General features: G+C 36.1%; 1 protein-coding gene across 1 annotated transcript; it reads left to right on the plus strand.

The window, feature by feature from the left end:
- Positions 1-16,558: 16,558 nt before the first annotated feature.
- On the plus strand, positions 16,559-17,282 carry LOC101705988 (swi5-dependent recombination DNA repair protein 1 homolog). Its single transcript, XM_087190597.1, is given in 2 exon segments — positions 16,559-17,165; positions 17,168-17,282. Coding segments are annotated over 2 exon segments (693 nt in total). The 5' UTR covers positions 16,559-16,573; the 3' UTR covers positions 17,269-17,282.
- Positions 17,283-67,203: the final 49,921 nt, after the last annotated feature.

Here is a 67,203-nt window from a genome sequence, read left to right on the forward strand (position 1 = left end):
TTCACAGCATTTCTTATCTTTAAGATACTAAATACTCATATTTTTTCCATTGCATTTTCTAACTCCTTCCCATTATGATGTAAGGATATAGGACCATAACTTTTACCTGGTTTCTTGGCTGACATATTCCCAGTAGCTTATACATAATAGGTACTCAATAAGTCCTTATGAGTAAATGCAAAACCTTTTACATGCTTCTTTAATAAATTCAAGGATGAGAAAGGCCACTGGAAAATTATAAGCAGTCAATATTTTCTTTAAAAAAAAGGTGATAAAAATAAAATTTATATTCAGTTTTAAGAAAATGGAAATGAACCAAGTATGACCATGTCCAGAGAAATGAAGGTCTATTAGTTTGAATTTGGAGAATAAGTCATTTTTTCCCACAGAAAAATATTATTTCAGACATGCTTAATAGGAGGAGATGAAGAAAATTTGAAATTTTGAGGTGAGAAAAAAAAGAAAATAGAACATTACACAATCATGTGGCATTCAGTAAGCAGGAACAGAGAAAGTAGGTAGCAACTTTGAGGAAACACCCATCATCCAGAAAGGAAAGTGTGGGGTCCAAATGCAGAGTGCAGCTACACCTCTGATGTTCTTGCTGTTTCCAGCCACATGACGCATGGTGAACACATGGTAAGCATCATTTTTCATAACTATAAAATGTGAGATTTTATCTAAATATCTAAATCAAAATATTTCCTTAAAACTATTCACATGTAAACATGGGCTATTTTATTTTTCAAAACGTTTTCTCTCTTATACTAAACATTTACAAATAAATGACAGGAAACAAATGAACATCCTACAACCTCAGAAGTCTCAGACCTCAGGCAGGTTGAGGGCATCTCATAAAGTGAACTCATTTTAGGGCAGTTTTAATTTACCAAACAAGAATTTCCCAGTGACTTATTTTTTCAAAATCATTACCTAAGATCTCTGCCACCAAAGGTCTATTTTATCAAAAATAAGTTGGTATAGAAAATGGTGTTATTGAGAAAATCAAAGAGAAATCAACATCCTCTATGAAAAGATATATTATATGAAATTTTCAAATTCTTTTAGGGGAAGAAAATAGCCTTCCACTATAACATTTAAGATAATGTTAACATAATCTCTCCAGGGAATTTAAAAAACAGACTTAGATACATCTAGTCAGTAATTTAATAATACTCTGTACAATAATTAATTTTCTAGTGTGTTAGTGTGTGCCAAAGACAAAAAGAAAAGCTTATAAACAAGTTAACAATTTATGTCTGATATTAATAAGTGTAGTAATACAGTACTTTGAGTAAAGTCTTGAAAATATGTTAAAAATAAATGGGGAATAATTTATGGACCATATAACCAAAGAAGAGTGAATATAATTCAGCTCAATTCAGAGAAAGGACTGAATCAAACTGTAACAAATCAAAAAAAACTTTTGCAGAAAATAAAAACATTCTGGAGAAAGGAAAGAACTAAAGTACATATGGATGGCATTCCAAGAGCATTCCCATTTGTGTTTGAAGTTAATGTGAAGGTGGGGTTCAGGTTGAGGGAGTCCTGCTTGTGGGAGAAATGACAGGTACAGATACAAAGACATGGATCCCAGTTTGAAATAATTCATTTGCCAAGCATAGAAATTTAGAAACCCCTGACAAAATTTAAGGATAGGAATGTCATGATGTGATTTGCAGTTAATGTCCCTGGCAGTAGAGTCCCAAGAAAAACAAATTGCAAAGAAAAAAAAAAAGCCTGATAGCAGGGAGAATATTCAAGAGGTTATTATGCTAATCAAGACAAGAAGAAATGAAGAAATGAATTAAAACAGTAATTTATTGGAGAGATGAGACTATGTTCCAAATAAAATACAGGAAATATACTCAACAGGCACTGGTAGCCAAATGAAGGAGGAGGGTGGTGTTTACATTGATTCCAATTTTTTAGATGTGATGTATCATTGATAAAATAAGAGAAGGAGTAGGTTTGGAGAGGAAGATATGGACTCTAGTTTTCACACATTGATTCTGACATCTGTGCAGAACAACCAAAAGGAAATGATCAGTCAGTGGCTATACATATAATTTTGAAGTTAAGAAATCTGGGTAGTAGATTTAAATTTTGGAGACATCAGGTTTTGGAAAATTTACTGACAGTGAATACATAAAGAAAACAAACCAAAGATTGTACTCTAGGAAACATTAATAACGCAGGGCTAGATCAAGAACATAAGCCATCCAAGGAGACTGAAAACAAGACATTAGAAGGTAGAGGAAACATGGAAATCAAAGGGGAGGAAATCTCAAAGCAGGAAAGAATGGTTTATAAGGTCAAATATTGTGAATGGCTTTCTAAGATAGGTGTAGAAGGGTGTACGCATTACTTGGTGATTGAGCAGTTAATGGTTACTTTGGTTAGAGTGGTTTTTATAGAATAGTAGGAAAAGAATGAGGTGCACTAGGTGGAGAGGGGAGTATGTGATGAGACGGACGTGAACATTAATCATTTGAAGAAGTTTGCCTTCACATGAAACGAGAGAGTCAGGGTAGCTAGTGAGACAAAGATAATTTTAAAAAGTCTTTAAATGCTTAATGATATGTTAACACGGTGGGCAAATCAGGTAGAAAAAGATTTGGTGCCACTAATAGATAAATTAAAAGACAGCACCTTTACTAGAAGGTACAAAGGGATGGGCTCCAGAGCCTCAAAGAAGGTGTTAGTTTGGATAAGATCAAATTGAATGCTCAAATATGTGCCTCTTATAAAAGAGGGACTCTACTTAATCACTGATAGAGAAAATGGAATGAAAAATTAAATGGAAAACAATAGACAATCTCAACATTGCCATCTCGTCCCTTAAAAAACATGAATCAAAATAACTATTTCATGGACACAGCAAATTGAGACAGCAGATGTAAACCATCAGAATGCCTCCTAGCCCAATTGTACAGACTCCCACACTCCAGACAGGTTCTGATGAGTTGTTATTAGAACCACCCACTAGCTTTCAGGGTGTTAGTTTTGAATATTGTCAAGAGCACCTCTTTCATTTTTACCAGGCCAGAATCTGTAGCTCAAACCCTTGAACAAAAGTAACAACGGAAAGGTAATGATACAGGCAAGGTGTGCTGCACAGAAAAGAAAGAATAAGTAAAATCTGACTGCGTTGATGACCTTTATTGTCATTCTTGGGGGCACAAAACATAAAAAACATCTATCTTTCCTGAAAACTGCCAATTGCCTCTACTCTCATGCCAACAGGTATTTCCTATGGCAGCTTTAAATGCTCACTAATAGCTGGGTGAGGGTGAAGTCAGGAACAATGCGGGGCTTGCTCCCTGCTCCCTAATCCCATTGAACAAGGCCACTGAGCTTTCCCAAACGAGTAGCAGAGATTCTCCAGGTCAGATTTACTCTTCTTTTTATAAGAGATCCTATGGAAATGAATGGCTCTCCTATTTACTTTGAAATACACACATAGGTATGTACATTTTGATGTATACTTCCTCTCCTCCAAATTAAAAAAAGGCCTTTCCCTCTCAAATAGTCTTGACAAAAACATACATATGTCAGAATATATACATATCATACATTTTCACATATTATCATAATTTCCCAACTCTACAATAAATGTTGCAAGAAAAAGAACTACCAAAACACATTCTTTTAAAAGGCATCTTTTTCAAATATAAATTAAATGGCGCTATCATGACTAATCACTGCAATATCTAGTTGTCTATCTACAGCTTGTGGATATTTAATTTTCTGACTCACTGCTGCCATTGCTGTCCCTTTTTCTGTTCTGATAAAATTGGAAGTGTGCTAGAACTCCTTAAGCCTCTAAATTTTGTATTATTAATATGAGCTGATTTCTTTCCAAAAGAGCCCCTTTTCTCACTCCTCCAGCAATGTGTTTGCCTACTGAAATCAAGTATCTCAGAAGATACAGAACTGATTCAATTAAAAACAAGGTAGAGGCTTTTAAAACTTTAACTCCTCCTTTCCTTCCTCATTTCCGTACTGTGTTTTTTCCTTGATTCCAAAAGCCACCACATATCTCAGTGTTGACTAGGGACCGTGCCAGTCACCAGGGCAGATGTAAAAATGGTGAAATGCTGTCTGACCCCTGGAAAGACCACAGTGGAGAGAGGCCAGAGAAGCCAAACACAGGTGAGGCACTGGGAGTATAATGGGAAGGAAGGTGGGGAGTGACTGAAAAAGAGAAGGGAGATTCCATAGAGGACAGTTACTTGGGTTGGATCTTGGAAAATGACAACAATACAACAAGATAAAAAGTCAAAACATACATAAATATTTATGGTAGTATGCAAAATAGCCAAAATTGGGAAAAAACAAATGCTTATTTGCTAATAAAAGGATCAATATAATTGCTGCCTAACCACATAATGAAACACTACTCAGCCATAAAAATGAGTGAATTACATGACACTATGGGATGAAACTTGGAATTGTAATGTTAAAATGGAAAAAGCTAGTCACAAAAGACCACATATTTTATGAATCAACTTTTATGAAATATCCCTAATAGACAAATCTATAAAAGCAGAAAGTAGATTCATGGTTATGTAGGGTTGAGCAGTGACTTCTAATGTATGTAAATTTATTTCTCGGGGGAAGAAAATATTCTATAATTATATCATGCTAATATTTATACATTCCTATGAATTTACTAAAAATATTCCATTGTATACTTTACACAGGTAAATTATATAGTATGAAAAGTATGTCTCATAAATAGTCATTTAAAGAAAAGACAGCTGAGAGCATATTGTTTTTAAAAAGGAAAAGTCTAACCTCAAATCTGATATAACTAAAAAGCCATAGAAAATTCCCTCCGGCGGAAGAACAGGGTGCACAGTGGTGACATGAGTGAGGAGGAGTGTGCTATTGGCCTCATCCCTGAAACTGTGAAATTTCTGGGCAATGTAGAGAAATCATATATTATATTGGTCAGCTTTCCTGGTGCTGGGTCAAAATGTCAATATCCACAATTTAAGGTAGGATATGGTTTATTTGGCTGATGGTTTCTGAGGTTTCAGTCCATGGTCAGCTGGCTCCAAAGCAGAAACGTCATGGGAGAAGGGTATAATGGAGCAAAGCTGCTCACTTTGTGGTGGCCTGGAAGCAGAACACCGAAGAAGAATAACCAAGAGGAAGGGGTCAGGGATTAGATAGAGTACCCAAGGTCCTCCATAATCCACCCAGACATATAGACAAAATGTGCTTTACTAATCCCCTGTGTGCTCCCAATCGATCAATTTGACAATCCAGCTTAACTGGCACACACATCCTTAAGCAGACTATAAATGTATGTTTGGGAATAGAAACTTTTTAGCAATTTGAAGGGAGATTTAAAGAGAAAACGAGATCAATAAGGGAGTAATCAAAGAATTTGATTGTCTGCTCAATCCTTAATTAACTGTGACCCAGGTAAATACAGAACTAACACAAAACTCAGCCATTTTGAAAAGTCTATTTTCAGAAAAAGGAGCATAAAAATCATGAGCCACATGTACTTACTGCTTACATTTATTATCAATATGCACTTATTGCCTGAGCATACACAACAAATGCTCACAAATATAAACAAAGATATTTTAAACAAGAGAAATAACCACACTTAAATATACATATATATATATATATAGGTATAAACTATAAAGGATTATATATTATTTACATTAATCATATGATTGGAGATGAACAATCCATAAGTAGAAATATTCTGAGTACAAGTTTTTATTTTTATAAATGAACAAAGTCAGTCTGGCTTTAAGTTCGCTGCAATTCCTACTGGTATAGTGGGATATTATTGATGACAATAAGAAAAACAATTTGCATAAAAGATAACAAATGGAATTTTTATTACTGTATAGCAGAGTTTCTCAAATTGTGAACCATTTGCATCCTAGTGTTTGAATACTTAAAATTGATTTCTGGGCCCCAACTGGTATGTAATGGTTAGGATTTCTGCACATGATGTGAGAACTTGCACTTCAGTCAGTTCCTCAAGTAGTTCTTGTGCACCCTAATATTTCAACAATTCATGGAATATTTAGAATGGATATCATTCAAAGTGACAAATATTTTGAGATTTTTTTCTGAATATTCTTACAAAAGCAGTCCTCATCCAAACTCATCCTATGCCTGCAACAAAAATCTACACCTTTTGTGTTAACTGCTGTATTTCTACCATACACAAAATTATATGTTGCACCTGGGGAACACTCAGTGAGCACAGCTATCCATTGATATCTGTGGGAAAATTGGCTCCAGGACCTTCAGGAACTCAGAATCTGTGAATATTCAAGTTTCTCATATTTAAAATGAGGTAGGATTTTCATATAACCAAGCATGTCCTCCTATATACTTTAAATCATGTTTAAATTACTCATAATTTCTAATATAATGCAAATACCATGTAATTAGTTATTACACTATATTGTGTATGGAATAATGACAATTTTTAAAAGCCTGTATACATTCAGTATGGACACAACCATTGTACATCTATGTTTTTGATCCACAGTTCCTTTAATCTCAAGTGGAACCCACAGATGTTCTTATGTAATGAATAATTTAATGAGGCTATGCATGTATAATAATATTTAAACATATAGAGAAATTGCTTTCATATACAGGCTTTTATTCTAATTAGAGAAAATTCACACAAGATCCACATCTTATAGTGTTCTTATTTTCATAAGTGAACACTTTACCTATAAGCTAATAATAACAAAGAAACAGGCTCTCTTTACTGTGCCAAAGTCAATGTGCAGCTGTCATCCAATGACCTGACTACATTTCTCCTTTCAGAATAATAAAAGCAAGCATGCTTACAAAGAAAAGGAAGTCCATTAAAGGAGAAATTATATTTTCATAACCAAGAAGAAAATTTTCTTCTGGAAGTGCAAGTGCAAATGCATGAGGTTGTAGTCGATTTGAGTTTGTGGGAATTACAATTTGAACTTTCTAGAAATTTCCAAGGAATTAGATGAAATTTCTCATTTCTAAAACCACAGGCCAAAATTTCCCTCCTTACCTCTAGCTGTCTCTTCCTCACAATAGATTTTCCAGTGAAATTTTCCCCAAGTAGCTAAGGCCCCATTTTAACATACTTGGGGTGGGGTGGATGTGCATTTCAGATTCTATGAGATCATTTGCATAGTGAATTCTTCTTTATGAGTACAAAGACTGACAAATCAAAAGTAAATAACCAAGAATATATTTTATTAATTTATTAACACAATTTATTAAATTAAAATGTATATTTTACTTAGAGAATTTTCTCCTCAATTCAATATTTTCATGACATGAAACTGTGGAATATAAACACATTTGTCTGGGTTTTTTTCTTTCAGACTTATTTCCTGAGAATCTAGTCCAAATGCCTTATTTGGACAATATCATCCACCAAATTAAATACATTGTCCAGAGTTATTTATAGATTGTAAACCGTCTAACCTTCCTTTCCAAAATTGATTAAAATTTCCACTTCTCAGTCAGAAGAAATATTTATAGTGTTTGCAATATGTCTAAATATGTAGTAGTGCAGTGTTTTTTATTTCAATTTTAGTGTAGTTTTTAGTCTGACTTACTCCCAAATGCCCATAAGAACAGTCATACCATTCCCCTGTCTATGTATTTGTAATAATTTCTTTTTTAAACTTTAAAACTTTTTCCCTTTGACTCATCATATTAGCTTATTTGTCACACTTGGTTTTTTGTCTTTTTGGTTTGTTTCACAGTTGCACCCGTGGAAACTTAATGCTTTTCTTAAAATAGAAGATTCTGAAGCACGCTTCCCACCATCAATTCTGATGCACACCTCAGCAATTTGCCTGCATCTGCAAACAAGGAGCAAGTTGTATATGAAGAAGTAAGTGGAAAAAAGAAGAAAGAAAATGCTACTTATTACAGTGTGGTTAGAATCTCCCAGCTCTGTTTTAGAACTAGAAGAGGGGGGGCATACAAACAGCAAAGTAAACATGACTGTCAACGGTACCATCCAAACCGTTCCCATATGGCTAATGTGTGTCAACAAAGCAATCCCTGTTTAAGCAAACCAACGTAAAATTACAGAAAGATGCTGCCAAAATCTGGCTGAGCACAATCCACCCCCTCATTTCAAGAAACAGAAAGATTCTCTGAACACACAAAAGATAAGGAATGGAAGCCCTGGCCCCAGTGATGTGCTTGGGAGTGAAGACCGTACCGGAGGCCAAAGCTGGAACAGCTGGGGGTCAATCTGTCCCTTTCAGGGCTGTGCTTCATTCAAGAGACAGACAAGAAAGTGTCAGAAAGGTAAATTAAAAAGGTAGGAATTTCCATATGCGACCAAATATGTTTCCTGTTCTAGGCACTATATAAGCAGCTATACAAATAAGTTTCAATAAAAAGTAATAGATTGGTAAATTAAGGCTTAGAGAAATTATCTTGCTTGCCCATGATCGCTTGATTAATAGATGGCTAGGTTGAGTTCAGCTTTTGTCACCCTTTCTTAGAGGCCAGTTACCATATGTGAATGTTTATCACATGCCAAGCACACTACTAGGCCCTTTAAAGACAGTAAAACACACACAGAGGTAGATATTATCATCTTCACCTTACACCGGAAGAAATGGAGTTTAAAGAGGTGAAATAATGATTGTCAAACTACTAGCAAATGGCAGAACAAGGACTGAAGCCCAGAATTACCTAACTACAAAGCCACTTTCTTTCAGAAAAGACCATTGTTTTCTACATGGCCCATGGTTCTTGTTACCTGGAAATGTCTTGTCATGTTGAAAGTGAGACCACTCTTAAAAGCAGAATGAGTAACTATCTTACAATCTTCACCTGAACTGTGCTGTAAACTTACAGATAAATTTTATCTAGAATTTTGTGACTGCATGATTTAGGTTTCATGAGGAAGGGAAAATGACAATCAAGAAAGTTCTCTAAACAAGTACCAGCATCTGTTGCTAAGTATAAAAATGAAACAATTATATGCATGTAAGAATATTATGTTTCTAATGAACTGCTTTTAGGCATCAGCAAATATCCTCCAATGATGAGCACAGTTCGGAAAACAAAATTTGTCTTCTTCAAAATATAGGATTTTGAATTCAAAGTTTTCATAACTTTCAAAGGAAAAGAAAGTTGTTTTCATTGAAGAACACAATGACTATTTTTAAATACTGAAGTATAGATTATTCTGCTAACAAAATTTTCATGAAACAGTTAATGCTAGCCACTTTATGAATGTTGAATTGGATTCAGAAAATATGGCAATTTTATATATAGAATTTCAGAGGTCCTTAACTAATTAATAAGAAAGGTAACTCAAGAACTAATTTTGAGCCTAATTCTATAAATCTAGGTCCCTTGATGACATTACCTTCACCAAAATAAAATGTTAGATATATGTACAACTTCCTCAAAAATATCCACTCTGAAATGATCTATGGAAAGAAAAGTAATTGACCCTGCTGAGAATTTGCACTTGTTCTGCATTCCTCTGCATATGCTCAGAACCACGGTCCTAAGCAGGGTCCATGTTCCCATGTGATTTTCGGCAAGCCACCTTAGCTCGAGGTATCAGAAAGAGATGACAAAGGGCTAAAAATATTTCTAAATAATGCTAAACCAGCAACAGCCCAGCTGGAAACCAGCTTACTCATCAAGATTGGTAAATCCTGCCGAGAAATGCTAAAATAGTCTAACCTTTGGATCCACTGTCTTGTAGAGCTGTTTCATCAGGACCAAGACTTTTCTCCCAAATAGATGGACTGAATGACAAACCTTAGAAATTGTTGGAGAAGGTGACAGACACAATGTTCACATCAGTCAGACTCAGGCCCCTTCCACCTTCCAGGCACTCACAGGAGGAAATGAGATACTATAGAATAATCAACTATGTTTTGAGCAATATATTTTCAGGTTATAATCTTAATTATTTTAGCATTGATCTTGACTGAATTATTCTTTTATGTTTACATAAGAACTTAAGAGAAAAAAAGGCATAGAATCAAGGGGGCATCTTCTGAAACTTTTGACCCTGTCTTAAAAAGTCTTCATCTCCAGATCCAGCTTGTCTCTTTGTTCCATATAACAGTGCTCCATTGAAGACTGAATGGAGCCATCTCTGATCGCTGCCCAGCACGTACTGAGAGATGGGAAGATAGAGCTGACCACACACAGGCAACAAAAACTACTGGAAGACACTAGATTGGAACTGTGGCTGTACTAACTGAGCAAAACAATGGACTGTGTCCAAGCAAGTAACATGAAGTGACAGCTAGACAGAGAACTGCAGGGAGGAAAAGAGGAAGAAGTCAACTCTACCCTTAGTAATTTCTCCTCCTGAAAAACGGGATTCCACTCTATAGCTGGGACTTTGTAGAATAAGATCTCTACTTTCTGCTACTAATAATGATACCGTAAGAAAGAAGCACAAAATCTTCCATCTTATGAAGCTATAAATCTGAAACTGTCATAAAAGTGCTGAGCCAATAATATTCATTCTGAGTATTTCAAATAATCTCTTGTGAAAGTAGGCACAACTTTATAAGAAAAAACTATTTATACAGAAATCTTAAGCCATCATCATATACTTGCTTTTTAAAATAAGCTTTTAATCTTTCCTAAGACAATTTTGACCCTTCTGAGACTTATGCCTTGTTTACTTTTGGTCATGTCTCATGTTCTCCAGCAGATTTTTCTGTCTTACCTTATCCAAGGGACAATAATCTTGTCTGATATTTACCCTATTTTCATAGTCATATTAATTCATTTTTATATATTTATTTTATTTTTGATATTGTCACTTTTTCTTTAAATTCTCAGGCTTTACTTCGTCCCACACAGTTGCCACATTTTTTCTTTTCTTTCTTTTTTTTAACTATTCAGTAACTAAAGTGTTCACTTTGCATGAAATGAGCATCCTGTGAATGAAATAGGTCCTGTGGCTTCCCTCTATATAAGACTAAATTTCCCATGCAAGCAAACTATTTTCCTACTAAATCTAATCTGAAAGGGTTTCTCCTGTTCTGTTCTATTGAAGCTTGGGTAATGATTTTGGTTTAGATGACAAAGAAAATTATTTTTGTATAAAACAATATTCTTTTTAAAAAAATTTATTAGTACATGTTTGAAATATATGCAGTTTACAATCATCTTGGGGAGTGGCTAAATGTACATAATACAGCTGCATTCTTTTTTTTAATCTCCTTCAATCCCACCTCATCCCTCCTCCTCTCAGTTCTTCTTGATATTATTAATAAATCTTCTAATATTAAGAAAAAGCTGTTACTCCTGATTCTGTGTTACGTCATAGCATGCCTCTCTCCAGTTGGCTGAAACTTTTCAACATTACAGTAACAAAAAATTTTTTAAAATAATAACAAGAAGTCTTCTACTTAGAATGAGTTAACAGTTGGGGAACAAAATTCTACTTCTACCCAATTGGATACCTGAGATTCAGTAGGTGTTTGAAAATGAAAACAAAGTAATGTATCAAACTACCTGAAGCACTGCTCAATATTTTATAATCAATGCGATACCAAAAAGGTTAAAGAAGTGAAGCACTGCCATACTTAATCTGCATGGTACAAAGCTGGCGGCAGTGCACAGTGAGTATTACAGATAAGTCATGGCCCAACACCGAGAGGTAATGTTTGAGCAGCATTGGCTGTACTGTGTATTTGCTGTGTGACTGAGTAAGCTACCTACTCTCTCTGAGCTTCAAAAGTCTTACCCTAAAACAGAATAGCTGTTCCCACCTTATGGGTTTATTGTGAGAGGTAAGTAAACAGTCACCCTAAATTCTGGGACGTCCTATGTGTCTCACAAATGTTTTGTTGTTGTTGTTGCTCTTGTAGTTCTCCTTGCAAGTGAGCCAAGTGTATTTATCACCAACTGAAGAGAAGAGAAAGTAATTACTACGGATGGGAAACTTCACCGCCTATCCCTTTGCTTCCTCTCTCCTGTGCTTCAGCACTGTGCTCTGCCACTCCCATGGCAAGCGCCCACCTCAGGTCTCAGTGTTGGCTCTTCCTCTTCCAGGACACACTTCCCCAGACAACCTAGACGTAATAGCTCTTACCAGCCTTTGTCACGTTACCCTCTCAATGAGGCCCACCCTGTATAAAACTGGGAACCCGCCCCATGTCAGTCCTCCCTGTCAGACAACACTGATCATTCCTACCCATCTTTCAGTTGTTTTTTCCTTAACATCACCACATTCTTAGTTCATTTGTTCATTAATTTATTAATTCATTCATTCACTAATTCTTGACGCTCACTCTTTATTGTCAGCCTTCCATTCTACACTAATGTAAGTGGGAAATTTGTGCATTTTGTTTATCCATGTGCTCCAAGTGTCTAGAACAGCTGTTTAATAAATAATACTTTCTATTTTCTACTTGTCTTCTATAATTCACATAATCTCAGAAAGTCCAAATAGAAGATGAGATTAAAACTAGATGTCTCACTTAACTACTACATACATGATTTTTAACATTTTATTAAGCTTTCTCAAGTTTAGGGGATAATTTTAGACTCACAGGAAAGTTCCAAAAATAGAATAGAGTTCTAATATACTCTACATGCAGCTTCCCCTAATGAAAACACTTACATAACCATGGTACATACATTATAACTAGGAAACTAAAGTTCAGCAAATACTTCTTAACCAATGAATAGTCATAAAGCACCAAAACATCTAAGCAATTTATAGTCCTGTGCTCTTATCAGCTGACCCAGTGTAGGTGGTGACATGAGCAGAATGTCCTAAAACTATTTCACTTCCGGTTTATTTTCTTTCAGAATTTGTCATCTCTAAAATCCTGTCTGTGCAAAAAAAAAATATCTATTGAAAGGCTTGGATTGGTAGATTTGCAAAAGATTTTCCCATCAAAGTCTAGAAGACTCTTGAAAAATCTCCTTGTCAACTCTTGTAAGAATATCCTGTGAATTCCTACTAAATCACCAGCTGAAAAGAAATGCTTCTTCATTTCTAAAATAGCTAGGTAAGGCACACAGAGAACATATAACATTATTCTTAATGAGAAGCTTGTTTTGTCTCTAACATTTAAATGTTTATTCAATGCCCTGGGAAATGGTTCTAGAAAGCCAAGGTGTTGACAAATTGCTAAGGACTGTGCTAAACATCCTCATTAGCTTAAACTTAGATAAAGTAACTCACAAAGCAGCCCCCACGCTTCACAGTTTGTCAGCAGGGGATCTGTGTACTACAGCTATAACTTTTCCCAGCCCACAGCAAAAGCAGCTGGGAAGAAACAAATGCATGATGGCATTTGATCTGTGACTAAATTAAGCCTGATGGTACAGCTGGGACTTTAGCAACTGCAAGACATTTGGCATTTGTAGGAACTGAGACTCTCTTCTGTGAATATCTAAGGTTGTAATAATCAAGCTTGAGTGGTTCTACCCTCCTACTGTCCTGCTACCCAGCTCTTTCTCCATTTTGCATGACTTCTAGTGGGGCTTTTCATTTATTAAATGATGTTCACCAACTCAACTAATATTTAGACACAAGGTGTCGAAGAGATTTACATGCGCTAATTACTTCATACCTACCATGACCTGAAAATCATTACTGTACCATTTAATATATGAAAAAGCTGAAGTTCAAAAGTCTTGAGGAACTTGCCCACATAAATACTGCTGGCAAGTATCGTAGTACTGAAATTCAAACCCATGTGACCCTGACGTTGTCCCCCTTTTCATGACATGCCTTTATTATGCTCCATTTCCAGAAAAATGAAAATTATTGTGAAGTTCTCTTCCTTTCAAATAATTTAATGAAATCAAATAAATTTGATAAGTTGGTGTATATTGGGCACAAGGGCACCATGATTGAAGCTGAGTCAAATTCATGGATCCTTGATGTCAATAATTTGTTATTGTGCCATAATGAGACTGTAGATAGGAAATAGAGACATCTGCCTTTTCTTTGGTGAAAGATAGAGGGTTTGGAATGACAAAGTAGGCCCTGAATTTGAATGTCCACCTCACTGAGATATTGTGATAATCAAATAACAGGTTATACAGTAGGAAAGTGTGTCATGTGTCCAAGGAGTACATAACAGATTCTGGTCACTTTACACAAATTGTGACCCTCAAGGAGGGGATATTTGAGGGCAGGTATTGTGAGGAAAAAAGCAGCATTTTCTTATTTTCTTCAATTATTTTCATCATAATTATCTATTCTGAATTTCAAATGTCCCAAAAGGAGACCATGGAATTTATACTTACTTTATTAAACAAGGGCATGAAATGATTTAGTCTGTGTGCCACTTTCAATGTTTGTTAAACAGGAAAAATAATCTCACCTGTAAAAACTAACTGTTCACACGCTTAGGACATTAACTGGTGTATTATAATTCCTGAAAATATTAGTTATTGCTGTTATTGTTATTATTATTATTGTGCTATTGTCATTATTATTGATATTTTATAAATATATACAACCTTTGATAAATACCTGGGCCTCAGTTTCTTACTCATCTACAATGAGCACAAACTTCAAAGTCCCTTTTAGATACTGACTTCTAAGATTTTAAACTTCTCAATTTTTAAATATTTTAAACTCAGCCAACATTACATGAGGATTTCAGGCTTCTAATAATTTCTTCTATATTGCTTGTATATTTACATTAAAATATTATGTATTTGTATCTAGAGTGTATGTGGTGTGCAATGGAAAAGTCTGAACCAATTAAAATTTATTTTTGAAAGTTCTAAAGCAAAAATACTAACTTTTAAATGTTAAAAGATATTTTTTGCTTCAAAGTGCATAAGTGCACATAATGCACTAAGTTCAAGAGAAATTAAAGTCATTTCAGAGAAATTTAAGTAAACGTGTTCTCACCAATATTTATTGCCTTCCATATTTTGAAGCATTAACTTGAAGTAAACAACACTAAACTTAACCAATACACCAATGTGTTGATATAAAATGTAATTTTTCATAATCACACCTTTCTCTTGTTCTTAAAATACGATGTTTTCAGCTTATCTATTTTCAAATAGTTCCTAAATAATAGTTTGCTTTGGTTGATTGATTATGGGAACTTTGCTCATATAGTGCCTCTGAACCATGACATTTTAAATCATATACACCTTTCATGTGTAATGTTTAAGATGAATTTCATATCATTACACAATTTAGCACTTGGAGATGGAACAAAATATTTATATGGATTCTATTGATACCTCTGCAACTCTAAAACTGTGACCAAATCTTAGTAATGCCATACACACGTGGCTATCATAGCTAATTAACAACAGGGAGAAATGATTTTGACCTCGCTTACTCAAGGGCATATGTATGGGAATCTATACCCAGTGATGCAGGGTGATGTACACAGCAGGATATTCCACTCCGTGTGGCTTTTCAGAGACCTCTGTGAAAATGCACTCCATGAGCTCCTTACTATAGGACAGCAAGCCTTGTTCTATTCCTATCTCCCTGCCCACTGGCCTTCTCAGTCACTTTGTTCACCCCTCTTCTGCCAACTTTTCTGGAAACCTATTTGTGATCCCCAAGATCCAGTCCTTTTTGCAGTTCATGTGTCAGTTAGTGCTTACCAGAGAAACAGATTTAATGCAAGATATGTAAATATATAAGGATTTGCAAGATAGGCTTACTATGGCCACCCACAGAGACAGGTGTGGAAGGATGCATAAGGGCTGTCTGAACGTTGGAAATCCAAAGGATCCAGTCAAATATCAGAGGCCAGTATCTCAATTTAGTGTCCCATGTGAGTCTGTATCAGGAGGTCAAATGGTTTGTGCTGGAAGGCTAAAGAGTCTTGCCAGAAGCCAGGAGACAACATCCAAAATAAAGATGAAGACTAGAGCTCCTCCCAAGAAACAGAGATGAAGCTTCCTTCTTCAATTCCTTTTTATTCCATTCAGGCTACAAGTCCACTGCTTGGTGCCACTCACACCCAGGGCAAGTCTTCTGTCTTCAGCCACACCCAGAACTCTATTGATCCATTATTTGGGTGTTTCTTATTCAAGTTGACACAACCACTTAACTATCATAGTTCTAAGCATTTTCTGGGCTTCCTCACCCACTCTCTTGGCTTCTGCTACAGTTGTGGACTCCAAAGTCATATCCCTTGTCTGTGTGTCCTTCATGAGCAGCAGATCTATATAGCCAATGACTTAGTAGACACTTCAATTTGGATACCCCACAGGTAAGCCAAGTTCCACCTGTCAAGACAAGTTCAATGTTTTGCCTTTCAAAATCCATATTGATATTGTATACCCCATCTTAGTTAATGACACTAAATTCCTTGGTAATATTTCCTCGTGTATAATTTAATAAGCTGAACTTAGTATTTTGTAAACCTTATTAAACTATAAAGTAGGAATCAAACAATAAAGCATCACTGAAAGACTAAGTGAATCAATAAGCTGATGAATAAAGTAGATGATATCTATAAAGAACCAAGCAGAGCGTGCTGGAGAAGGTGTGGTTCTCCCGCCCAGGAGGCGACTGGCGCGGGATGTCGGAGTTCTGTGGAGCAAAGTAAACCAAGATTTCATTTCCAGTATGGAAAGCCCATCAGACTCGGCTGTGATTTTACCTAGCACTCCACAGGCCTGTGCGAATCCACCATCTCCCCATACAAATAGTTCACGGAAAGTGCCCATGAGTGCAACACTTAAAGAAAGATTAAGAAAAACAAGATTTTCATTTAATTCCTGTTGCAGTGTAGTAAAACGTCTTAAAATAGAGAATGAAGAAAATGATGAAACCTTTTCTGAGAAACCAGCATCTTCAACAGAAGAAAACTGTTTGGAATTTCAAGAAAGTTTTAAACACATAGATAGTCAACCTGAAGAAAATACATACTTGAAAAATACTCTCAAAAATATCAGTGCATGTGAATCTAATTCACTTGATACTAGGTCATACAATGCTCTTCAGAAAGATTCTGTGAATGAGAATCTTGAACAAGGATTAAAGGAAGAAATAATAAAATTGGTGAAGCAGGTGCAGGACAAGGAAGACCTCCTTCGGAGGCTAAAACTAGTCAAAATGTATAGATCAAAGAATGACCTCTCACAGTTACAGCTGTTGATAAAGAAGTGCAGAAGCTGTAGCCAGCTGTTGCTTTATGAGTTGCAGTCAGCTATGTCTGAGGAGAACAAAAACTAAGCCTTACTCAGTTGATAGACCACTATGGGTTAGATGATAAATTGTTACACTATAACAGAAGTGAAGAGGAATTTATAGATGCTTAATTAATAACTTTTTTCTCAGAATAATTTTTCTTTCTCTTTTTCTTTTTTTCAGTACTGACTGGGAGATCAAACCTAGGCCCTGCACTTTTACCACTGAGCCATACCCTTGGCTCCTCTCCAGGAAATCTTTGAGAATGACAACTTAATGAAAAGACACTTAGACATTTTAGGGGGAAGATGTTAGCCATTAGGGCAGTGGTGGTGAGCCTACACCACATGTGCCACAGAGGGCTGTTTGTGTCCTTAAAAGCTCTAAAAGGTTCACCATCACTGCATTAGATGTAAGGCATCTTGACCATCAATTTAGGGTACTCTAAAGACATATAAATTAAGTCCTAAAATGACATACAGTATTTTGAATAGATTTAACAAAGAGAATTTGACATTAACAGACATGTTAAAAGCTGGGTTTGGTGGCACTTGCCTGTCTGTAATCCGGCCATCCTGGGAGACTGATGCAGAAGGATGAAAAGTTTGGGCTCATCCTGGCAACCTAGCAAGATCATGCCCTTCAGGCCAGGGATAGAGCTCAGTGCAAAGGCCCTAGGTTCAATCCTCAAATACATGAACAAATGAATGAATGGGTGAGGGATGTAGTTCTGTGTGAAAGCACCAGTGTGCCTGCTAGTGCACACACAAATTTAAACCACGTTTAAAACTAATTTGGACAGTCCTGGGAACCAGTTCTAATATATTGTTTTGCTTTTTATGACAAAAAGTCTTATTTTCAGTGTTAGTCCAATCTGATGAATGTCTAAACCTAAGCTGGTCCAAAAGTTCTCACCTCTCTCCTAAGAGAGAGGTGAATCTTGTTTCCATTCATTTATTATATCTTGTCATCTGATCTCAGATAATTAAATTTATGTCCAAAATTAAAAAGAAAAAAAAAAAGAACCAAGCAAATCTAAATGAGTATTGAGATGAATAAAATGCAAATGACCAAAAATATGTCTGGAAGATAGGGAAGTAGAGATCCCTAGAATTCAGTGGGAAGGCAACTCATATAAAATGAAATGTTTAATATTACCAAAACTTAATTTTGTGTTTCATAGAAATTAATTTACATATAACAGAGAAAACCAGGTATAATTTTTTAAATCATTCTCATATTTACTATTACTGTCAATATCAGCAAGAAAAAAAGACAATATATGTTTCACAAAACCCATCTCTAATGATCCACATAATATCCTTAAATATGAAATATTTTCAGATATACAGTACTCAATAATTTGTCCCTGGCAGATATTCAGAAAACACTACTTACAGACATTCTTCAGCAAAAAAAAAAAAAGCCAGGAAAGAAAATTATTGGTTATTTTTAAATGCAGGTGCAGTTTGTCTATGAAATATATTAATAATTCTAGACAACTGAACATGAAAATTACAAAATAAAGGCAAGAAGGGGGATGCATAGGTGCATTGTCTTAGTTTGAAAATGATATTTTGATAAAGTAAGCTGAGGAGAAATACACTTTAGTCTGTAAACTAAAAATGTATGAGTAACATTATAAAAGCAGTTTTGCTCTGCCATCCATTCCCCACCATGATATTCTGTCAAAGGCCCAAAGCAACAGAGTCAACCAATCATGGGCTACAACTTCCAAAATTTGTGAGCCAAAAGCAACTTTTTATGTTCTTAAGTTTATTACCTCAGGCATTTGTTACAGTGACAGAAAGCTGACTATCACATACAGTTGAAGCTCTTCAGAGGCTTGAAAATATATTAAAATTGTAAAGTTTCCAAAACTAAAATGAGAACTGCTGCACAAATATAGTGCTAACCAATATATAAACTCCTATAAACTAAGAAAAAAGAAGGAAAGAAAAAAAATTATTATTTAGAAACCATAAAATGGTAAAAAATATTCTCCTTATCTCAAAACTAAAATAGTGAGTAGAAAAAAATGACAAAAATAAATCTAACAATATCAATAAAATAAATATAAAAGGATTAAATTAATCTAGCAAGAGTTCTACAAAAATAAAGTAATACAGAAAATTTTAAATAAGGCCAAGTAATTACCTAAAGACCATCCAGTTAGATAAAATACAATTTAAGTAAAAATCTGTAAGGAACAATTTATGTTGAGAAATGGAAAGTCATCAAAACAAATGAAAAACAAAAACAACAAAATGGCAGGGATAAATTGAAATCACACACAAAAAAATCTCCCTCCAAGAAAGTAACTATACTATACTAATTCTTCAAGCAATTGAAACATCTAACATAAACAAAATGTTCCAGAACAGAAATAGCTGGTGCATGTACATAACACATCTTCTTTTTCCCTCCCATTCTCCTCACATACACCTCTGTCCCTCCACCTCTTGGTCCCCTTAATGGTTAAATTTTAGAAGGTGAAAAATGGCTGAAGTCAGGTATAAGACCAGGATGCCCACTAGAAATTCAATATTGATATTCAATATTCAATATTTTATAAGAAGTACTAGCCACTTCAATAAAAGATAAAGAATAATGAGGTAGAAAAAGTGAAAATTCAAAACTATCAGTATTTGCATACCATATGTTGACTTTAACAGACCCTCAAAAGAATCAATGTATAACTAAAAACTGGACTGAGAGTTCTGAGAGATTGCTAGAAACTCATTACTATGTCCAAATAAATAGCAATTCTATACATAAGCTGCAAAACTACTCAAAAATATAATTAAAATATTTTATTTAAAATAGCAATACAATGTATAAAGCACTCAGATTGCCAGAGTTTGTCTTTACATAATGGTTAGGAGTCATGAAATTAGATTGACTGGGCTTCAATCCAGCTCTTCCAGTTAGTAGTCTTGTGGGATTGAACAAATCACTCCATCTGTTTAGACTTAGATTTTTCTCTCTTGAAAAAATGGAAACAATAAGGGAATATTTTCTCTTAGAATTCATGTGCATTGTAAATAAAGGCATATGAATTGTCTAAAATGATATCTGGCTCTATTTTTCTAGAAGTGCAATACATATATACACAAAACTTATATGGAAAAAATACAAAAAATTTTACTTATTGACACAAAGGAGTGATCACATACAAAAATACATGAATAATTATGGCAATTATCATGAAGATGTTGAATTTACTCACACAAATACATTAATTCAATTCTTTTTTTAACATATTGAGTTTATTGGTACGTTAGGTATACATTATGGTCATATTCATCACTGGGAATTTATACCTGTGCATGATATATCTTGGTTCTAATTTTTTTCCCATTTCCCTGCTCTCCCTTCAAGCCCTCCACCCCTCCCTATTTTCAAAAGATTTGTTTCCATTTTTTCTTCTTTTTTCATTTTTTTCTTTCCCATCTCCCCCACCCCGGGGCCAGTTCCCCTTCCCCTTTGACCATTTTCTTCCTGTTTTACACTATCTATTAAGCAGTTTGGTCATCATTTACACTTTCAGTTTCTCACATCAGAGAAATAATTCAGTATCTACACATGTGTGTCCTATTTTTTTCACTTAAAAGTATGGTGTCAATGTGCATCAATTTAGCTATAAATATTTCTAGTTTATCTTTCTTTATGGCTGAGTACTTCATTTCATAAAAAAATTTTCTTTATCCAATTACCAGTTGATGGGCATTTGGATTGTTTCCAAGATTTAGCTATTACAAACCATACCACTAAAAACATGGTTACACATGTATCCCTGTGGTATGATTCTTTTAATTATTTTGGAAAGATACCCAGTAGGGGAATAGCTGGGTCAAATGGGACTTCTAATCCTAGTTTTTCGAGAAATCTCCACACTGATTTCCACAGTGGTCACACCAGGCTACATTCCCACTAACAGTGGAGCAGGGTTCCTGCTTTCCTACAGTCCCCCCAACATTTGTTACTGGTTGATTTCTTGATAGCAGTCATTCTTTCAGAGTGAGATGGAATCTTAACATCTGCATCTCTTGGATGACCAGTGATGTTTAATATTTTTTCATATGTTTATTTTCTGCTTCTACTTCTTTATCTAAGAAATGTCTATTCATTTTAGATGCTCATTTTTGGATTGGGTCTTTAAATTTGGAGGGGTCAGATTTTTTAAAGTTCTTTATGCATTCTAGATAGTAGTCCTTTGTCTGAGGAACATCTGGTAAAAAATTTTTCCCACATTGTAGCTTGTCTTTTCACTCTGTTAGTGGTTTCTCCTTCTGTGCAACTATTTAATAAGATGAGATCCCAGTTGTTGATTCTTTGTGCTAGTTCCCATGAGATTGAGGTTTTGTTCATAGTCTTCTCCCATGTCAATGTCTTCAAGAGTTCTACTTAACCTATCTTCTAGCAGGTTTAGTGTTTTTGTTTTAACATTTAGATCTTTGATCCCTTTCAATTTTAGTTTAGTGCATGGTGAAAGATATGGGTCTAATTTTAATCTTTGGCAAGTTGAAATCCAGTTTTTCCAGCAGCATTTATTAAAGATGCTATCTTTCCTCAAGTAAGGGTGTTTGGATCCTCTGTCAGATATGAAGTGACTGAGTGTGTCTGAAGTTATTTCTGGATCTTCTCATTTGTTCCATTGATTCCCCAGTCCATTTCTTTGCCAGTACCATGCTGTTTTTATCACAGTAGCTTTGTAGTATTGTTTCAAGTTGGGGGTTGTGAAACCCCATGCCTTGTCTTTGTTGCCTAGAATCACTTCTGCTATTTTAGGTCTCTTCTGGTTCCAAATGAATTTTTGGATAGTTTTTTCTAGTTCTGTGTAATATTCTGTTGGAATTTCAATCAGGATTATTGACTCTACATAGCAGTTTGGGAAGTATGGCCCTTTTTACTATATTGGTTCTTCCTACCCAAGAACAAGTGATATCTTTCTGTTTTCCAATATCATCTTCAATCTCTTTTTGCAGAGTACTCTAGTTTTCAAAGTGGAGGTTTTTTACTTCCTTTGTTAGATTTATTCCTAGATATTTCAGTTTTTTGGAATCTATTATGAAAAGAATTGTTTCCCCAATTTCTCTCTCAATGAGTCTGTAATTTGTATACAAGAAGGCTATTGGGGGTTTTTTTGGGTTTTTTTGTAATGGGGATCGAACTCAGGTCCTTGTGCTTGCTCAGCATGTGGCAAAACCACTGAGCTAAATCCCCGGCCAAAGCTATTGATTTTTGAGTGTTGATCTTTTTTCCAGCTACTCTACTGAATTTGGTTATTAAGTCTAGAGGACTTTTGGTGGAGTTTTTAAAGTCTTTTATATAGAGTATCATGTAATCTGCAAATAATAACAGTTTGATTTCTTCCTTTCCTATCTTTATTCCTTTTATTTCTTTCTCTTGTGCAATTGCTGTGGCTGTTTCCAAAATTATATTGAACAGGAGTGGGAATAGTCAACATCCTTGTCTTATTCCTGATTTTAGTGTGAAGGATTTCAGTTTTTGACCATTTAGCATGATATTGGCTGTTGGTTTTTCATAGATGACTTTTATCAAGTTGATATAAAGACCGTCTATTCCATTTTTCTGAAGGGTTTTTATCATGAATAGGTATTGGATTTTGTCAAATGCATTTTCTGCATCTGTTGAGATGATCATACAGTTTTTTTCTTTACTCTGTTAATATAGTGTATTATATTTATTGATTTACATATGTTGAAACATCTTTGCAGCCCTGAGATAAATCCCACTTAGTCAGGATGTATGATCATTTTGATGATCTTCTGTATTCTGTTTGCCAGTATCTTATTGAGGATTTTTGCATCTATGTTCATTAGGAAGATTGGCCTGTAGTTCTCTTTTTTTGCTGGGTCTTCCTCTACTTTCAGAATTGAAGTAATGCTTGCTTCCAGGAATGAATTTGGGAGTATTATTTCCCTTTTAATTTCATTAAAGGGTTTGAGAAGTAGTGACATAAGCTCTTCCCTAAATTTCTTGTACAATTCAGCAGTGAGGCAATCAGGACCTGGACTTTTCTTCATTGGTAAGTTCCTAATTACATTTTTGCTTTCACTGACTGATATTGGGATGTTTAGAATTTTTATTTCTTCTTGGTTCAACTTTTGTAATTCATGTATATCTTCAAAAAGTTCTATTTCTTCTGTGTTTTCCATCTTTTTGGAATGCAAGTTCTCAATAGGTATTGATGATCCTCTGGATTTCTGCTGTATCTGTTGTAATTTTACCTTTTTTCATTCCTAATTGCATAGATTTGAGTTTTTCCTTTCCTTTTCTGATAAGGTTGGCAAGTGTTTGTCAATTTTATTTACTCTTTTGAAGAACCAACTCTTCTATTCCTTAATTTTTTGAGTTGATCTACTAGTCTCTATTGCATTGATTTTGCTTTGATCTTTATAATTACCTCTCTTGTATGAGCTTTGGGTTTCTCTTCCTCTTCTTTTTCTACAAGCTTGAGGTTCGGCATTTGAGCTTGCTTTGTTTTCCTAAATGAACATTCACTGATATAAATTTCTTTCCTAAGACTGCTTTCATTGTGTCCCATAAATTCCACTATGCTGTATTGGCATTACTATTTATTTGTAGAAACAGTCTAATTTGTTAATTTCCTCTCTCACCATTGTTTGTTCAGGAGGGTGTTATTCAATTTCTATGTGTTTGTGAAGTTCTTGTGATTTCTTTTGCTATTGATTTTCAATTTCATAGTGCTACTGTCTGATAATATAAAGGGGATAACTTCGATTCCTTTGAATTTACTTAAACATGTTTTATGAAGTAGTATGTGGTCTGTTTTGGAGAAAGACCTGTGTGCAGCTGAGAAGAATGTGTATTCTGATTTTTTTGTGGTGGAATGCTCTGTAGACATTTATTAAGTCCATTTGTTCAAAATGGTTGTGTTCTAGTATTTCATTGTTGATTTTTTTTGTCTAGTTCATCTGCCTATTTGTGACAGTGGGATATTGAGGTCCTCCAATACTATTGTGTTAGTGCTTATTTGATTTTTAAAGATTTGTTGTATATAGTTGGGTACATTAGTATTTGGTGCATATATATTTAGGATTGTCATTTCTTCCTCTTGGACTGTTCCCTTAACAAGGATGTAATGGCTTTCTTTGTCTCTCTTAATTAGTCTTGGTTTGAAATCTACTTTGTCAGCAAATACAATAGCTAGTCCTACTTTTTCTGGTTTTCTGTCTCACGGAGTAGTATTTTCCATCCTTTGACTTTTAGTCTATGAATTTCCTTTTTAATCAACTGTGGTTTTTTTTTTCTTTAAATGTAGATCTATATTTCTAAATTACCATTTTAAAAGTCTGCATCAATTCATCTTCTTACAAATTGTGTATGGAATTGCCTATCATTGCTACCTGATAATACTAGTATCAAACTATTTAAAAAAAACTTTTTCAGGGCTTGGGATTGAACACTGGATCTTGTGCATGCTAGACAACTGTTCTACCACTGAGCTATACCCCAAGTTGTCTATTGAACTTTAATTTTTAAACATTTTTATTTGTACATGTTTGCAGTACATAATGATTTTATTCATCATGGGGAGTTGGCACATATACATAACACATCTTAATTCTTTTTACTTTCCTTTCTTCCTCCTTCCCAACCTAATTGGTTATTTAGTATATCTTGTTTATTTTCATTTCCTTTACTTTTCAGACCAATAATCTTTTAATATCTTATTTATTAATTTTTGTTAATTGTCTCTTCATTTCTTTTGCCCAGTTTTGTATTTTATGTCTTTCATAATAATTTTAGGATCCTTTAATATTTGTTACATATTACACTTGGTTTTATATATTATTATGAAGACTTTCACAGGATCTTTCTGGGGATTGTGTGTGTCTTTTGTTATACAGATCTATATTAGTTTCTCATCATTACAACAAAATACTTATGGCAGTCTACTTATGAAGAAAGAGATTTATGTAGCTCACAGATTTGGAGGCTGCAAGTCTGTAATAGGGCAACCCCTTTGGTTTGGGCTCTGCTGAGGCCCTAATGGTAGCTTGCATCATGGCAGGGCAGGACCATGTGGAAAGCAAAAAGATCATACCACCAGACAGGAATCCAGAGAGCTGAAGCCCCTCAATCACTTCAGGGGACATGGAAAAATGACCTAAGGACCTCCTGCTAAGCTCAATGTCTTAATGGTTCTACAGCCCCCCCAAAATTGCCACCCTGGGGACCAACTTTCTAATACATGAATTTTTGGAGGTAAAATTCAAGTCATACCCATAGCAAGATATTGTAATTTGTTTGCAATGAGATTTTTTTGTCTTTTACTAGTAACTCATGGAATTTACACCTTTTTAAATGAGACCTTTCATCATGCTCCAAAATTATAAACACTATTTTACTCTAGGTCTTTTTTGACTTGGGTTTTTTAAATTTAAATCTTCAGAATTTAATCCAATTGCATTTTGTACATAAAATATGATAAAGGGATCTAAATGAATGTTTTTCAGGAATGACAATAATCTTTATATAATTTTTGGACAGTCTATCCTTTTCATATTGAGATGCTATCTTTCCTAAGTGTCTCTTTATACATAACTTTGTTCCTGAATTGTTCATTTTTGTTTCATTTGTTCATTTTTTTCTAAACAAATACAATATTGTTCAAATTAGTATAAACACTATATTTAGATAACTGGAAAGTTGTGTCCTTTGTTGCTTGTTTTGGGGAGTTTTGTTACATGTTCTGAAGCTATTATAGACAGCTAAGTTAGGTAGAAATATTATAGGCAGACAGATAGGGCTCAGCCCTCCAGACAGTCAGGACAAAGATAAAATGCATTTTAACCATGGCCAGAGACACATTTGTTGGAGACCCAGACTACAAACTTCCCCAAAGGACAAGATATGTGGTAACACCTGGCATAATGAAGTCTAGATAGACATCAATCACCCCAGTGGCTGACCAAGACCTCCAGACCCATCATTTCCTGAAAAAGTCTTTGTATCACAATCCCCAATGTGAAACTATACTACAAAGCTACTATGATAAAAACAGCATGGTACTGGCAAAGAAACAGACCTGAGGACCAGTGGAACAGATTAGAAGATACAGAATTAACTCCACACACTCAGCCACCTCATCTTCAACAAAAGAGCCAAACATCCTCACCAGAGGAAAGATAGTCTCTTTAATAAATGGTGCTGGAAAAACTGGGTTTCAACTTGCCAAAGATGAAAACTAGACCTATATCTCTCACCATGCACTAAATTAAAATTAAAATGGATTAAAGATCTAAATATTAAAACAGAAATACTAAACCGGCTGGAAGAGAAGTTAGGTAGAACTCTTGAAGACATTGGTGTAGGAAAACATTGTATGAACAAAACCTCACTTGCCCGTGAACTAGCACAAACAATCAATAAATGGGATCTCTTCTCATTACAAAGCTTCTGCATAGCAAGAGAAACCACCAACAATGTGAAGAGACAATACACAATGTGGGAAAAAAATTTTCACCAGCTGTCCCTCAGACAAAGGCCTACTCCCTAGAATATAAAAAGAACTTACAAAATCAGACCCCCCCCCAAATTAAAAGACACAATCCAAAAATGGGCATTGGAAATGAACAGACATTTCTCAGACAAAGAAGTAGAAATAGCAAATAAACATATGAAAAAATGTTCAACATCACTGGTCATTTTGAGAGACGTAAATGAAAACAATGCTGAGATTCCACCTTACCCCAGAAAGAATGGCTGCTATCATGAAATCAACCAATAACCAGTGCTGCTGAGGCTGTGGGGAAAAAGGAATCCTACTCCACTGCTGGTGGGAGTATAGTCTGGTGCAACCACTGTAAAAATCAGTATGGAGATACCTCAAACAACTAGTACTGGAAGTCCCATTTGACTCAGCTATTCCTCTGCTGGGTATCTTCCCAAAATAATTAAAAGAATCATACACAGCAATATATGCACACCCATGTTCATAGCAGCAGTTTGTAATAGCTACAACTTGGAAACTGACAAATTGTCCATCAACTGGAGACTGGATAAAGAAAATGTGATTTTTTCATAAAATGGAGTACTATTCAGCCATAAGAAAAGAGAAACTAGAGACATTTATTGCTAAATGGGTGCACATTGAGGGAATACTCTTAAATGAAATAAATAGGACACACATGTAAATACCAAATAGTTTCACTAGTGTGAGAAACTGAAGTTTAAATAAAGATCAAAAGGTATAACAGATAATGTGAAAGGTATAACAGATAATGTTAAAGGGAAGGGGATGTGGGAGGGGTAGGGGAAAGGAAAGAAGGGAATGGAATTAACATGAGAAAATGGAAACAAAATCTTTGTAAGTAGGGAGGCACAGAGGGGTTGAAGTGAGGCCAGGGGAATGTGGAAAAATGAGAACCAAGATAGATTACTTGAAGGTGCAAATTTCCAAAGATGAATGTCATTATATTGTATACCTAAAATGTACCAATAAAATTAATTTTTAAAAAACCAATAAGGTTATAAGTATAGTTGCTTAGGTGACAGTGATCCAATGGGGGAAATCAATGTGTTTCATGTATGCAGCATACTGTTGGATCTTGCTTCTTGATCCATTCTGCCAGTCTATTTCTTTCTTTTTTTTTATTGGTACATTTTAAGTATGCAATATATTTACATTTATCATTGGGTGCTTGTACCTGTACATGATGTATCTTGGTTCTTATTTTTTCCCCCATTACCTGTGCACCCTTCACCTCCTCCACCCTTCCCTATTTACATGGACTTTGTTTCCATTTTTTTCCTTTCTCATAATTTTTCCTTTCCCTTCTTCCCTTTCCCCTTCCCCTCCTGCCACCCCTACACCTTTGGACCTTTTCCTATTTCAAATTATCAATTATTCATTTTAATCATTTTCATCCTTATTTACACTTTCAGTTTCTCACACTAGAGAAACTATTCAGTATTTACACGTGTGTCCTATTTATTTCACTTAAGAGTATGGCCTCAATATGCATCCATTAGCAGCACAGTTTGTAATAGCTAAAGCTTGGAAACAGTGCAAGTGCCCATCAACTGGAAACTAGACAAAGAAGATGTGCTTTTTTTATAAAATGGAGTAGTACTCAGCCATAAAGAACAAGAAACTAGAGACATTTATAGCAGTCTATTTCTTTTGATTGATGAAGTAAAGCCATTGACATTGATGGTTAGAACTCATATGTATTGACTTATCTTTGTCATTATATTTTGTTGTTGTTGGCTCTTTTATTTTTTATTTTCCCCCTTTCCATTTAATTTCTTGCCTTGCCTGATGGCTTCGTTCTGTTGAGCTTCATGGAGTTGTGACCCTCATTATCTTTTCTTAAGATATTGTTTAGAATTTTTTGGAGTGCTGGTTTGGTATTCACGAAGTTGTTCTTTGCCATGAAAGTATCTTATTTCTCTATGGCTTTTGAAAGATATTTTTGCAGGGTACATCAATCTGGGTTAGAGGTTGTTTTCTTTTGGGGCTTGAAATACTTCACTCCAGGATCTTCTTGACTTCAGGGTTTGTGTTGAGAAGTCTGCTATGATTCAGATAGACATTCCTTTTTTTTAACCAGGGATCAAACTCAGTACCTTGCACTAGCACCATTGAGCTAAATCCCTGGGCCCTGGGCATTCCTTTGTATGTGAATTGTTTCTTTTCTGTAATTGCTTTTAATATTTTGTCCTTCTGTTGGGTTTCTGGAATCTTGACTAATATATACCTAGATGTAGACTTTTTATCATGGCTAGTTGGAGTCCTATATGCCTCACTTATCTGTATGTCAAATTCATCTCCCTTTTTGAGAAGTTTTCTAGCATTACTTCTGTGAAAAGTTTTTATGTCATTAGCAATATCTCCTGCTTTTTCATTTACTCCAATCAGTCTTATATTATTCTTCTTTGCATCATCTAGCAGCTGCTGGATTGATTTCTCATCACCTCTTGCTATTTTTAAGAAATCTCTCTTTTCATGGTCATTAACTGTAATCCTGTCTTCTGTATCTGATATTCTGTCCTCACATGGGCTCATTCTGCTATGTATACTGTCAATAGAGTTTTTAATCTCCTGGATAGCTTATTGAATCTGTTTCACAGATTCCATTTTTTTCCTATGCTGGGCATTCATGGATTCCACCATATCCCTGATCTCCTCTATTTTTTTATCTTTGTCTGCTCTAAAGTTATTAATCATGTATTTCACTATGGTCCCCCATCTCTGTTATTATCTGAAAAATTATTTCTGATTTCATGTTTTCTGGAGCCTCTTTTATTACCAGTTCATGGAGTCCAAGTGGTTGAGTTTCAGATTGTTCTATCTCACTGCACCTTGGATTTGCCTTTGGTGATCTAGAAATCTGGGTTTGCATCTTATTTAGGTGTCTTCTCATTTTTATTTTTTGGTTGTTATTGATGTTTTTAATTCCTGGGTTGCCGCTTGTAAGTTGCTTATTGTGTGTATCTTTATTGCTAGTATTTAGAACCCTTAGGGAATTGCTACTTCTCAGATTGTCTTCCAGGTATACTTGCCCTTTGGGTTTTGAGCCTGTAATAGCCCTTAGGCAATCTCAGTCTTGCTATACTAGGAAGGACAAATGACTAGAACAATCACGTCACCTTGGTCAAAGTAATATGATCGGCATCAACAATAGCATCAAACACAGCTTAGAAAATGACAAATTGTGGTAACTATTAATCTGACACTTTTAACCACATGAACTAGACTTGCCAAATATCAAAATCAAGAACCAATCAGAAATATGTTTGCAGTAAATAAGCCCTTCAATGTAGTGGATTTACCCTTCAGGAAGAAGACTTAGAAGGAGTTGGGGGGTGGTAGAAGGAGAGAAAGAGATTAGAAATAGAGCTAGAGAACACAGGAAGATCATGCAAACTTTGGGAAACTCGTGAAGATAGTAGGAAAAGAGAGAAAGAAGGAGCAAATATAGTAACAGAATAAACTAAGAGCAAGAGAAAAACTAGAAACTGTATTCACTCACCCATAAAAATAAGCACAATCAAGAAAAAGAAAAAAGAAAAGGAAAAATTGGACAAAAATGGGAACAAGGAAGGAGAGAAGAAGGAGGAGAAGGAGAAGAGAAGAAGAAAAGAGGAAGAAGAAGAAGAAGAAGAAGAAGAAGAAGAAGAAGAAGAAGAAGAAGAAGAAGAAGAAGAAGAAGAAGAAGGGGAAGAAGAAGAAGAGGAGGAGGAGGGGAAAGAAGAAAAGGAAAAAGAGGGGAAAAAGGGTCCCCTTCAAGGCATGTCTCTTCTGTCACTGATAGACAATGTGGGCAGCAGGATGCAGATCCAAGCCAAGTAATCTCAGCGACCATCCATAATCCACTGATATTCAGGCTGATTTCTGGCTGTGAGGCTGGAATTGAGCTCCTTGATCTCCTGCAGGTTTGAATTCTCCATTGTTCTACTACAGGTTCAAGCCACCCTTTCCCTACAGCACCAACTCACCAACCACTATAGTCTACTGGGTCTTCACTACAGTGACTCTCTGTGCCCTCCCCATGGGCTTCAACTTTCAACAACAAGCCTCTGGAGGCCCTCTCTTTCCTGCTCACCATCATGCCAACTTCTCAAGCTCATAGCAATGGCCTTTCTGGCCCCTAGCACCTCTGCCATGAGGATCCAGATCCTCATGTTGTCTGAGGCAGCCCTCACACAGTCCTGGGCAGGCCCTCAATTCAATTCATCTTTAATTAAAATGCCAACAAAACTTCATAGAACTTGAAATTCTCCATCTAAAATTTGTATGGAAGAAAAAACAAAAAAGAATAACCAATAAAATTCTTAAAGATAGGAAAATTACTGACAATTAAAATAGATTGTAAAAATAAAGTAATAAAACAGACAATGCTAGTTAAAGGAATGGAACAAAGTGACCAAAAAATAGTTCCCTCTGTATATACAAACTTGAAACATGATAACATTGAAATAGTGGAGATCATTTATTCAAAAATTGGCACAATTAATTTTCCTATACAACATTACAAAAGTGAATCTTGTTTTCACATCAAATACATTTTAAAACTCAAAAACAAATTAAATATGAAAATATTTGAATAATTAAAATTGTAAATTCCTTTATGGTAAAAGATACCATCATAGTGAAACTCAAAAAAATTTTGTATGAATTAATGTTTGCAGAAAAATATTTATTAAATAAAATACATGCATATTTTTGTAACAAAAATTCTGCCTTCCATTTTTATAATATACGTAGATGTATTAAAGCAGATATCAGAGATACAAATCAACTCCTAATCCTGGATTCCAAAGAAAAGAGCAGTAGTGTTTAAAGGAAATTTCAGTTTTATAATTTAGTGAAATACTTGAACATTAGTAAAAGAAATGAAGACCAAAGAAACCATTCTAAATGTTTACAACACAATCCCCAATAGTTAGATTCTCCCAGATTCTGTCTGATGGGAAAGGGCACCTAGCCTACACACCCTAATTCTGGTTCCTGGAAATGTCGTTTTCTTTCATATTACCTTCCACCACCAACCTGCTAACCTGCACTGGAGGGGAGGGACGTTGCTTTACACTGGCTCAAACAAGTAAGCAACATTTTCTTCATTATCAATATCCAAAGTTAAAGAGGAAAAGGTTTATACAGCTCGCAGTTTGTAGAGATGCCAGTCCATAATCAGCTAGCTCCAAGGCAGGCTGCCAGTAGGACAACAATTCATGGCAGCAGAAGACAGCAAAAGAAACAAGAGACCTTAACAGCATCTTTCTGCCCCTTTTATCCCATCCAGACCACCAGGGTTAGGACGGTGACAAACCAATCACGAACATGTAGTGGTTTAATAATCACAAACCCTCAATCCCAGCATCACACATTTCAGATTCAGCCACCCTTTTAAAAGGAAGAACCACCTCATCCACATGAGCCTCTGGGCAACATCTAAACACAAGCCATAACAAGGGCTTTTGGGAAAAATTTCAAACCAAAACTCTAGCATTTGGAAAATCAGGACCAGATTTGTGTTATTCCTTTTATTAGGAAATGGGATGAATAGTGTTTTTGTTTTTGTTTTGTTATCTACTTGAAAATTATTTCTAAATAACTCCCTATTGAATAAAAATCAGGATCATTCTAGAAAGTATACTAATTTCAAATTGACCTGTAAATATTTCTCTCTTTACCTATGGGCCAAACACAAACAAACCAAACAAAAAGGGATAGCCTGCCTGCCCAATCTGTCTTGACCAATCTCAAGACATCCTGCAGTCAAGAAGCACTGGACTTTAGATTTTTCCTTTCTGTTATGAAGAAGAAATGTCACGTCACTACTCCAGTTAATTGTGACTTCTATTCTTTTCTATTGGAATGAGAATTTACTGCGCTTTATAATAAAAGTTTAAGCTCAGTGAAAGCAGAAAACTTGAGGAATTGTTGAACAGTGTGGGGGTTTTTGAACAGTTAATACCATTTTCATCCTAATAAAATTCTAAGTCTGTCAAACAAGGAAGGGGTCACATGCCAAGAAACACATATCCTAACACTTTCACTTTTATGATTTTGGAAACCATTAAAGAACTGAAAAAAAATGTAAAATGTAGCCAAGGAGGAGAGAAAAGGGGACTCTGTGTCTTTAAGCTAGGGAGAAAAATAAAACCCAATCATTCTGAATGTATTGCTTTAGTCATCTGGTTTCATTCTATTAATGACCTTTAACATCTGCAAAAATATTGTGAAAAGCTAATTTTGTTTGTACTGAGGTGGTACAGAACAGTTTCTGGCTGTCACTCTAGGATGTGCTATAAAATAAAATTGTCATTCTGGGAGTCTGACAAAAACCTACTGTACAGACCTAGTTTATTTACAACATTCAGGAATGAAAAGAAAACAGAATTTTACAACATGCCAACACACGAAAAATGAATAGCACTTACACATTCATATGCATGTGTGTCAGCAATACCACATACAGATAGCTCTTAAGATGGAGGATTTTTAGATAATATTTCACAGTATTCAATAAAAATTCTTACCAACAAAACTTTTTCTCAATAAACGTTATGCTGCTAAAATGTAAGAAAGCACAGTGTGTTTTGATTTACTTCAGGAGCTCCTTAGAAAGGAACAATGGCCTCATTTCCTCATTTTGACAAGCCTTATGTTTCCCTTAATTAAATCAGAATCTTTGGAAAAGAGGTAATGTCATCAAGGTTAATGTATTGGCTTCACATCCTTAGAGGATAAGGATAAAAATATACCAAGTAGCCATCAGGAAGAGTAAATCTACTTACAGAGGCCCTGTCCATAATATTCACACATTCTCAATTGCACTATCCAATTCTGTGAATGATTTGTGGGCTCTGGCATGGAATCTTCAGGTTCAGATTTGTAGGCCTGAAGAACATTGGAGTTTCATGGTTCAGGAGTTTGATGAGCACCATATGCCCAGCTCAGAGAGGTCAGAAGAGAGAGTCCAAATAATGGCCTTTTGGAAGGGATTTGTGGCTGTTGAGCCAAGGTTCCCATCCAATAATTAAGTCCTCCTGGCAACGTGCTGCCATGCAGCCAAACCATGATGTATGGCCATATCCAATGAAAGAGAATGCACTGCTCTCTAGGTAGCTTGCTATTTTGAGAAAATCTGAGTGTTAGAAAGTTTTTGAACTTTGAGCTGAAATATCTTTTCTTGACATTTCCACTTGAGACCACAGAGAATTTCCCTCTGCATCATCTTCTTTGGTATATTTGAAGTAAAATGTATATGGTTCATTATTACATGGCCAGTGGCATAATTTAAGATCCATCATTATTGGGGTTTTTGGTTATTTATAATCAGCAAAACTAGAGAGAGAGAGAGAGAGAGAGAGAGAGAGAGAGAGAGAGAGAGATAGAACATACATTTGTACAGACACCCATAATGATTAAGGTCACAAAAGATTTTCTTGTCCGGATATTAATATTTTAGTAACAAACAGTGTCATTTGGCAGATACCCCACATTGCTCATCAATTTAGGCAAAACTACTAAGTCTTTTACCATAATTCCATCAAAATTTATCATTCGAATCTATAAGGATAGTTTTAAGGACCACAGTTGCTCAGAACATCACATGATGTGTTTTATTGTTGATCTTATTCAATTTAGCCTCTAATTAAAATTTGTTATATTTAGACAGAACTGCAGGAAGAGGTAGATTTTCTGCCGATTCCATAATCTGCTTCACCTAACATACTGTCAAAACCACCCAAACAATGGTAGGGAAAGCCAGACCTTCCCATTTGGACTTTCATAAGAGTTTTACACTCTTGTCTTTAGTCAGTTTTACTTTAGCTTCCTAATTGTAGTCATGGTGGAGAAAATCTCAGACTTGCACTAAGAAGTGCCAAATAAATACTTGATAACATAGAACCCACAATACAGCTGGGGAGAGACAGTGATCTATAAGCAGTCTTCAAGTCAGTTAACATCCTTTGAAGATGAATAAAGTTTTATTTTAACCTTTGCTTTCTGGTTGTTGGTTCTCACTCCACTCAGTTATGTTCCAACTCTTCTCCACCAGCACAATGAATGGACTTCAGAGTGATGTAATTTCTTTCCATCTCCAAATACATACAGTTCTACAGTGGATCATCTGTCATTTCCATGAAGACTATAATGCCCTAAAGTTCTGTTGTCATAGCAACCATGCCAAAGTTTCCAAAGCAAACTCTGTAATAATCCCTACATTCAGACTCTACCCAACATGACATGGGGGTTAAAATTCAAGGAAATTTAATTACTAATATTGTTACCTGTTTAGAATTAATGCCAGGACCCCTCAAATTTTAATAGCCCAAATTATAATTTTATTTTAAAGAAAAGTACAAATATCTTCCTTTAGCTATGATTTTTGATTTTTTAGGTTGGTTTTGTTGGAGGCAAGTTATGTCTTGGTTTAAATTCTAAAGAGATACTCAGAAGTAGCAATCATATCTTCCTTTTCACTTGGCTGAAGACTAATTTTAGAAGAGCTGAGAAAAAAATCAGCTCATTGTTCATATTGTCTCCTATCGTGTAGTATTCTAGAGCATCTGTGCCACATTACTGCAGAATAAAGAAACCAAGAAGGTATTCTGCAGAAAAAGGAAGAAAAGCACAGATTTTAATCTTAATTTATTTTATTTCTTTTCTTCAAAGACTATCTTTCACTTATCATTAACTTCTTTCCTATCGCATAGGCATGGAAATGGTTCATTTTCTTCCCCTTTATTTTCTATCTTGCACAGCTTGCACCAAAGGCGGATCTGCACAACCCTGGAGGATTCTGTCTCTCAGGGAACTCAGTCAAATCTCTTTACTTGTTCCCTCTGTTGTGTAATATTTTTCAAGAAGTTTACAACTTTGTCATCTTTTCTTGTTAGTTAAGAAACTGAGATTCAGTGAGTTTTAGTTACATACCCAGGAAATAAAACTACCTGCCTGCGCAGTTTGAGGAAAGGAAAGGAGTTGTAGGGAGATTGCAAAATGTCTAAACAAGGAAGAGGAGAAAGAAGCCAAGGCTGTGGGAACAAAGAGAAAGTCCCTGATTACAGGAAATACCTTAGGGTCTTCATGCATTCATGCAACAAGATGGCACCATCCCATCTGCAGCAGAAGGAGGAAGGAAAAAGTGAGGAAATTATGACTCCTGTGACTGAGGATGTGGGAAGTAGGCTCATCTGAGCTGGCAAGAATAAAATAGATGCTATTTGATCATGTAATTTAGCAATATATATTTCTGAAGTAGTATATTAATTTACTGCATTTTACTTGAAAAAGAATGAAACCATATTAAAAATACTCCTAGTCTCACCACCTAAAGATTATAATTCTTAAATTTTGGCATATATTCTTCTAGGACTCTTCATATAAATTTACATAGCTCTTATATAAATATGTGTGTGTTTCTATTTAATTCCAGACTATCTCCCCCAAAATGATGGCTTAAGAACTTTGTACATTAGTAAAAATACTTTATAATCATTATTTTTTAAATTACATAATTGTCCATATATGATTTATATCATAATGTTATTAAATCAAGTGCCAAACATCAAAGAAATGATCTCCACTAACTTTTATACTTTATAAATAATGCTGCAGAGAACGTCTTTGATTTATTTCCTTAGAATATACTCACCAAATGAAGTTAATAGTTCTAAGACACAAAAAATTATACCAGGAGGCATGGGGGCACATGCCTAAAATCCCAGCTCTTGGGAAGCTGAGGCAGGAGGACCACCACAAGTTCCATGCCAGTGTGGGCTGCATAGTTCAAGGCCAGCCTGAGCTACTACCAAGACCCTATCTCAAACAAAACAAAACTAAACTGAACCAAAAGTGTACAAAAAGTGTGGTACGATTTACATTTCACATCATTCTTTGTTTTTATTTTCCTGTAGCTGATGTGTGGTATAATGAGGACAGAACCACATACCCAACTAAATCTTTCTGAGGTTTTCTAAGATCAGCACTTCCTCATACTCTTTACCATCAGTCAATTTTGTTCCTTCTTAATGTTCTTCTCAATAAGCTCACTGAAAGAATAAAATAGTTTCAGTACTTCATCTTTTAGGGACTTCATAAACATCAAGCTTGACTAACTTGGGTGGCTTTTCTGGTGAGAATTGACGGAATTTTGGATATGCCAAGCACTATATTATTTTAAGCCAATTTAAACCTTAAATTGTGAGTAACTTGTTACATGTGATTTCCACAAGATGAGCAAACATTTCTAATAAATTTTAACTTGTTAAACGAGATATGTCTTGGGATAAAGTAGGTAATGCAAGCCTCCAACAGTCACAGGATCACACCTGAACCGATGGTTCTTCTCTCTCTCCCTCCTCCCACTTTCTCTTTCCCTCTCTTTTTCCATAAAATTATGGATGATCATCTTCCAAGAGCAAGAGTTTTTGAATGAGATCTTGCCTGCAAAGGAGGAGGAGAAAAAGGCCAAGAAATAAATGATATTAGGGAGATGCTGCAGCAATGTGAGCAATGAATCTGTTTTAACAACAATGCAATGTCACATTTCCAGGAAATCCTCAAAAGGAGGTCAAAGCAAGGAGGCATTCCAAGTGTCATTGGATAGGCTCCTTGTTAAACCTGCATGAAAAGAAAAGGATTCCATTAAGCCAAGAGATAGCTGTGATTCCATTAGTGATAGTGAGTCCTCCTACACAATAACCCTCTTTTCCCTTGTCTCCCTCACACAAGCCATGAAGGTTTTCAAAGTATGTGCAGGTCAACTTGTTTGTTTTTCTTTATATTTTTCTTTATTATTTTGTATTATGTTAAAGTGTTGAAATCATTTTTTATTATTATTTTAGGGTTGTGGAATTCTTTGGATTACAAAGATATTTCCAGGACAAATTATGTTCACAAATGAAGAACTGGAGACTGGATAAAGAAGATATGGTTTTTTAGAAAATAGAGTACTATTCAGCCATAAAGAATGGGAAACTAGAGACATTTATAGCTAAATGCATGTACATTGAGGCGATACTCTTAAGTGAAATAAATAGGACACACATGTGTACATACCAAATAGTTTCTTTGGTGTGGAAAAGTGTAAATAAGAATCAAAATGTATAATTGATAATGTGAAACAGAAAGAAAAGATCTAGAGGGGTAGAGAAAATGGGAGGGCTAGAGGAAAGGAAAGAATGGAAAAGAAAAAATATGAGAAAAGGAAAAAATGGAAACAAAGTCTTTGTAAATAGGGAAGGGTGGAGAGGGTGAAGGGGAATGGGGAAAAAATAAGAACAAAGATACATCATGTAAATGTACAAGATTCCAATGATGAATGTAACTATATTGTATACCTAAAATGTACCAATAAACTTAATGAAAAAAAAAATCAAATGAACGTTTTACTGTATTTCCAATGTTTGTCCTCAACCCATTTTCCCTGATGATTTGCCATAACAACGGAGACTTATTATTAAAGATGTATCCACTGGAAGTAACCTACACTTAATAAAAAAAAACTGATGTTATGGAATAAATTGAGTCCCCTGAAAATTCATGTTGAAGTCTTAACCCCTTCATTTGGAGATGGAGCCATTGTGAAAATAGCTAAGGATAAATGGGATCATAAGCATGGCACTGTAACCCAGTAGCACTCATGTCCTTATATGAAGAGGAGACATTAGGAGTGGCAGAAAATGGAAACACAACACAAACAAGAGACTCACTGAGAGAGAAATAGGACAAACAATTCCTTTCACAATAGCATCCAGGGCTGAGGATTTGGCTCAGTGGTTCTGTCACCTGCCTCACAAGCACAAGGATCCGCGTTTGAACCCCAGTACCAAAAAAAAGGCACAATAGCATCCAAAAACCTAGGAATCAACCTAACAAAAGAAATCAAAGACCTTTTCTCTGAAAACTATAGAACTCTGAAAAGAGAGATTGAAGATGATATCAGAAAATGGAAAGACATCCCTTGCTCCTGGGTAGGAAGGATCAACATGGTGAAAATAGCTATACTTCCAAAACTCCTATATAGATTTAATGCAATTCCAATTGACATTCCAGCAGCAAACTTCACGGATTTAAGAAAACAATCAAATATTCATTTGGAACAAGAAGAGACCTAGAATAGCCAAAGCAATTCTACACAACAGAAACATGGCAGGGGGTATCACAACCTCCAGCTTGAAACTATACTACAAAGCTACTGTGATAAAAACAGCATGGTACTGGCAAAGAAACAGACATGAGGACCAGTGGAACAGATTAGAAGATGCAGAAACAACGCCAGACACACTCAGCCACCTCATCTTCAACAAAAGAGCTAAACACCCTCACTGGAGGAAAGATAGCCTCTTTAATAAATGGTGCTGGAAAAATTGGGTTTCAATTTGTCAAAGATTAAATCTAGACTTATATCTCTCACCATCCACTAAACTAAAATTGAAATGGATTAAAGATCTAAATATTAAGAGAGAAATGCTAAAACAGCCGGAACAGTGGTTAGGTAGAACTCTTGAAGACATTGGTGTAGGAAAAGATTTTGTGAACAAAACCTCAGTTGCCTGTGAAATAGCACAAAAAAATCAACAAATGAGATCTCTTCTTATTAAAAAGCTTGTGCACAGCAAGAGGAACCACCAGCAGTGTGAAAAGACAACCTACAATGTGGGGAAAAATTTTCACCTGCTGTTCCTCAGATAAAGGTCTACTATCTAGAATCTATAAAGAACTTTAAAAAATCAGACCTCCCAAATTTAAAGACCCAATCCAAAAATGGGCATCTGAAATGAACAGATGTTTCTCAGACAAAAAAGTAGAAATAGCAAATAAACATATAAAAAAATGTTCAACATCACTGGTCATTCGAGAGATGCAAATGAAAACAGTGCTGAGATTCCACCTCACCCCAGAAAGAATGGCTGCTATCATGAAATCAACCAATAACAAATGCTGGCGTGGGTGTGGGGAAAGAGGAACCCTGCTCCACTGCTGGTGGGAGTGTAGACTGGTGCAACCACTGTGGAAATCAGTATGGAGATACCTCAAAGAACTAGGGCTGGAAGTCCCATTTGACCCAGCTATTCTCCTGCTGGGTATCTTCCCCAAAGAATTCAAAGAATCATACCACAGTGATATATGTGCACCCATGTTCATAGCAGCACAGTTTGTAAGAGCTAAAACTTGGAAACAGCCCAATTACCCATCAAATGGAGACTGGATAAAGAAAATGTGCTTTTTAAAAATAAAAGCGTACTACTCAGCCATGAAAAATGAGAAATTAGAGATATTTATAGCTAAGTGGATGCACATTGAGATGATACTCTTAAATGAAATAAATAAGATACACATGTGTAAATACCAAATGGTTTCTCTAGTGTGAGAAACTGAAAGTGTAAATAAGGACTAAAAGCTATAATAGATAATGCGAAATAGGAAGAAAAGGGGAAAAGGGGAAGGTGAAGTTGAAGGGGTAGGGGAAAGGAAAGAAGGGAATGGAATTAATATGAGAAAATGAAAAAGTGGAAACAAAGTCTTTGTAAATGGGGAAGGATGGAGGGGTTGAAGGGAGGGCAGAATGGGGAAAAAAATAAGAACCAGGAGAGATTATGTAAAGGTACAAATTTCCAGTGATGAATGTCATTATATTTTATACCTAAAATGTACCAATAAAATTAATTTTTAAAAAAAGAAAAAGGAAAAACAATGTGTGGACACAGCAAGAAAACAGTCATCTAGAAGCCAAGAAGAGAGGTTCCAAAAGAAATTAAATCTGCCAACACTTTGCTCTGGAACACCCAGCATCCAGAACTGTGAGAGAATAAGTTCCTTTTGTTTAAACTACCTGGTCTGTGGTATTCTATTATGGCAATTCAAACAGAATAAGAACAGATGGCCATGGCAGGCTCTGTTCTCAAGGGGTTTCAAACATAGCTTTGTGGAAAATATATAATCTACTTTGCCTCGAGCTTCATAAACTCAGTTCACACAGTATTAAAATAGCAGTCCTTTTCCAGACGAATGTCCTTCTGCAGACCACGCGATCCCAGCCTACCTTACATTCCTCATCTAATTAAGGAAATTCCCAGATTCTGCTGTACAATCAAAAATGTGCTGGGAAATCAGGTTCCTCTAGACACCATGTAGTCATTGTTCCATCTGTGCCCTATTCTGGCCACATGAATTCCACTGAATTTTCTAAAATCTGTACAGTACAGAAAGTGTAGGCTACCTAACATCAAGGCTCCTGGGTCTCAGAGCTAACTGTAGTCTGCTCCTCTTCTTATGGGAACTTTGGGATGAAGAGTACTCTTTACTCTGTCCTTGTCATGAATGGATTTGGTAGTGACACAATTTTGACTGTGGCACTATTTTCATTTTATTCAATGCAGTTCCACTATGGGAATGCATCTTTGTTTTTTTGTTTTTTGGTTTTTTTGGTACCAGGGAATGAACTTGGGTCCTTGTGCTTGCGCAGCAGGCGGCGAAACCACTGAGCTAAATCCATGCCCCTGGAATGCATCTTTGTTAATAAATCTGAACTGTTATTAGAGACCATCAGGGGAAATGGGCTGGCTGAACATTGGAAACATAAAGACCAAATTGGTCTAAAATAATATAAACTTAATAAAACAGGAAAATTATAGCATCAGACTGCAGCTTAAGTATAAAATAAGGCTGACATCTGCCTTCAGTTTATTTCAGAGATGTCCTTGACACAGTTCTCTTATTTTTCTAAATTCTTTAATGGAACTCATTCAGACTAAGTCTTAGGTAAGAACCCTTATCATCTAGGCTAAAAAATGATTCGAGGAAAGCCCAAAGAATTCTGCTTGAAGTTGCCTCTTTGACAGCATTTGCCTCCTTGACTTTCAGCCCTACCCTACAAGTGCATTCCTTTCCACAAGTCTCCTAGAATCCTCATATCCTAATTTGAATATGCCTGAAGTACTGGCCCTACATTCTGCTAAAATAGTCTGGTCCTGTCTGTCCTATAAGGTACACATTTGGACTACGCACTGTGCAAAGTATGCGTGCATAAGAAAAACCCAAGAGATTCAGAAATACAATACATGTGTAGTGAAATGAAAGCTAATTTTTTGTAGCATTTGTCACATACCCTGACTTGAATTTTCGTGAGCATTTGGTCCTTCAATCCTCACAACCTCTCTAGATGAAAGATGCTATGATTTCTCTAATGTACAAAGGAAGGAAGTGAAATTCAGACAGGCTATACAACTCATCCAAACAGAGTGTGAGAATGAAGATTCAAACCTGGTGACCGTAGAGTTTACATTGTTAACCTCCATACTTTGGAGGTGCTTTACAAGGGTTAAAGAAGAATTATTATGAGAATTTCAGAGAAGCAAGGACTTCGTATTTCTCAGGCCAATGGTCTGTTGAGGAGGTACAATTGAAAATGGCTCTTGAAAAAAAAAAGGGCGAGTACTAAGTAATGGAGGCTTAAAGAAGATTTTAATTAAAATCTCCAAGAATGAATTTTCTATGGAATGGTAAAAGGAACTGAAAACTATAGATTTTGTGAAGAAGTCGAGGCAGTCATGTTTTAATGATCCCTCCATGAAAGAGCTAACTCAAAATGTGAAAGCATTCTCAGCCAACAGATTAAAAGTTTGAAGCTTTAATAACGGTACTGAGTAGAATGAAATATGAGTGTGCTTCACCATGGAAGTTGTCTCCAATGATTTATGGAGAACAAACTTCTCTAATTTGCAGAGACCTAGAAAACTTCTCACTGAGGAGTTATCCAAGCCCAATATTTCAGCCCAATATTTTAGCTGACAAATCTCCTGTCATCCCTATAGACCAGTGGTGGCAAACCCATGGCACATGTTATCATTAAAAGGCCTCAAAGGTTCACTATTACTACTATAGACCAGGCTTTTTCTTTAGAGGTACAGATAGATGTGACACAAGAGAATCTGTTTTAAAAGGATCTGTTTCAAGTTTCACGCACTTGCTGCCTTCAAGTAATATAAGAAAGGTGTATCTGTGTACTCATCCACATCTGTGTATATGTTTTTATGTGTACATTATGTATTTATGTATATGTGTGTGCAATTAAATTACATTGATAGCATGGTTAAAAGATTATAAGAAAAAAAATATCTCTCTTCCTGGAAATCCACGGCTGAGGAAAGGAATGACAAGCAACATAAGACACGAGTTAACCTTTATACCTAGCTCTGCATTCCAAAAGACAAAAATAAAGGCTGCTTGACAAATTCATCCCACTGCTTCAACTACTTGAAGTAGATAATCAGCTTAACACTGTAACAACGATTTTGAATGTATGTTGATTTCTCTTTGGTATTGATTGCTATCGTCTGACATACTGTTCTTATTATACACCAAGGCACCACCTGGCGTCATTGTCTATCCTAACTATTCACACATCATATAATCATGGTTTTTTGCAGTTTTTCTTCTTTGTACATAGTTGTTGCTGTATATACCTAGAACTTCAGACATTGCCTATTGTCAATTTCTATTTTAAATACTATTTGGTGGAAACTATATAGTTTTATGTAGAAATTTCCCTGAAACTAATGGCAGATTTGTCTAGGATATACTTTACTCAAGTGTCATTTCATGTTTTAGCTAACACTTCAGTTCCTTAGTCGGTAAAGGTCCAAATGTAAGTAGTAGGTGACCCTGGCACATATGTAAGCAATCACAATATGTGTGTTTATTGAATAACAATTATAGTGAGAATCATTATGGTCTGCTTCCACAAAGAAACATCCACTTATACAGGACACTTGTTTCTGTCTACTCTCCTATGCAGTTGGCATCTGACAGGCAGCATGCAGCTCTAAATTATCAAAAAAAGTTTCTTCCCTGCACTTGGGCACCTGAGGTCCAAATACCCCTTTGGTAGCTCCACCATCTGCAATGCTCCTGAAGAAATCTCTCTACCAACCTTGATTATCTTTATAAGCAGTGTCCCTCAAGCCAAAAACAACAACAACAACAACAACAACAAACTGTCCCAACCCATTCCCTCCCCGGGATGTGTGAGTACAAGAGCATGTAAATATTCTGTTTCTGAAGGCCACACTGTGTAAAAAGATCAACATGTGGACTCTTCAGTCTGTTGGTCTCAAGAACTCTATTAGCTTTTTCCTGCCCCAGCCCACCTGAATGTCTAAAGATATTTTTTAATTTGTTTTTTTGTTGTTGTTTGTTGTGTTTTGTTTTGTTTTGACCATGAGCCAATCCTCTCAGTGGCCGAGACACACCCCTCACACCAGCCTCCACCAAACATCTAGAATTCATTTACGTCTTCTCACCTGCTATCTGATGAGCTTGGGACTGAGCTTCTGAAGACCACTGTTAACACAGCTCTTCCACCACCTGCCCAGCACGTTAGTGCCAATGTGGAGCAAACAAGTACACAGCACTCCCAGTCTCTGTAACTTGCCATGCTGGCCTTCCTGGCACAGCACAACCATCCTGCTGAGTGTCCAGGGCCCTTAATGCTTATGTGAGGAACAATTTAGCCAAGTGGCTCCTTAGCTTTCCTGAAAGTATTAGCTCTTCAGCTGTTGTCAAATGCTCTCATATGAATATGAGTTGGTCTTTAGAGTTTCTCCATCTTAGAAAATGTGGCATTACCTCTTCCTAGATAATCTAGAGCATGCCTTCTCTGGAGATGTGATTTGACTTCAAGATTGAAAGGATGTCCAATTCGAAAATAGAATCTGAAGATAAGAGTTACATCTCAAGTTATAACATGAGGTCATCTAAGCTAGCACAAAGGCAGTCATTGTCAATACATTTATTCTAAAATGGAAATATTTAAGAAAGTTATACTGAGTACTATTAATCTGTCTACTACCTACCACCAATGTGATGAGACCAGATGATTGTTCTAAAAGAGAAAGTTGGCTATGGTAATTTTTTGAGGAAACTCTATACTGTTTTCCATAATAGTTGCATTAATTTACATTCCCATTAACAATGTATGAGAATTCCTCTTCATATCTTTGCTAGCATCGACTAATTTTTGGCTCTTTGATAATACTCATTCTAACTGGGGCAAACTGATGTGTCATTGTGGTTTTGATTTACATTTCCCTGATGATTAATGATGTTGAAAAGCTAGTTTTTAAAAAGTTCCACACTATACAGCCTTTCCAAAATACACACACACACACACACACACACACACACACACCCCATAGACACATAAGTGTTTCATTTCTTTTAAGAAATGGCCAGGACAATAAGATCTGGAATTTCAAATAGACTGATACTATTATTTCAATGCTGTATGTTGGTAAACTAGTGAACCAAGTTTTACTTTCCTATAAAAGTGTTTTGGGGAACTTGGGTTCTTATGGCTCTTTATCATTTTACTCTCTCAGATTCCACAGAAATTGACTTTTTTACTATTTATGTCACTTGTTTTCCCCTGTATAAAATATAAGCTTCCAAACAATGTATATGACAAATAAAGAGAGGAGGTGAATTTTAGAGAAAGCCCTATCTTGAGTCACAGGATCATGAGGCACCCTAAACTCTTGTTGTCCACGGTGACTGAAATGACTGAAATGACCTAGAGGCCTGTGATTTGGACTACAGCTGAATTGTAAAAAAAAAAAATAGTGAAATGAAAGTTGCAGTCGATTTTCCCTCTATTGTCTTATTTCTTCAAAATACATCACCCTTTCTTTTTTACAGAAGTAGGGCTTTGGGTCTCCCTGCAGCTCTGACCCAGATTTTGCTTGCCCCTTCCCATCAAATTCCCAAGGCACTGGGCAGAGAATTCCTGAGGTGAGCAATGGGCATTGGGCCCCAGTGGGCAGCATGTATGAGCCATCAGTTCAGGAAGCTACAGAGCAGGTGCCAAGGAGACCTGGACAACAGATCTTTGTATTTCTTCCCGTAGAACTTGTTTTCAGACACTGAGTCATTTATTATGTGTTTCATTTATGCTATTCAGATTACTACAATCAAAATCAACTTCATGGTTCATCATTGCCTTCCCTGTAGTCAACAGAGATGCTTCCATAGCATCCACATACACAGTTGCTAGGCAAGAAGTGAGACATTAGCCAGCCCGGAGACAGGTGGCCTGGGGGCTACATGAAAAGCAAGAAAGATGTGATTTGTTTTGTCTTTTGCCTTCATTTTCTTAATCATCAGATATACATAAAATCCAAACAAGCTTATTACGGTTTCAAGCTACAGCCCAAGAGAATGTAAAATCCCCTGAGCGTGCTAATAAGGTCCAGGGCCATACAAAGTCCAGGCCAAGTGTGGGCTTTTTTTCAACAGAAACATTCTATATAGGGAGTAAACAGAAAGCTTCTTTCCTCTGAAATTAGTCAAAAATAATATTTTTTAAAAGATGTTTCTTGTAAAAGAACAATGACCTTGGAGGAAGGAAATTATATGCCTCGAAGACCATTTAATCATATAAATATATCCTGAGCCTTAATGCCAGGCATGTGCCACCTTGGCATTTGTCCATCTTCACACTTGAAAGCTATTCCTTCCCTTCTTTCTTTCTTTCGTTCTTCCTTCCTTCCTTCCTTTCTTTTTCTTTCTTTCTTTCTCTCTCTCTCTTTCTCTTTCTTTCTTTCTCTCTTTCTTTCTTCCTCTGTCTATCACTTTATGGATCAATCACTTCCCAGTAAACTGCCTGTACTCTGTACAGCTGCCTACCTGGCTTATTTGAATTCTTTCGTGAAAGACTCAAAGAACTGAGGAGCATCACCAGTTCTTGGTGGGTGTTAAGACCAGCTTCCTGATGACTAAGTTAAACCTTTTCTCCCCCATGCTTAAGTGTTCATAAAATAGTCTTGAAAAACTGATTTGTTTTTTGTGACTACCCACCTCCACATTTCCTCCAGAATCAAGAGACAGGTTTTATTTCCTGATTATGTCTCTTATTATCTGTATGAGCTGTGCAAATCACACATTGTCTCTGAGCTTCAGTTTTCACATGAGAAAAATGAAGGGAATAATTTCCACTGCAAAGAGCTGTTATGGAATTAAATAAGATGTTTCTATGTGCAAGTACTTCAATGAATGGTGTAAAGAGTGTGTATGCTTCCCACAACTGCAGCTACTTCCTAAAATAAGTAGGCATCCTCTTTCTTGTCCTATTTTAAAATGCCCCTAATCAACCATATCTTTAGTAGAATCTACAGCATCTGTCTTTGCTCCTCAGTAAATGTGCTACCTATGAGTATAAAGAATAGGAATGGGAACAAAGTAGATATTTTTCCTATGTTCAGATTTTTTTTAATTCCCCACCTAGTTCTAGAAGGAAGTCTCTTCCTGGCATCAAAATTAACATTATTATAAGCAGTCGCTGTGGCTTATGCTTTGGTTCTGTGGTGAACAGAGATCTGAGTCCATCTTAACTAGCATATGGCTGCACTTGGATTAGTAACAGTGAAGTTAAAAGATGTAGAAAATTAGAATTCATATTATCAGAGCCCAAAATATTGAAGAAGAATATTGTGATTTTGCTTTATTGAATGAAAGAATGTATTTTGGAAAGTAAAGAGTCAAGTCCTTCCCCTGCCTGAGCTATCACGACAGACTGTCCTTCCTTCTCGCTGCTGTGAGCTTCTCATAATGTAAAACATTTCTTCATTTCCAGCAGATAATACTTTCAGTGAAAAGGTAATTTTTGAAGTCTATTACTTGCATTCTTAGTGAAGAGCACAATGTAGCATTTTGTTCTAATATGCCATTGAAGTTGTTTGAGTAGGTACACCGTGGAATCAAATATAAAATGTTAAAATGGTTTCCATTAACTATGCACATTTGCACTGCTTCCGTTAATGGCCATGTTTTTGTTCTTTTCCTTCATCTTTGCATCTATAAGATAAAATGATTCAGTTGATGTAACTGAAAAGTACATTGAAAAGGTAGAGAGGAAATTACAAAAGCATCAAGCCACAATTCCGCCCACATACTTTATTTTATAATGAAGTTTAATAATGATAGAAACTGTCACTGGATTTAAACATCAGTCATTTTGGCAATTGTAGTTAATGTGAATATCTCATACAGAGTAATGTTTTATAAAAACATGGCAGGGACTGTGTATTATATTAAACTGAAATGTCATAATGAAGTTTTAACTAGGTGCTATTATTGTAATACATATTATGTTAAGAGAAATTTACTTCAACCTGAAAAGATAAAATAAGTACTGTTTCAACAATGTAAGTTTAGATAAAATCATCTTACCTAGAAGAAAGTTTTCTTTCCATGTTTTATAGACTTTCCATGAATATATACATATATATGTATATATATATATATATAAAACATTACAATAGCTGTTGTCCTGATGTATTTAAATGGTAAATACACAACAAAATAAAATCACCATTTATTTTCCTTTGACATAAAATTATCTCTAGAAGGAAACATGTGGTCCTCATACAGTACAGTACAGGTTTTTGAGCCCAAAACATTTTGAGTTGCTCCCTTATCTATCTTGAGGAAGAAAGGATCCCAGGGGTAAAGCCCCAGATCTAACCCTCCATGAGCTCTCCAGCGACCAGGTCAAGCCCATGACAGGATCGGGGAGACTGGCCAGGTGGCCAAATGCACTGAGTCATTCAGCACAACTGCCTTTGCTGCGCTGGTAACATGGGTCCTGCTGATGTCTGCTAAAGAGGGCTGGCAATGTTAAAGGGGATAGACACCTGGAGATGCTCTCACTTTCCGCTGAGTACCAACTTTTCATCCTACTCACAGCAGGGTCTGCCCACATCAAAAGGTTAAGCAAACCAATGAGAGTGCTGAGGAACTTGCTACAGTTTCATGCTCACTTGATGAGGGAAGAAGAATAAAGTGCATTTTCACTTCTAAGTATCATGTCCTCTCTTCCTTAGTAGAGTAGAAAGGAGGAAAGGGAAGGTAACCAGATTTCCAAGCCACAGCACTTAACTAGTCTGCAGCATTCTCCAGAATGATCAGAAGCTAAAAGCAACTGACCAAAGCAATGGTTCCCTGTGCTGTGTGCACACTTGAGTAAGTCTCATCCCTTTGTCCTCATGAAATGCTTTTCTTGTTAATTTTGGTTCCCTAGGATTCTTTGTGTTTGTGTGTGTGTTTTCACATTAAATACCCCAGATTTCATGAGACATCCAGAACATTTAGATTTTGCCACCAGGTGGCAGTGCTATACCATTCATGTATAAACAAGAAAGGAAATGGGTTTAAGGGACTTTGGATAAGTACTACTCACTATGCTATCCCCTAAAATTAAATATCATTTTCATTATATATTCAATGCTAATACAGTTATCAAAGGATCTATATCTATGGCAACAGAAGCATTTCATTTACCTACTGATGTGCAGCAAATCACTCATCAAACCTTAACTGGTTAGAAAAAATAATGATTTATTATGTATCCCAATTCCATGGTTTTAATTATGCTCAGCTAGGATATTCTTTCTAATTGAACTCCTACTACAGAGATTGAAGCAGAAGTCTCTCCTACAGTTGTTTCCAACTAGGACAGTGCCTGAAGCTAGACTCTCCAGTGTAGGCTCCCATACTCCTTGGGCTTCCCCTATGTCTCTTTTTACTATTCAAATCTAGTACAAGTTTCAATATAGAATGGCATCTAAATTCCAAAAGATAGCTTTTCCCAGAGGAGAAGCTCATAGTTCAAGGGTGTCTAAAGCCTCTGCTGGAATCATTCCCGCTAATTTTTCATTGGCCCAGTCACCTGATGAAAGATGGACTTCTTGTGAACATAAATACCAGGAAGTGAGGCCAACAATTGCATGATCTCAGACAGATCCAATAGAAGATCCACATCTCCACAAGCACCAAGTCAGAAAACTCTCCAATTGTGGTTTACAATAGAAATATTATTAACCTCTATCTTCTTTTCTTGGTAAATCATAAGCAAGACAAATGGTACTGACACAACATAGAAAATGTCAGAAAAATATACAATATGGCTGCTTCAAGGAGCACTCTTTTATGCATAGAAAAGCACAGTCCCAGACTCTGTCTTTAGCATTGTAGAACCTAAATCTTAACTTTTGAAGGGTGCCCATGACTAAGCATGATAAAAGGGAAAAGTAGAGATAAATTTACTAAGGACAACTTCATAACCAGGTGTAAATTCTGTAGTTCACAAAGCAGACCTACCTGGTGTATGAATGGAAGCTACTTGTAAACACAATTCTTATAAATTCCTCCAAGGAAAACAAATTATAAAGGCTAAAGTTTCTTTATGAGCACACATTTGGAGTAAGGGAAGCTGGATATTCTCAAGGGTTATTTCCATTAAGCTGATGAATCACCCTTCTTTGTTCTACAAACATCTCTATTTTAAGAACTGACTCAGTTCCGTTCAATTACAGCAACATGGCCTCTTAATAAGACAAGAAAAACACTAATATAACATGATTTTCTCTAGCAAAGATTATAAACAAATAAAGAGCAAAAATCAAAACTTTTCCTGAACACTTTATGATGCATCAAACCAATAATTTTTTTATCCAAGATAATATTCATCCTCACAATCTATGACCCAGAAAACATTGTTGACACATAATGTTGATTCGGTAATGAGTGTACTTCCATTTTAAATCTGATAATCTCCATGGCTAACAGATTGCTAGAACCAAATGATGCTTTTGTAGTTCAGTTAACATCTGCCAAAGATTGAACCTAAGAACAGGATCCATCAACAATTCCAAATTTACTTCCGAGCATCAACATTAAAACTAAACAAGACCTTGTTTGTATCTTCTAAGGTAGTTTATTAAATTCATTTATACAAATGTATACAAAATGTATACATTCTGACAATGTGACTGATATACACTGCCATTATTCCTGAACTTTCAGTGAATTATAAATAAAAGGAAGAAGGGACATTTCCTGAAACTTTTCTGTAAGTTTTATCAATTGAGTATGAATATAAAAATACATAATTGGAGAAATGAATATGTGACTTAAACTGACAGAATTCTTTATGAGAACCTTATAGCCTGACCTTTCAAAATTTACCTTTTTTGAGAAAAAAGCAATTTTTCTGAGATTGTTTTTCTTCGCATAGAAATTATCTTTCATTACACTATATCCCAAGGTTACATGTTTCATTAATAAGGATGGAAAAATATTCTACCAATTGACCAAAATTGGGGTAATTATTTATCACATATACAAGAGATTTTCCACTTTAAATATTAGGTATCTCATGTGTCCAAACCAAAACACCACTTTTGCAAAAACATTGCTGCACAAAGCTTTCTCAAGAAATGTATTTATTTGAGCATTTATTGAATGTTAGTGTTGAATACAGAAAGAGTAAGCAAGTGGCTCCACAATTGGAACCACGTGACCAATTTTAGGGAAGAAATTCTTGAATTTTCTAAACCTGAGAAAATATAACTCATACGAATAGCTTGCCACCACCTCAAACTCAGCCTGTTGGATTGGAATTCATTAATAATGTTCACAACATGCCCTGAGAAATGCTAAGGAGTACTCAGAGCTAACTAACCAAGAAGCCACAGAGACAAGAGGGAATAAGTTAGGCTTGAGACTTCCCCAACTCCTTTCAAGAGAGAAGTTCTTCTTTCATCTATGTTATATAGTGATTTTTCCTTAAGACATTATCAATTTTGCTGAAGGAGAGGAAATATTGAGCACAAGGTAGGTGGTCAGCAAGTTTTTCTTTGCTCTCTTCTCTCCCCACCCTTTCTCAAATCTAGTAGGACTTGACAAACTCTCCAAATTTATATCAACTTTAATATTTTTCCCTTAGTTTTACAGTCCTCAGATCTTGAATTCCGTATAAGTTCTTCCCTCTCTTTCCCCTCTAGTACCTAGCCCCATGCCAAACCGGGTATCTTTCACACCTTCAAGTCACCCCTTTTCTCCATTTTCCCCAGCACTGTGTACCAGTATTGGTTGCACATCCAGTAACAGCTTTAGATCAAGAAAACCTGCCCTTGGATTTATATCTCATTTTGACCTTGCAGCTCACCTCTGTGCTCTCCTCATCAGAAATACTTCCAGTGTTGTATACCACATGGGCTTATAAGATTACTTAGGTGCAATCTTTGATATGAAGTGTTTTTTTTTAAATCTAAAATCACGCCTACTTCTATTCTGCTGGGAGCCTAACCTTTGTATAGGGACCTAAAAGGTGTTAAATAGCTAGATATATGACCAAACATTAGGGTTGATAACTATGTATTCAAATGTTCAAAGCATACCTTAGAACATTTTGAAAAGAATTTTCTAAGGCACTTCCCTCAGGAAACATGGGAGGCAGGAAGGAAAGAAGGAAGGAAGTTGAGTTGCCAAAAAGTTTGAAAACCCTATGTAGTATATTATATCTTTGAGTGTAAAAATAGCTATTAATGTATTAATGGTTCTGATAGATACTGAAATTAAGGAATAGGCTTAACTTTTTAAAAATTGCTATTCCACAAATTTTAAAACTAAAACCTTCGTTTTTATTTTTATTTTTATCTTTAGTAAAGGCACAAAAATCTTTCAGAATTTGTGTTCCTAAAAAGGTTGTTAAGTGCTTCTTTAGTAGACACTACAGTAAACACAAATATTTAATACAACAAAGAAGTGTTCCTATATAACTACTATTCATAAGTATCTAGCAGAGTAAGTCCAAAGACTATCATCCAAAGTCCTTTATTATTTACTTCTTATTCCCTCCTTTATAATTGTGAAAGCACTGGTTACATTCGGAAGTTCAAACCCTATCTCTACCAATTACCAGCGATGGGATCCTGGGCAAATTGCTCACTCTTTCTACCTCAGCTTTCTAATTTATGAAACATAATAATAGTCCATGTATTTCCTGAATGTAGGAAACAGGCTCATTTGGGGCACTAACACAGATCCACTAAATCAAATGCTCTAGGAAGACCCCTTGCAACTTACTCTTCCCAGATGCTTCTCTTATAAGACCAGTTAGCAAAAAATGTCGGGCTAGAGGGACTAGAGGACACTGAACACTTAACACGATAGCACTGCTACTTCCAAGTATTTCTAGGGGAGGCGTGCAAAATCTAAGGACACATCCTATGTCTGCACCTAAATCAAAGAAGTAGGACTTTGATAAAAGTGAACGGATGTGAATTTTATCTCAATATGAAGGGCTTTCCAACAACCATGACTATGCAGACTTTAGGGAGACTTCTTTGAGAAACAGATGTCTGCCCTCATGCCTAGGCTTATTTAGTTAATTGAAGCCCTTTCCATGATATTTGAGGGCTGCTCAAACCTACATACTTTTATACTATAGATTTGTAAAATAATGAAAATATGGCTATTATTTATAATTCTTGTTGTAGTCAGGGTTTTTAAGGGAATAGATTTAATTCAGTACACATAGAATTATTTTATAATATTCACCCAGAAAGTCAAATGCAGACGAGTGCAAGAGATCTGTCTTTTCAAGGAGAATCAGCAACAAATCCTCCTCTTTTGTTCTCCTTTTATGCCTGTTCTAACAACAATCCTCAGGTGGGTCTTCCAGGCCCAGAACCACCTGATGCAGTGCAGCTGGGTATTCCCACTTAAATTGACCATTAGTTAATCCACCACAGTTCCCTTTTGGAATTGGAAGCTTACTTATAAAAGAATGGTTGTGTAATAATGCAATGACTCCTTCATAAATCTTTCCCCTATATGGCAGTCTGTAACATATCTGATGAGAAATGTGTTTACTCTTTCAGGATTAAAAATAGAAAAACACAATAGAGCAAGTTTATTGCCAGGTTCAGGTGGCTACTTACTTTACAATAGAATCAGGAAATGAAAGTGCCTCATGGTACAGTCAAAACTCTACAAGAACCTGTTTTTAGCTAACACACGCAAAGCATGTTAGTGAGTTTCCTCAGTTGTCAGCATTTTTAAAAAATTAACTGTATGCATCTTTTCAATCAGCTAAATATTTATTTAAATCTTCAGCTTGTTATTTCTTCATTACAAGGTTCCCCCTGCTGCTCAGCAGAATATATGAGGAACTTTAAAAATGTCAGAAGCACTCAAGTTGAATCAACCAGAGGAAGTGCTAAAAAGGCTCATAATCAAGTGGAACTACAATAGTGACACATTTCAAGCTGGGAAATAATAGATTAATATAGAAAGTTCTTTCCCATGGGATAATACTGCTATTTGTTCTTATTTTGTGACTTGTTTTTACTCATCAAATCACAAGTACAATGCATTTCTGTGTTAACCTTCAATTTGTAAATGATCATTTGTATTCTAATCCTCAGAATACTGAAACAAAGAAAAGAGGGTGCAATTTTGAAAGAAAAGCTGTCTTGTGAACAAAGGAGAGGAAAGTAAAGTAACCAAAGTATTTTAGGGAAAAAATAGTGCTTTAGGAGCTTCTGGTTAGCACATGAAAATTTCATCACAGTAAATCAAGCTGGGGGATGCAGTTTATCAAACAGACACATATAACAAAGGTTCTTTTCATAAAAAATTTTTTTAAATCTTCAACTTAATCTGGCATCAGGAAAGTCTAACCTGCTCATTTGCTTCTTTAAAAGAATACTTATTGTATCAAAGTCACAAGTGTTTTCATTTAATTTTGTGGTTTGATGAGTATCTAAGTTTGGTAATGACCTTGATTTGTGAACGCTCTCCAGCCACTGGCACTGTCAAAGTTTTATCACATTAACTTCTTTTATATAATTCTGCTATCTTCAGTGCCATTGTTCAATTAGAAAATATGCCTTAATCAATTTATCTTTTAAATCAGATCCCTTACATTATTTCAAATCTATATTATAATTCAACAACTCACAAATATTAAAAATAAATCTTGTTCGTAAACATGGAATGAACCTATAAAGACTGCTATTTCTTGATAAAATAAAGTGAAATGATATTAAGTGAAACTTTAAACAAATCTTTCCAAGGCCCAGGGATCTAGCTCAGTGGTTCTGCCACCTGCCTTGCAAATGCAAGGTCCCGAGTTTGATCTTGGTACCAAAAAAAAAAAAAAATCTTTCCAAATTCACAAAGACAATATTTCATTAAGTAAATAAAGATAACAAAACTTTTGTAGTGACAGTGCACATCTTTCTTAATTGAGAAAATTCTGCATATATGCTTTTTTTTCTTTCCAAATATTAACAGATTTTTTTTTATATTAGAAAAGTGTCATTTGAAAAATGTGAATATGACCCACCATGGAAAGGAAGAAGTATCTGGGTACTTATGTTAATTGATAATAGTGATTATTGCATGAAAACCTTGACAGTCTTCCACAGAATCCCAGGCAAGAGTGTGAGTGGAACCATAGAAATGCCTGGAAAACCCAAAACTCGACACATCAATATTTCAGTCGACCTTTCAAGAATTTAAATACACAGAGAAGGAAGAAAAAAATCAGCAAGTAAACATTACTGTTGGCCACATTCATTCCTGGCCTCTCCAGGAGCTCGGCAGTCTCCAAGTCAGCGGAGCACACTTGCCTTGCTGCTCAGGGAGGGGTTAGCACAGTGCAAAAGAACAAGCTGTGGAAGGATATGAAATGAAATCAAGTTTTCATTGCACCTCACACTGCCACCTGAAGACCTGCTAACCCACAGGTTTGGAGACATAACCCAGTCATCAGGACTCTATGTTATCATCTGCACTGAGGGGAGGGAACTGTGAGTAGGGAAAATATGGCTCATAAAAGAAAGAAAGGGTAATTTAAGGAGCAGAAGTTAATCTATATTATAAAAATTGAGTTACGTACTAAACTTGAAATGTTGACACCAATTATGAGCAAAATGATTGCAAAGTCATCTTCTAAGGATGAGGCTATATCAGAGCTGTAGGTGCAATCAGATAATGTTTAGATTAACAGCAATTTTTCCTATGCATACAAACCTCACCCCAGGATATTCCATAGGAAAGGTTACTAGAAATGTATTTTCTGACTGATATTACTAAGAAACGCAAAGATGACTTCCTGGACCCCAGTGTACCTATATTTCTGCCTTCACATGACATTGTGAGTGGCGCTGTAAAAGCCGGTTTCTTTTGTCAAAACGAATTTTTCAAGCTGGCTGAGAGTTTATTTTTTCCTTTGTATGAAAATTCTACAGAAAGCCTAATAATACAGAATAGAGTCAGGAATCATTTGTAATACTCAACTGCAATATAGATTTTATTTTATCCCTCCTTCAAAATAAGTCTTTTCTAAATATAGTTTTGAAGACCGACAGAACATAAAAGGGAACTATTAAGAACCGTGGGGTGTCTTTGATGGAAAGCACTGATTATCCCTGAGAGCCCCCAACTTTTAAATTCCTGGAAAGGCAAACTGCGAATATTTCAACGAGCCTAACATCCAGATAAATTTTATGCCAGATTGCCCTTCTACCATCTCCTCCTCTTTCCTCCCCCCTGCCTTCCAGAGCTTTTCTGAACTTCTATGCTAGTGTATTCTTGGAAGCTTTCTTAAGTCATCTGAATCAGCATATCAGACTTATTTGCAGGGTTTTAAAAGGTAAGCTCTCTTTGTCCTAGGGCAACCTTCTAATTAGAATGCACTATGTTTATTTGTACACTTTTTTTGTTTTGCATTAGTAGGATGCTCTGGGAAAAGCTCCATGTTTTCAAAACATTGCATTTCAGGGAGGTCCTCAGTTACACCATGAAACAAATTTGAATCCTAACCTTCGTTCAGGTTTCAGTCTGTGACCTTCCACCCAGATTCTATGAATAGAACATTGTCCTCACAGGGCAGAGGCTCAATAACTGGACATTTTCTGGGTCCCTGAATTTATACAATGAAATATCAGCTCCAATCTGTGAGCACAATGCTCCAATGACTGCCGGGAATGGCTGCAATATTGATCCTTTTCAATGTAGATCACATCATTCACCAAGCAGAGCTGAATAAAATAATACTGTAGTTAACAAGTTTTATAACCCAAAGTTACTTTAAAGCATGGAGCTAGTCAGAGGGAAGCCTGTTTATGCATGTCAGCACCGCATTTAATTGTCAATAAATAAATAAAGATTTGCTCCACCTATTGTCATGTATATCAAGTAAGTCATTAATCTAAGCTAATGAAGCTTAAGATATATGACAGACAGTTTTTAAGGAGCTCCTTCTTAATGATATGTTTGCTTTTCATTTCAATGCCAAGAGAGCCTATTATTAAGAAAGCAGCACATTATGGTCAAGCGCACCGAAATCTATAGCACTACCCTTTGTTACTAGTTCACAATAAGCAGCGTTTGTACTTACATATTCATGTACTTTCCAAGATGAAAAGCATTAGTTAGACATGAATACAGGGTGAGGTGGGGGAGGGGAGACAATACAATCCATCTAAGGCTTCTGTCTGTTGTGGAGTTTCTTCCCTTTAGATTTTTAAGTCACCTGGAAAGAAAATGGAGACTAAATCCATCTTAATTCATGTACACATCCAGTTTGGAAAATGTGAGTGGCTAGGAGTCATAAACACAATAAGTCTTAATCACTAAAAGCACATCCTGAATCTCTAAACAATGAAAATCCGGGATGCCAAGCTGCAAACAAATAACTACTAGATTACAAACGCAAGTATTCTACAGTTATTTCAGTGTTCACATTAATCCTCTAGTATTGATGGTTTCCAAGATAAAGTAATTATTTTTATTCTGCTTCTACTTTGGAGGAGAATAATATGGACAATTAACATCTGTCAAACTGCAATGATTCCTACACCTGATGACATGACAGATTGAAAACGGTTGATCTTTTGGGCCAGTGCCACCAAGAGATTTTATAGTAAGCTCTAAAGACCAAATAAAAGACTATCATGTTGTACTTTTATTTACTTAAATATAGGGAAACATACCTTAAATGAAACAAGACCAAAAGAGAACACAATATGTCTATGTGCAGAGCAGGGAAAAAGGCTCTTACATATGGCAGGGACCTTGACTGTCCTGTTTATCAATGAATATTCAACCCACAGGCCCTGGTTCATGGTGAAAATAGGATGATTATTGGCTAATCTATGAAAGAAACTATGATATGAAAAAAAAAGAATTTTTCTAAGGTTTCCTAGAAACACCTTGCTGTCTCCTCCCTTCCTATTCTACTGCTTCCTCTATTAAGAACAGGAAATATGTTCTCTACTGCCAAACACTTTTTTTTTTCTTCAGGGTCATGCAGGAAGATCATTTGAGATATCATGGGTCCATTCCTTCTTGACCTCTCTACTTGCTCAAACTGATATGAAATTCATCTTCAAGATATTCATAGATTATGAGCCACATGGGGATGTGGCTCGCCTCGGAGCTCACTGACACACACCTCACTCATTGGAAAATCTTGTACATAGAGCTATGTGAACAAAGTCCTCCATTCTGCAGGAGGACAGAAGGGTTGACTGTGAATGAAAATCTTCTGGGCACATGTCACATAAACCAGGACTAGAACAGTGACTCAACTTTGGACTGTAGCATAGTATGTTTTCCAGGAGGAAGGGTGGAATGATCAAACTAGCAGAGCACAATAGAACACCAAGTGTTTACGGAGCTGCAAGTTGCTCCAGTGAGTCTAAATGCCATGTATCATGAAATGAGACCCAAAACAGGTCATCAGAACAGCATGTAATTAGTAATCATAACAATTATTAACTTTTATTGAGCTCTTAATATATGTTAGGCATGAATATTAACTTCTCACAGTGAGCTTCATTTTCTGAGTGAGGAAACTGAGACATCTGGGGTTATGTGACTTGTCCAAAGTCCCAGGACTGCACATATACACCTGGACTCGAGTGCATTTTCTAAGAGGTCAGAGCCCAGGCTCTTCATCAATGTTTCTTCAAAAATGTAGAGAAGAGGCTGAGTGATTACAAGCTCTAGACACTTTTAATGCAACTCCTTCAATCCTCTACAAACCTTCCCTTAGGCCAGTATAAAGGAAAAGGAGAGAATGTCGAGTGAAGGAGAAAGGAGAGAAAAACTAAGGAAGAGCTCTTTTTTCCATTCACGTTTAGGTTTTGCTAAGGAAAATTAAAGTAACAAGGGACCAAGTTGGCTGTTAAGAACAGGCTTGGCTTAAGGGAAGTTTCATTTTCGCATTGTTTCCATAACAATCATAAAATTCCCAGAGTACCAAGAGGCATATGTGGCACTGTATGTGAAACTAGGATCCTAAGACTGGAAGTGGTAACAAAAAATACAATTGGTGGGTTCTGTACCCACAGGTACAATGAATAGTGGATCAGAACTATTTGAAAAAAGTATCTATAAGGTAATAATACAACAATAAAAAATGCAAGTTAAAACTAACACAATATACCAACTACTTACTGATAATATAATACCTAATATTGTACTAGGTATTATACAAAATTTAGAGATGATTTTAAATGCAAGGGAGGATATATCTAGATTATATACAAATACTGCATAATTTTATATTAGTGACTTGAGCATCCAGTGATGTTGGTATCTTCAGGGGTTGCAGGGGATGTCCCGGAACCAATCTCCTTAAGATACTGAGGGAAGACTCTATTAAAAATATCTATTATCTCATTTTTTTTCTTTCTTTCCTTTCCCCTACCTCTCCCACTTCCCCTACCCCTTTAGAAAAAGTATGAGAAAAGGAAAAACTGGAGACAAAGTCTTTGTAAATAGGGAAGAGTGGAAAGAGGGGAAGGGAGGGCAGGGGATTGGGGAAAAATAAGAACCAAGATGCATCATGCAAAGGTACAAGATCCCAATGATGAATGTAACTGTATTGTATGCCTAAAATGTACCAAAAAACTTAATGGGAAAAAATATCTATTACCTTATAATCCTTTAGCTCAAGCTAAGCCACACTCACTTTAGATAGAGAGAATCCTTCTCATTTCTCAAAACTTTGGTAAAAGTATCCTATATCCTTTCTCAATCATTTATTCCAAATATTCTCAAGTTTTGTGATCAAGAAGAAATGCCTAATGTGTAAGCCTCAATAACAAGTATGAACTTTATTGTCCATCAAGAATGAAGAACAGTGTTTCTGATCAATAAAGCACTGTATTTGGAAGACAGTTTCTGGATGTGGAGAAATCTAGTTATAATTACATTTGAAAAATTATATTACATTAAATTACTGTAGATCAAGTTTTCTTAGCTTTAGCACTATTGACACTTAGTCTGTCCTATGCATTTTACAAAGCTTAGCAGCATCCATGGATAACACTGTAGTTGTGGCAACCAAAAAATATCTCCAAACATTGCTAAGTATCCCCTAAGACTATTATCACCTGTACTTGAGTTTTTCTAAATATTCTATTTCTAAATGTTCTAAACATTCACATTTGATGAAAATAGTTTAATATTGTTTTGGAGATTCAAAATCCATATTAGAATCCAGGTGTAACCTAGGATGAACATTCATGTATTCGTGGTGAGAACAGACAGTTTAATACTATAATTAGTGGATCCTCTGATAACAGATCTGATGATAAAAATAACAAACAATAGATAGCAAATCCATGAGATTGTAATAACCATCTATAAATAAAACATGATTATTTACATCTTGCAATTGAAAAAACTCTTCAGTTCATAAAGGCAAACTGATTTGTTCAATGACATATTAGGAAGTGTTCAGTGGACTTGAGCGAAAGTTCTGGGCTCCCCACTGGAGTCTTGGGGTAGTGGAGATCTTATTTTTCCATTTTAACAATGTTAGGGTTTTTTGATCTGCATTTTCTTAGCAATTATATAAACTACCTGATGATAACCCCCAATTGTGTTGTCTTAAATGGTTTCTCAAGGTTTGTATCATATTATAATGCCAGAATTTCATTAGACGTAAGATAGCAATTCAAACCTCAAGATGGACTCTATGGTACTGTGAAGAAAGTAAAGAAAATCAGGGTGTCAAGAAGCAGTCCTAAGAATCCTTGAACTTCCTTGGGCAATGGATGTTGAGTGTCAGGAACACACAGACTAAAACAGAAAATATATTAGATTATAACTGAGCAAAGATATCACAGTATTGCTGTAGACTTTAAAATGGAAAGACCCAGGGCCGGGAATTTAGCTCAGTGGTTTCTCTGCCTGCTGCGCAAGTGCAAGGACCCGAGTTTGATCACAGGTACAAAAAAAAGGAAAGACCCAAATTCTTCATTATCTTCTCTCATCTCACATCTATATGTTGCAGTCCAAATCCATTCCTCTTGTCCTAACCAGGTGTCTTAAAAACAACTATTTCCAAACCTCTGTATTATGGATCTCCATTGAGCTAGCTGAAGTCCTGAGTTTCTAATTTTCACAGGTCAAGTATTAACTATGATCCAAGCAAATGTACGATCAAGACTGAATTGTGTCCCCTCATTTACGTTGAAACCCTAACCCCTCAAGTGGTGATCTATGGGAATGGAACCTTGGGGAGGTAATAATCTTATAGATGGTCAGGCATAAGGGATGCTCATAATAGGCCTAGGAACTTAATAGCTTCTTTACTTTCTGTCCACTAGGTAGGGACACACCAAGAAGGTGTCTATTAGCAAGCTAAGAAGAGCGGTCTCACCATAGCTCAGCTATACTGTCAGCTTGATCGTGGATTTCCAATCTCCAGAGCTATGAGGAAATTCATTTCTGTTGTTTACAAGCAGTCTGTGGCACTTTTTAATGGACCCTCAGCTGACTATGGCAGTGTATCAGCTTCCAAGACCACAAGTACTGTCAGGTGTCAAGAGCACTTGCATGTGCACAGATGGGGTTACCCTGGGGATCCTTCTGCCTGGCACCTTTCCATAAAGAGAACCCATTCCACCATTTAGCTCTTCTAAACACTCTGCTGCTTTTATCCCTCAAAACTCACTTCCAGGTAATTAACTTCCTAGCAGTTTTCTCCCAAGAGAAAATAACCCAAGAAATAGAAACCTTCATCAGTCTGTCTTTAAGAGAATTAGCTCCAAAGAGAATGTCCTTTCTCGAGAATCAGTCAAAACCAGGGTCATCAGTGGCTGTTGCTATCAAAGAGTGCCAGTGTCACTAAGACTCACAGGGTTCCTCTTGGTTTTGGAAGCTGAGTTGCCTTTATACCCAGCTAAATGCTCCTCCTCAGAAGTCTCTACCACACTTTACACTGGCTGCCCTCCACTGATGTCTCCCAATTATAGCTGGTGAGGTGTAGGAAACTGGGGGAAAAGTTTCAGCCCCAGCTCCTCTCTGCACCTAGACTGTCAGAACCTTCCCATCACAGCTGTACTAAGGGGGTTGCTCCCACAAGGACCTAAAAGCTCCTCATCTTTCCTGGTCAAGAGAAAAGCTAAACCTTTAGCTCTTAGCTCTCATTATTTTACATCAGCATTTGATATTACTTACTCTGTGCCAGCCATATTAAGTACTTTCTATGTATTATCTTACTAAATGCAACCTCATTACCCTGTAAGTTTTACTATAATACTCCCGTTACAGTGAAGGAAGCCAAGTGTTTAAGTATTCACTACTTGATTACACTAAGTGTTCAAGCAGAGATTCTAACCCAGTTTGTCTGGGCCCAGAGTCTACAATAAGGTGACTCATTTCACATTTTCTTTTTCAATCTTCGTAAGAAAAATCTTTTCATTCTCCTCACTAGGAAAAACAGTACATTAATCTTTAATAATCTTTATCCAAAAACTGGATAGCAGAGAATATCATTCCACAGCTACCCAACTGAACTTCCCAAGAGGGACCCATTTCTAAAGCTGCCTACTTCTTGCCCTCTTTCCCCATTAGCAGCAGATCAGATCCAGATCACTGAAGCCTTCTCAGATTAGCGCAGTGCATTCACTAGCATGCACTAACGCTAAGACATGTAAATGTAAAAGGGAAATAGTCACACTTTTGGGTCTACTTTAATAAATAAATCTTTGCCTCTTTCTTTTTCAAGAAAAATGTATCTTATGAAATGTGGGTGATGTATGCTTCAGCTTCTGTGAGAATTGATAAGGTATCTGGCAAGCTTCAGCCCTTGAGACAGTTTATGTTACTTCATCTTTATATTAAACTTCTCTGAAATTACTTTCATCATACCATTTTTCTACTAGTAACCGGACAATAAAGAGGCTTAGAATCTGTCCTAGATTCCCTCCATTAGTGGCAGCAGATTTTGGGTGCCTGAATTATCTTTTCACCCACTGTACAATCCTATCTCCTTGTGTACCTGTTGGAGAAAATAGGGCTGTCTTCACAGAAATGTTTAAGATCTGTGAATAAAAGAATCACGTGTCATAACTATGACAGCAGAATGACAACAGTATGTAAGCAATCAACATTTGCTAAGTGAGATAGATTGATGAACATTGGAAGAATAAATTTAGTCTTACTTTGGGCACTCAGGGCTTTAAATGTGACCCCTAAATTAGAATTAGTCTGTTGCTTACTAGGAAACTAGACGTGGATCACTGAACATTTGTGCCCCAGAGGTTTCTTTATCTGTAAAATTATTATTATATAATAGCATATATCTAATAGCGTTAGTGTGAGGATTAAATGTATTATTTTATGCAAAGTGCTTATATCAAAATGTAGGATAAGAGACACTACCGTGTTATTGATCTCATTTAATTTTCTAATTTTATTCAAGTTGCTTAAATGTCTATCATATGTATGGAATAATATATACATGAATCATATATATGATCTTTTTATAAGTTTGGCTAAAGATTTCTCTATTTTGTTTATTCTTTCTAAGAACCAACACTTCGATTCTTTGTAAATTTTTTACTCTTGATTTCAATAATTTCTGCTCTGATCTTTATGATTTCCTCCTGGTATTAGTTTTGGGCTTGGACTGCTATTGTTCTAGCTTCTTGAAGTGCATCATTAGGTTATTTATCTGCTCTCTCTCTTGTTTTTCTACTGTAAGCATTCACAACAATAAACTACCCTCTTAGGATTGCTTTTGTCTCATAAGGTCTGGTATGTTGTACCAGCATTATCTTCTGATTCTAGGAACTAATTTCTTTCTTGATTTCTTCTGTGACCTACTGCTTATTCAAGTATGTGTTATTTAATCTTTAGGTGTTTTCAAAATTTCTTTGGTTTCTATTGCACTGGTTTTAAGTGTCAGTGCACATATCATAATTTCAATTCTTTTTATTTATTTAAACAAGATTTATGGGCTACCATGTGGTCTATTTTGGAGAAAATTCTGTGTGCTGCTGAGGAGAATCTATATTCTGTTGTTGTAAGGTGGAACACTTTGTAGGTATCTATTAAGTCCATTTGCTCAAAGGTGTGGTTAAATTCTGATATTTCTTTGTTAATTTTTTTTTTGTCTAGGTGATCTATTTGTGAAAATGAACACTGAGGCCCTCCATTCTTATTGTACGACATCTTTCTGCTATTTTATTTCCAATAGTGTTTGTATTATGAAGCTGGGTGCACCAGTATTCAGGGCTTATATATTTACAATTGTTACCTCTTCTTGTTCAGTTATTCCTTTAACTAATATGCAGTGGCCTTTTTTGCTTCTTTTGATCGATTTTGGCATAAAGTCTATCTTGTGTAAAAATTGGAGTTGGTACTCCTTCTTGCTTTTGAACACTCATTGCATGGAATATTGATTTCCATCCTTCATGTTTTAATCTATGAATTTCTTTCTGAAATGAAATACATGTCTTATATGTAGTGTACCATTGAGTGATTCTTTTTTTCTTCTAATTTACTAATATGTGTCTTTTGATTGGAAAGTTGAGTCCATTTTCATTGAGAGTTATTACAGAAAGGTATTGACCTGTTCCTGTCATAGCATTATTTTTCTATTATTGATTCCTTTATCATTCTTATTCATTTAAATGATCACTCTGCTTAATACATTTTTTCTATAGAAATTTTTGTATTATAAGTTTCACTATTTGTCTAGGATAACCTTGAGAAATTTTTGGAGTGCTCGTTTGTTGGTTATGAATTTTGTAAGGTGTTCTTTGTTATGCAATAGTCCATATTTCAACATCAATTTTGAAAATTAGTTTTGTAGGATACATTATTCTGGATTGAAAGTTGTTTCTTTTGAGGGTTGAAACACTTCACTCCTGGTTCTCCTGGTTTTTAAAGTTTGTGTTAAGAAGTCTACTGTAATCCTAATTGGTTTACCTTTGTAAGTGATTTGTTGCTTTTCTCTAACAGCTTCTAAGATTCTGTTTTTGAGTTGAACTTCTGGGATTCTGACTACCATGTGTCCTGAAGAAATTCTTCTCTAGTGGTTGGCTATTTAGGGTTCTATATGCCTTACTTATCTTATGTTGGATTCTTTCCCCATACTTGGAAAGTTTTCTACTATGATTTGTGTAAACAACATGTTTTCCATGTGTGCTGTATTCTGACTTTTCTCTAACTCCAAATAGTCTAAGTTTAGTGTTTTTTGCATTGTCTAGTACATGCTAGATCAATTTTCCTTGCTCTCTTGTTGTTAAGGTGTCTCTGAGCATATGATCACATAGATCAGACCTACCTTCCAGTTCTGATACTTTGGCCTCCCATTGGTCCATTTTGCTGCCCATGGTTTCAATAGAATACTCTGTCTCCTGTATTGATGTTTGGCATCTTTCATGGACTCTGCTAATTCTTTACTAAATTGGTTACTTGTTTTCAATCATTTTGGTTACCTCTACTAATTATTTATTTGTATCTTCTTTAGGATCACTGATCAATTTCTTTCTTAAGTACATTATCGATTTAATTACATCTTTGAGTTCACTGCTTCCTTCTTTCTTCTTTAGTCATTTCATACAATTTAATAATTTGGTGTCTGGTATCTTCTCCATTGATGCACCTTGGATCTGCTTTGCAAAAGTTGAGAATTTTGGGTGACCTTTTCTTTCCCTCTTTCTCCTGTCTCTATTTTTGTGGGGGGGGGGGGCGGTGTTAAGAATCAACTAAAATGAAGACTCTGTGGCTAGTAGTTGTTTCCAGAGATGTGATCTTTGCTTTTAGAGGGGGGCACTTCTCAGTATTATTTACTTCTTCTACCTACTTAGTTTAATAAAATTGGACGTTGCTATTCACTCATGCTCCTGTATCCCCTGGCTGCAGTCCTATTGATGCTCAGATTTAGTTCTCTAATCCAAATGACATATTTGTTTTCAAATTCTCATGTGCCCACCAGTGTTTTCTTATACACTGCTTCCCAGATTCCAGTTTCTCCAAAGCCCTGGCTTATGAGTGCCTTTCTTGCAGTGAGCCTTTCTAATGGGGAGGTACAGAGATTTGAGAGCCTATTCCAACATCCAGGGCACTACTGAAGTGCTGTCTCCCTCCCTCAAGGACCCTGATCCTCTCCAAGAGTGAGCTTGTACCCTGGACCTGGGGTGTAAGGGGTGCCACACTACAGGAGTGGTCTAGCTTCCCTTTCCAAACCACCCTGTTTTAGTTACTTTTCTCTCATTGCTGAGACAAAATACCTGACACACAAAGTTAAAGAGGAAAAGGTTTATTTGGCTTACAATTCATAGACATTTCATAATCAGCTGGCTCCAAGGCAGAGTGGCAGAGGGGCACCAGTTCATTGCAGTGGAACACAGCAAAAGCAACAAGGGGCCTTACCAGTGTCTTTCTGCTCCTTTTACCTTATTCAGACTACCAGGGTTAGGACAGTGCCAAAGCGATCACTCATGTGCAGTGGTTTAGTAATCACACACCCTTAACCCTAACATCACACACTCTAGATTCACCCACCTCTGACCACAGGAGGCTTTGGGGGGCATCTGGACTCAGACCACAACATTCCACGCCTAGTCCCCAAGGACTCATGTACAATCCTTTCCACAAACGGCATTGAGTCCATCTCTAAGAGTTGCCAAAGTTCTAACAGTTTCAGCTTGCTGAAAAGTCCAAAGTCCCCTCTGAGATTTAAGGCAAACTCTTAGCTGAAAGCCTCTGTACAAATGGAAAGAAAGTTAAACACTTTCAACATTCAATGGCACAAGACAGACTTTTCCATTCCAAAAGTCACAAACCAGGGGATAACTAAGAATGGCAACAAAGCAAGGCCAAAATCCAGCAAGGCAAACATTAAACCCTGTAGTCCCACGCTCCTGGCTTCTCCAACCTTCTGGGGTCTCCACTGCACCATCATCTTCACACTCACAGCCTCACCCACGGCCCTCTCAGGGCCCCCTGCCCGGCCTCCCAGGCCTCTGCTGAAACCTGGGTGGAGCCTTCCTGAACCCACCACTCTTCCTTTCTTCATGGGCCTAAACCCAGCACCATGTGGCTTCTAACCGGGCCTGTGCCAGCCGGAGCAGTAGCCAGTCTTCCCTCTCTCTTGGCTGTAGGAGTCAAGTGCCCGGATTGCTAAGCGCTCTGAATCTAATTCTGAGGAACAGATTCTCTAGACTGCCACCCTTCTGGGGCGTGGTGCTCTGGGGCATTCTTCTCAAGACAAAGTCTTCCACTTTTCCAATTTTGAGGCTGCAAAGGGTGAATTCCTGCTGCTACTTGTGATGCCCTCAGGCCATCTTTTCTAGTGTCCTGTTCCTTCTCAACAATCAAGATCTCCTCTGCTCTATCTTTGCAGGCTGCAACTGTACTGGAACTTCCTTTCTGGCCAAACCCAAAACTTTTT

This window comes from Heterocephalus glaber, unplaced genomic scaffold (assembly GCF_053883595.1).
Source record: "Heterocephalus glaber isolate CG9 unplaced genomic scaffold, H.glaber_assembly_v1.0 deba00001553, whole genome shotgun sequence".
NCBI lineage: Eukaryota > Metazoa > Chordata > Mammalia > Rodentia > Bathyergidae > Heterocephalus > Heterocephalus glaber.